This window comes from Coregonus lavaretus (genome assembly GCF_964263955.1).
Source record: "Coregonus lavaretus genome assembly, contig: HAP1_SCAFFOLD_351, whole genome shotgun sequence".
NCBI lineage: Eukaryota > Metazoa > Chordata > Actinopteri > Salmoniformes > Salmonidae > Coregonus > Coregonus lavaretus.
Window position 1 is genome coordinate 15,732 of NW_028165496.1, and position 72,089 is coordinate 87,820.

Here is a 72,089-nt window from a genome sequence, read left to right on the forward strand (position 1 = left end):
AGAGAGAGGGAGAGAGAGAGACGGTAGAGAGAGAGAGCGAGGGAGAGAGACAGTAGAGAGAGAGAGAGACTGTAGAGAGAGAGGGAGGGAGAGAGAAGGTAGGGAGAGAGAAGGTAGAGAGTGAAGGAGAGACTGTAGAGAGAGAGAGTGTAGAGAGAGGGAGGGAGAGAGAAGGTAGAGAGAGAGTGAGGGAGAGAGAAGGTAGAGAGAGCGAGGGAGAGAGAGAGAGAGAGCGAGGGAGAGAGACGGGAGAGAGACGGTAGAGAGAGAGAGAGAGAGGGAGGGAGAGAGACGGGAGAGAGATGGTAGAGAGAGAGCGAGGGAGAGAGACGGTAGAGAGAGAGCGAGGGAGAGAGACGGTAGAGAGAGCGCGAAGGAGAGAGACTGTAGAGAGAGAGCGAGGGAGAGAGAAGGTAGAGAGAGCGTAGGAGAGAGACTAGAGAGAGAGAGAGAGAGACTGTAGAGAGAGAGTGAGGGAGAGAGAAGGTAGAGAGAGAGAGAAGGTAGAGAGAGAGCGAGGGAGAGAGACGGTAGAGAGAGCGCGAAGGAGAGAGACTGTAGAGAGAGAGCGAGGGAGAGAGAAGGTAGAGAGAGCGTAGGAGAGAGACTAGAGAGAGAGAGAGAGACTGTAGAGAGAGAGTGAGGGAGAGAGAAGGTAGAGAGAGAGAGAAGGTAGAGAGAGAGCGAGGGAGAGAGACGGTAGAGAGAGAGAGACTAGAGAGAGAGGGAGGGATAAGGAGAGAGAGGGAGGGAGGGAGGAGGGGTTGTGAGGGAAGAGGGGGTGAGCTCTGAGCTTTTTATCTGCGAGATAAATAAGAAGATAGTCAAATTCTGATGATAAACTGGGTCGTTCGAGCCTTGAATGCTGATTTGGCTGATAGCAGTGGTATATCAGACCATATACCATGGGTATGACAAAACATTTATTTTTATTGTTCTATATATGTTGTTAACCAGTTTATAATAGCAAATAAGATACCTCTGAGTTTGTGGTATATGGCCAAAATATCACTGCTAAGGGCTGTATCCAGGCACTCAGCCATGCGTCTTGCCTAAGAACAGTCCTTAGCCATGGTTTATTGGCCATATACATTTACATTTACATTATTTAGCAGACGCTCTTATCCAGAGCGACTTACAGGAGCAATTAGGGTTAAGTGCCTTGCTCAAGGGCACATCGACAGATTTTTCACCTAGTTGGCTCGGGGATTAGAACCAGCGACCTTTCGGTTACTGGCACAACGCTCTTAACCACTAAGCTACCTGCCGCCCCATCCTCGGGCCTTATTGCTTAAATATAAAAATCTACTAATCAAAAGCCTACACATTTATCATTGTAATAGTATGCCTGTCCACTGTCCCGCCTAAAAGGAGCTCCACATGCCTGGCGCCTCGCACCCTCGTGAAATAATGATGACAGCTAAAATGTATGTAGGCTATAATTATATTATTTTGCTTATTTTTAAACTTATTTTGTCCTCTCAATGTTTATTATGCGTAGGCTATTATTCTATTAGGCTCCTAGCGCAACTCTTCACTGTCATCTCCTAACTCCTATAGCATCATCTCTGTCTTCAGACGCCCTGGAAACCCTTTAGCCATTCTATTGTCTTTTTCTATAAATAATTGATGTCTTGTTTCTTGTCAAAACAAAATCACACCCAACACATCACATCACATCCCAGCATCCGCGTAAAATAAAAGCGCTGACTTGCCAAACGCTGTACCTACGCTGTCAATCATCCTTTCTCCTCCTCTCATTGGTTGTGTTGCCCTGCCAGTGTCCAACTGGGGACCGGTAGGGGCGGGGACGTTGGGCGCCCAGGTTGTGCAAAGCGAACCAAAGTCACATTCTGACAGGCAGAGAGAGAGGCAACTTTGCCGCACCCTTTCTCTACCGCGCACAGGTAGCTGCTGCCAAACGACCAAAGTTACTCGAAACTCAAATTTGGATTGTAACTTTTGGCCAAATTTGTGGATTAAACAAAGACTAATCTCGTGTCTGGAAGCGGATATGAAGGGATAGGCGCTAAGGCAAGACTAAGGTAAGGAACTGGATACTTGGATATGGTTTTAGTTTTTTTTTTAACGAAAGCACCTTTTCATTGTTTAGTGAGTGAAAGCTAAACTAGGATAGGCTACGTGCGACAAACTCAACCTAGGCTACGTTATAGGCCTTTATGATTGGTTTAACTTGAGAAACTCGTAAAAACAAGACGTAAAAAGAACATTGTTCATTCTCAGCACTTATCTTTTGCATAATGGTTGTGGAGTTTTACCATACTGTTAATAAAATAACCTTTGTAAATCTTCTCGGCGTTGCTGTGTCTCGCTGGCAGGCTCGCGGTTGCGCGGCTGTATCGCGTGACATTCCGTATGCGCTGCACCGACCTCAGAAGTGACTTGTGCACAAAGTGTATGTGAACGTTTCCCGGATATAGGCTGTAAAATATATTTGTTTCTGTTCTTTGTTGCAGCAGTCATATGGTCAATTGCAGCATTTTGCATAGACCTATTGAGAGTAATGTTTCTAAAGTTGTCACACACAACAAAAAAAAACATGTTTTTAAAAAAGTGCACGCTCGGCCTAGCGCACCAATGCTGCTCGGGCTCTGCTGCTGGAATTCCCACACACTCGCCCTGTGGAGCGTTTGGAGGGAGCGAGAGAAATAGAAAATTGAGAGCGTGTAAAAGAAGACTATTTAATGGGTCAGAGTTGACCTCACAGTGTTATCTGTTGTTTGTATTGCCCCCCGGCGCCGGGCGGCTCCTCCACCGTGATTGCCCTGGCCAGTACTGCGATGCTCAATGGAGATCTACAGTGAGCTCACCACAGCACCATGAATAGTGTTGATCGCTCTTATCTCATTGGTAGCCTATCAACTAAACGTTGTAAAGGTGTGTGTGTGAAGGGGGGAGAGAGAGTCAAACACATACACATAAATTTGCACAGGGACAGAGGCAGAAGGTGATAGACAGACAGACATGGAGACAGAAGGTGATAGAGAGAGAGACAGACAGACATGGAGACAGAAGGTGATAGAGAGAGAGACAGACAGACATGGAGACAGAAGGTGATAGAGAGAGAGACAGACAGACATGGAGACAGAAGGTGATAGAGAGAGAGACAGACAGACATGGAGACAGAAGGTGATAGAGAGAGAGACAGACAGACATGGAGACAAGGTGATAGAGAGAGAGACAGACAGACATGGAGACAGAAGGTGATAGAGAGAGACAGACATGGAGACAGAAGGTGACAGAGAGACAGACAGACAGACAGACATGGAGACAGAAGGTGATAGAGAGAGAGAGAGACAGACAGACATGGAGACAGAAGGTGACAGAGAGACATGGAGACAGAAGGTGACAGAGAGACAGACAGACATGGAGACAGACATGGAGACAGAAGGTGACAGACAGACATGGAGACAGAAGGTGACAGAGAGACAGACATGGTGACAGAGAGAGAGACAGACATGGAAACAGAAGGTGACAGACAGACAGACAGACAGACATGGAGACAGAAGGTGACAGAGAGAGAGACAGACGGACATGGAGACAGGTGACAGAGAGAGAGACAGACAGACATGGAGACAGAAGGTGATAGAGAGAGAGACAGACAGACATGGAGACAGAAGGTGACAGAGACAGACAGACATGGAGACAGAAGGTGACAGAGACAGACAGACATGGAGACAGAAGGTGATAGAGAGAGAGACAGACAGACATGGAGAAAGAAGTTGACAGAGAGACAGACAGACATGGAGACAGAAGGTGACAGAGAGAGACAGACACACGGATACAGAAAGACAGACATGGAGACAGAAGGTGACAGAGAGAGAGACAGACAGACATGGAGACAGAAGGTGATAGAGAGAGAGACAGACAGACATGGAGACAGAAGGTGATAGAGCCAGACAGACAGATAGACAGAGAGACAGAAGGTGACAGAGTCGGAGGGTTTCCAGCTGGGTCAATATGTATCATTGTTCTTTACCCCTAACCCTTTCACATATCCAAAAAAGAAGGGAAACTAAATGTAAAAATAAGGGTTTTTGTCTCTGTGTAAATGGGATAAGAGTATCTGAATACTGACAGAATAGTGAGTGTGAACTGAGGAACAGGGAGCCGGAAGTGAACTAGACTTCCTGCATCCTGTCAGTCCACTAGTGGAGGTGCACCCACTTCAACTAGACTTCCTGCATCCTGTCAGTCCACTAGTGGAGGTGCACCCACTTCAACTAGACTTCCTGCATCCTGTCAGTCCACTAGTGGAGGTGCACCCACTTCAACTAGACTTCCTGCATCCTGTCAGTCAGCTAGTGGAGGTGCACCCACTTCAACTAGACTTCCTGCATCCTGTCAGTCCACTAGTGGAGGTGCACCCACTTCAACTAGACTTCCTGCATCCTGTCAGTCCACTAGTGGAGGTGCACCCACTTCAACTAGACTTCCTGCATCCTGTCAGTCCACTAGTGGAGGTGCACCCACTTCAACTAGACTTCCTGCATCCTGTCAGTCCACTAGTGGAGGTGCACCCACTTCAACTAGACTTCCTGCATCCTGTCAGTCCACTAGTGGAGGTGCACCCACTTCAACTAGACTTCCTGCATCCTGTCAGTCCACTAGTGGAGGTGCACCCACTTCAACTAGACTTCCTGCATCCTGTCAGTCCACTAGTGGAGGTGCACCCACTTCAACTAGACTTCCTGCATCCTGTCAGTCCACTAGTGGAGGTGCACCCACTTCAACTAGACTTCCTGCATCCTGTCAGTCCACTAGTGGAGGTGCACCCACTTCAACTAGACTTCCTGCATCCTGTCAGTCCACTAGTGGAGGTGCACCCACTTCAACTATACTTCCTGCATCCTGTCAGTCCACTAGTGGAGGTGCACCCACTTCAACTAGACTTCCTGCATCCTGTCAGTCAACTAGTGGAGGTCCACTTCTCTCAGTCTGCAGCTGCCGGTTGGAGACGTGAACACAGAAAGCACCTTTATTTCTCAGAAACGGTTGGAGACATGAACACAGAAAGCACCTTTATTGCTCAGAAACAGTCAACGTCTCTCACCTCACACTTGTAGCCGAGCCTTCTGATGCAATATAAAGATAAAGGCGGGGGTTTGTTTGGAAACTAGAAAATAGCTTTCCGCTTGTGGCTGAAACTGCTCTTAATTCTCGGTAAGATGGGAACGAAACAACATGGACTGATAATGCAGGGGGAAGGAGGAGAGAGGGGGAGTAGTGGTGGTGTGTGTGTGTGTGTGTGTGTGTGTGTGTGTGTGTGTGTGTGTGTGTGTGTGTGTGTGTGTGTGTGTGTGTGTGTGTGTGTGTGTGTGTGTGTGTGTGTGTGTGTGTGTGTGTGTGTGTGTGTGTGTGTGTGTGTGTGTGTGTGGTTGAATGACAAGAATAGAGGAGTATTGTTGCGCGTGCCCCCTCCTAACGTCCTGCTGGTCTCTCCACGCCTCGCTGCAGGGAGCCACATATAGGGGGCTCATCTCCACGCCTCGCTGCAGGGAGCCACATATAGGGGGCTCATCTCCACGCCTCGCTGCAGGGAGCCACATATAGGGGGCTCATCTCCACGCCTCGCTGCAGGGAGCCACATATAGGGGGCTCATCTCCACGCCTCGCTGCAGCGAGCCACATATAGGGGGCTCATCTCTGACTCACATGCGCGCACACACACAGCATGGTTGTTTTATACCCACTGTCAATGTTAAAGGCTTCAGGACTAGGGAGAGCTAATCTGACCCTACATTGGTTTCTGTGTGTGTGTGTGTGTGGACTGACTGTGTGTTAATCATTTTCAGTGTACCCAGAGACTAATACAATATAACCGTTATAACTAGAGCGACTGGACAGTAGAATGTAGACTAATACAATATAACAGTTATAACTAATGAAGGACACACTTTAGTAAACGAGGGGTACAAGGTACAGTTGAAGTCGGAAGTTTACATACACCTTAGCCAAATACATTTAAACTCAGTTTTTCACAATTCCTGACATTTGATCCTAGTAAAAATTCCCTGTCTTAGGTCAGTTAGGATCACCACTTTATTTTAAGAATGTGAAATGTCAGAATAATAGAGAGAATTAACACATTCCCAGTGGGTCAGAAGTTTACATACACTCAATTAGTATTTGGTAGCATTGCCTTTAAATAGTTTAACTTGGGTCAAACGTTTCAGGTAGCTTCCCACAATAAGTTGGGTGAATTTTGGCCCATTCCTCCCGACAGAGCTGGTGTAACTGAGTCAGGTTTGTAGGCCTCCTTGCTCGCACACGCTTTTTCAGTTCTGCCCACACATTTTCTATAGGATTGAGGTCAGGGCTTTGTGATGGCCACTCCAATACCTTGACTTTGTTGTCCTTAAGCCATTTTGCCACAACTTTGGAAGTATGCGTGGGGTCATTTGGAAGACCCATTTGCGACCAAGCTTTAACTTCCTGACTGATGTCTTGAGATGTTGCTTCAATATATCCACATATTTTTCCTTCCTCATGATGCCATCTATTTTGTGAAGTACACCAGTCCCTCCTGCAGCAAAGCACCCCCACAGCATGATGCTGCCACCCCGTTCTTCACGGTTGGGATGGTGTTCTTCGGCTTGCAAGCTATCTCCTTTTTCCTCCAAACATAACGATGGTCATTATGGCCAAACAGTTCTATTTTTGTTTCATCAGACCAGAGGACATTTCTCCAAAAAGTACGATCTTTGTCCCCATGTGCAGTTGCAAACCGTAGTCTGGCTTTTTTATGGCGGTTTTGGAGCAGTGGCTTCTTCCTTGCTGTGCGGCCTTTCAGGTTATGTCGATATAGGACTCGTTTTACTGTGGATATAGATACTTGTGTACCTGTTTCCTCCAGCATCTTCACAAGGTCCTTTGCTGTTGTTCTGGGATTGATTTGCACTTTTTGCACCAAAGTATGTTCATCTCTAGGAGACAGAACGCGTCTCCTTCCTGAGCGGTATGACGGCTGCGTGGTCCCATGGTGTTAATACTTGCATACTATTGTTTGTACTGATGAACGTGGTACCTTCAGGCGTTTGGAAATTGCTCCCAAGGATGAACCAGACTTGTGGAGGTCTACAATTTTTTTTCTGAGGTCGGCTGATTTCTTTTGATTTTCCCATGATATCAAGCAAAGAGGCACTGAGTTTGAAGGTAGGCCTTGATATACATCCACAGGTACACCTCCAATTGACTCAAATTATGTCAATTAGCCTATCAGAAGCTTCTAAAGCCATGACATAATTTTCTGGAATTTTCCAAGCTGTTTAAAGGCACCGTCAACTTAGTGTATGTAAACGTCTGACCCTCTGGAATTGTGATACAGTGAATTATAAGTGAAATAATCTGTCTGTAAACAATTGTTGGAAAAATTACTTGTCATGCACAAAGTAGATGTCCTAACCGACTTGCCAAAACTATACAAGAAATGTGTGGAGTGGTTAAAAACCGGGTTTTAATGACTCCATCCTAAGCGTATGTAAGCCTCTGACTTCAACTGTATATTGAAACTAAATCATGGGTTGCCTCCAATACAGGAAGTTCTAGACACGTGTAGAATCTATGCCAAGGCGCAGTGAAGCTGTTGTGGTTTTTGGTGGGCCCAACGCCCTATTAAGACACTTTATGTTGGGGTTTCCTTTGTTTACCTGTAGCAGCAGGCTACACGGAGGATGGAACAGCTGGAGAGAGGAGACGGCTCTAGTCACACAACAGGGAATACGGCGTAATACAGGTGGACACTTCTAGAACATACCATTGACATATTTGTTTTTAGATTTGGTTGTAAAAAAAAAAAAGACTTCTCCTTTAAGAAACACAGAGGGGGAAGGAAGGAGAGCGAGGAGAAGGGACGAGGACCGCAAAGGGTGTGTCTCCATCTGTAATGACCCGTTTGCATTCCAACTAGTGTTTACTGATTCTTCCCAGTACGCACACACACACACACACACACACACACGCGTTGGTACAACAGGAAGTCTAAATCAGACAGCTCAGTGTTTAGAGTTCTGTTACGAGACACCCACTTCCTTTCTCTTACTAACACACACACACACACCTGTCAGAATCGGTCACACACACACTTCCTCTCTCTTACACACACACACACACACACACACACACCTGTCAGAATCTGTCACACACACTTCCTCTCTCTTACTAATATAATATAATAATAATATGCCATTTAGCAGACGCTTTTATCCAAAGCGACTTACAGTCATGCGTGCATACATTTTTGTGTATGCACGCATGCTAACACACACACACCTGTCAGAATCTGTTTAACCCCCTAGAGTCGATTGATGCACCGGTCATCCCCATCAGAATCTGTCTGTTTAAGAGAGATCGGTTTGTTGCATTGGATGTGTCTCAATCCACCGCATCCACCGATGTCGCCCCTTCTGCTTCTGTGGTGGAAGGTGGCCGAGCTACAGTAGGTGTTTGTCAGACGATGAGACATACCGAAAACCGGTCTTCTCACTAAAATGTTGGTAGCATCTGAACGGTTTCACCTACAAACTATATTAGATGGAAAGACGACTCTCACGAACACAATGGTGTTCTCCGCTTTGCTCTACGACCTCCATAAGTGTCATGGGACTCGTCTGAAGGTAGCCGGTACCGGTAAAAAAAAAAACGACAGGAAGATGAAGTTTTGTGCCTACTCAAAAAATTAGTTTCATATGTGTAAAAAACAACAACAAAAAATATTTCCTGAGCTTATATCTCCTAGATACAGGACAAACACTTCAACCTTGTTTCTTATGATACGTTTTGGGCTGTCTTTTTTGCCGTTTATGAATGTGTTATTCAATGTGTTTCTCCCCCCCCCAACGGTTTAGACTTTTCAGAATTAAAGATAGAAGTTTTGTGAACATCTCTCTTCCTCTTTGAGTACAGAGAAATCATGTCATGTCATCTCCTCTCTTCCCTTCTCTCTGCCACACACACACACACACACACACACACACACACACACACACTCTAGTACCCCCACTCCCCCTCCCATCACCAACCTACACATGTAAAAACATGGATTACCCCTGGATCATGACAACCACTGAGCCTGTTCTGGTGATGTCACACTCTTTAACATGATCCCACAGTCTGGACAAAACAACACGGTCTACATAGAAGAACAACAACTGACTCCACATTTTTAGGAATTTGGTCTTAGGCCATAGCTTCTCACAACGGACTCACTTGGCTTGTTAGCCTTCTACAGTTTGTAGGGCAACGGAACAGTCTGCTGTACACACACATAGTTACAGAAACACACACACACAGAGAGTGGTTAGGTGAGCTACAGAACGGCCCGTTTAACTGACAGCTCTCTGTTTCTCCCTCTCAGTTCAAGGGGAAACACTAGGCTTTAGAACACCAGCTAACTGCAAGTGGAAATCGCCATGTTGGCATTGCTGCATCATCGGTAGGAGAGTTTTGGAATTCCTGAATTTTCTGAGACCATGACCTCTGCGTACGTTAATGAGCATACTTTGCTGGTTTCGAACCATAATATGAAAGCATGATACATATTTTGAAAGCTGAGAAACAGCCCTTTCAAATTATATGACATACAATAGCACCGCATCAATCAAATAGTAATCAATCAAATGTGTATCTTGTGTGCTTTTTTCCCCCAAACAACTGCCATTAACACTTCCTAATGAAGATAGACTCAATATGCTCTAAATGTTTATCTTTCTTATTTTGTAAGGATTGATAATCTGAAATCAGAATGGTAATACCTTTTACTGTGAATGAGTTACAGCCGTTTTAGTGAAAGGTGGTATTTTTCTAGAATTCTATGGAATGTTCTGTGATCAGACACTTTATTATCTGGATAGTATATTAGACACATACAGTGCCTTCAGAAAGTGTTCACACCCTTGGACTTTTTCCACATTTTGTTGTGTTACAGCCTGAATTTAAAATGGATTAAATTGAGATTTTGTGACACTGGCCTACACACAATACCCCATAATGTCAAAGTGGAATTATGTTTTAGACATTTGGACAAATTCATTTAATATGAAAAGCTGAACTGTCTTGAGTCAATAAGTATTCAACCCCTTTGTTATGGCAAGCCTAAATAAGTTCTGGAGTAAAAAAAAAGTGTTAGGTTCTAAGATTCTGGTACAAATTCCAATCGGACTCCGAAGAAAGCTCAGGCTAGATTTATTAAACCACACTGGATCATACAGCTGCAAAGACAAAGTATGATTATACACGCACATATATTTATGACCTCTGTTTGTACCCTCTTCACAGACAAGCCTTTCCCCTCCTGAGTCAAGGATGAACAATTCATCTCTGTTGCTTGACAGGTGGTGTTATTGTCCCAGCTTGAGTCCAGAACCTTTGGTTCTCCTCCACGCATCTCCCTGTCTTCTTACCAGTCAGGAGAAGCCTTGAGACTAGGGAGTATACATTCTAGCAGCCTGCCGCAGTCCATTGTTACCCATCCTTCTCATACACAAAGAGCTGTCTGAGAATAATAATGGATCATTCATCTCTGTTGCTAGACAGGTGGTGTTATTGTCCCAGCTTGACACTCAAGTGGATATGATGACCCAAAACATATAGAGAGAATATAATGAGATAACAACATATAGAGAGACCATACTGATATAACATATAGAGAGAATATAATGATATAACAACAGTGAAGCTATAACATATAGAGAGAACATACTGATATAACACAGTGAAGCTATAACATATAGAGAGACTATACTGATATAAAACAGTGAAGCTATAACATATAGAGAGAACATACTGATATATAACAGTGAAGCTATAACATATAGAGAGAACATACTGATATATAACAGTGAAGCTATAACATATAGAGAGAATATACTGATATAAAACAGTGAAGCTATAACATATAGAGAGAACATACTGATATAAAACAGTGAAGCTATAACATATAGAGAGAACATACTGATATAAAACAGTGAAGCTATAAGACGGTGTTACAGGCCAGTAGTTTACAGTCTATTAGCTCTAACACATGCCTCCCATCTCACCCTTATGGAAACATTCTGTCTCAGAGACAGGCCCCCTTTTGTTATATGGTTATAAAAATATTAAAACATCCTCAAGTCAATTAGTCCGTTTCCAACACAAGTCACATAATAAGTTGCATGGACTCACTCTGTGTGCAATTATAGTGTTTAAACATGATTGTTGACTGACTACCTGATCTCTGTACATTTACATCATTTAGCAGACGCTCTTATCCAGAGCGACTTACAGTTAGTGAATACATATATATTTTTTATATATTTTTTATACTGGCCCCCCTGTGGGAAACGAACCCACAACCCTGGCGTTGCAAACGCCATGCTCTATCAACTGAGCTACATCCCCTGCCGGCCATTCCCTCCCCCTGTACCCCACACATACAATTATCTGTAAGGTCCCTCAGTCGAGCAGTGAATTTCAAACACAGATTCAACCACAAAGACCAGGGAGGTTTTCCAACGCCTTGCAAAGCAGGGACATGGACTAGAAATGTAATATTAGTAAAACAATAACTATTGGAAGAATAAGGTAACCTCCCAATATGCAACAGAATGTCATGCTATCATAACCATGACATTATATACAATATTCATCTCAGGGATCTTGGTCTGGAATTACAAAATATGGTAAGAATAAGGCATCTAATAACAATAATTGGCTTTTACAACTAAAACATTTCCTGTACATACATTCCACTAGGCCTTTAGCCTAATGCACGAAGAGTCAGAATGGGAACACATTAAAAACATGTAAGGGAGGTGAAATGACCAGTGACAATCTGAGCTACTGGGTGAAGACTAGGAGTCTCTTTACTAGTGCCTATGTTTGGTATGTACAGTGCCTTCAGAAAGTATTCAAATTTTTTTACATTTTAGTCATTTAGCAGACACTCTTATCCAGAGCGACTTACAGTTAGTGAGTGCATACATTATTTTTATTTTTTAATACTGGCCCCCCATGGGAATCGAACCCACAACCCTGGTGTTGCAAACGCCATGCTCTACCAACTGAGCTATATCCCTTGACTTTTTCCACATTTTGTTGTGTTACAGCCTGAATTTAAAATCGTTTCAATATACATGTTCTCACTGGCCTACACACAATTCTCCATAATGTCAAAGTGGAATTATGTTTTTTGAAATTTGTTGTCAAGACAAATTCCCTCCCCCAATAAATGTGCAAACATTTCTAAAAACATGTTTTCACTTTGTCTTTATGGGGTATTGTATGTAGATGGGTGAGAAAAAACATCAGTTTAATCCATTTTGAATTCAGGCTGTAACACAACAGAATGTGGAATAAGTCAGGGGGTATGAATACTTTCTGAAGGCACTGTATGTCTTTCAAGGGTGTGATCGTCCCTCAGCAACATGTTGTCCAGATGCCTGTCGTGGTCACCGCGGGGGCAGCTATTAATATAATATGCCATTTTAGCAGACGCTTTTATCCAAAGCGGCTTAGTCATGTGACTTACAGTCATACATTTTAACGTATGCACACTATTGACTGCCTCGTGTTTTCCACGTAATGGTGAGAGGTTAGCATGTCCCCTGTCATTAGGAATGGTGAGAGGTTAGCATGTCCCCTGTCATTAGTAACGGTGAGAGGTTAGCATGTCCCCTGTCATTAGGAATGGTGAGAGGTTAGCATGTCCCCTGTCATTAGGAATGGTGAGAGGTTAGCATGTCCCCTGTCATTAGTAATGGTGAGAGGTTAGCATGTCCCCTGTCATTAGTAACGGTGAGAGGTTAGCATGTCCCCTGTCATTAGGAATGGTGAGAGTAATGGTGAGAGGTTAGCATGTCCCCTGTCATTAGGAATGGTGAGAGTAATGGTGAGAGGTTAGCATGTCCCCTGTCATTAGTAATGGTGAGAGGTTAGCATGTCCCCTGTCATTAGTAATGGTGAGAGGTTAGCATGTCCCCTGTCATTAGTAATGGTGATATGTTAGCATGTCCCCTGTCATTAGTAATGGTGATATGTTAGCATGTCCCCTGTCATTAGTAATGGTGAGAGGTTAGCATGTCCCCTGTCATTAGGAATGGTGAGAGGTTAGCATGTCCCCTGTCATTAGTAATGGTGAGAGGTTAGCATGTCCCCTGTCATTAGTAATGGTGAGAGGTTAGCATGTCCCCTGTCATTAGTAATGGTGAGAGGTTAGCATGTCCCCTGTCATTAGGAATGGTGAGAGGTTAGCATGTCCCCTGTCATTAGGAATGGTGAGAGGTTAGCATGTCCCCTGTCATTAGGAATGGTGAGAGGTTAGCATGTCCCCTGTCATTAGGAATGGTGAGAGGTTAGCATGTCCCCTGTCATTAGGAATGGTGAGAGGTTAGCATGTCCCCTGTCATTAGTAATGGTGAGAGGTTAGCATGTCCCCTGTCATTAGGAATGGTGAGAGGTTAGCATGTCCCCTGTCATTAGTAATGGTGAGAGGTTAGCATTACATTTTACATTTTAGTCATTTAGCAGACGCTCTTATCCAGAGCAACTTACAAATAGGTGCATTCACCCTATAGCCCGTGGGATAACCACTTTCCAATATATATATATATATATATATATATAAAAAAAGAAAAAAATTTAATAAAAAAATAATAATAATAATAATACTTTTTTTTTGGGAGGGGGGGGGGGTAGAAGGATTACTTTATCCTATCCCAGGTATTCCTTAAAGAGGTGGGGTTTCAAATGTCTCCGGAAGGTGGTGAGTGACTCCGCTGTCCTGGCGTCGTGAGGGAGCTTGTTCCACCATTGGGGTGCCAGAGCAGCGAACAGTTTTGACTGGGCTGAGCGGGAACTATGCTTCCGCAGAGGAAGGGGAGCCAGCAGGCCAGAGGTGGATGAACGCAATGCCCTCGTTTGGGTGTAGGGACTGATCAGAGCCTGACGGAGGTGCCGTTCCCCTCACTGCTCCATAGGCAAGCACCATGGTCTTGTAACGGATGCGAGCTTCAACTGGAAGCCAGTGGAGTGTGCGGAGGAGGGGGGTGACGTGAGAGAACTTGGGAAGGTTGAACACCAGACGGGCTGCGGCATTCTGGATGAGTTGTAGGGGTTTAATGGCACAGGGAGGGAGCCCAGCCAACAGCGAGTTGCAGTAATCCAGACGGGAGATGACAAGTGCCTGGATTAGGACCTGTGCCGCTTCCTGTGTAAGGCAGGGTCGTACTCTCCGAATGTTGTAGAGCATGAACCTGCAGGATCGGGTCACCGCCTTGATGTTAGCGGAGAACGACAGGGTGTTGTCCAGGGTCACGCCAAGGCTCTTCGCACTCTGGGAGGAGGACACAACGGAGTTGTCAACCGTGATGGCGAGATCATGGAACGGGCAGTCCTTCCCCGGGAGGAAGAGCAGCTCCGTCTTGCCAGGGTTCAGCTTGAGGTGGTGATCCGTCATCCATACTGATATGTCTGCCAGACATGCAGAGATGCGATTCGCCACCTGGTTATCAGAAGGGGGAAAGGAGAAGATTAGTTGTGTATCGTCAGCGTAGCAATGATAGGAGAGGCCATGTGAGGATATGACAGAGCCAAGTGACTTGGTGTATAGGGAGAAAAGGAGAGGGCCTAGAACTGAGCCCTGGGGGACACCAGTGGTGAGAGCACGTGGTGCGGAGACAGCTTCTCGCCACGCCACTTGGTAGGAGCGACCGGTCAGGTAGGACGCAATCCAGGAGTGAGCCGCGCCGGAGATGCCCAGCTCGGAGAGGGTGGAGAGGAGGATCTGATGGTTCACAGTATCAAAGGCAGCAGACAGGTCTAGAAGGACAAGAGCAGAGGAGAGAGAGTTAGCTTTAGCAGTGCGGAGAGCCTCCGTGACACAGAGAAGAGCAGTCTCAGTTGAATGACCAGTCCTGAAACCTGACTGGTTTGGATCAAGAAGGTCATTCTGAGAGAGATAGCAAGAGAGTTGGCTAAAGACGGCACGCTCAATAGTTTTGGAAAGAAAAGAAAGAAGGGATACTGGTCTGTAGTTGTTGACATCAGTGGAATCGAGTGTTGGTTTTTTGAGAAGGGGTGCAACTCTCGCTCTCTTGAAGACGGAAGGGACATAGCCAGCGGTCAAGGATGAGTTGATCAGCGAGGTGAGGTTGGGGAGAAGGTCACCGGAGATGGTCTGGAGAAGAGAGGAGGGGATGGGGTCAAGCGGGCAGGTTGTTGGGCGGCCTGCAGTCACTAGTCGCAAGATTTTATCTGGAGAGAGAGGGGAGAAAGAAGTCAAAGCATAGGGTAGGGCAGTGTGAGCAGGACCAGCAGTGTCATTAGACTTAACAAACGAGGATCGGTTGTCGTCAACCTTCTTTTCAAAGTGGTTGACGAAGTCATCCACAGAGAGGGAGGGGGGGGGGGGGGGATTCAGCAGTGAGGAGAATGTGGCAAAGAGCTTCCTAGGGTTAGAGGCAGATGCTTGGAATTTAGAGTGGTAGAAAGTGGCCTTAGCAGCAGAAACAGATGAAGAAAATGTAGAGAGGAGGGAGTGAAAAGATGCCAGGTCGGCAGGGAGTTTAGTTTTCTTCCATTTCCGCTCAGCTGCCCGGAGCTCTGTTCTGTGAGCTCGCAATGAGTCGTCAAGCCACGGAGCTGGAGGGGAGGACCGAGCCGGCCGGGAGGATAGGGGACACAGGGAGTCAAAGGATGCAGAAAGGGAGGAGAGGAGGGTTGAGGAGGCAGAATCAGGAGATTGGAGGGAGAAGGATTGAGCAGAGGGAAGAGATGATAGGATGGAAGAGGAGAGAGTAGTGGGAGAGAGCGAGCGAAGGTTGCGGCGGCGCGTTACCATCTGTGTAGGGGCAGAGTGAGTAGTGTTGGAGGAGAGCGAGAGAGAAAAGGATACAAAGTAGTGGTCGGAGACATGGAGGGGAGTTGCAGTGAGATTAGTAGAAGAGCAACATCTAGTAAAGATGAAGTCAAGCGTATTGCCTGCCTTGTGAGTAGGGGGGGACGGTGAGAGGGTGAGGTCAAAAGAGGAGAGGAGTGGAAAGAAGGAGGCAGAGAGAAATGAGTCAAATGTAGACGTAGGGAGGTTGAAATCCCCCAAAACTGTGAAGGGTGAGCCATCCTCAGGAAAGGAACTTATCAAGGCGTCAAGCTCATTGATGAACTCTCCAAGGGAACCTGGAGGGCGATAGATGACAAGGATATTAAGCTTAAATGGGCTAGTGACTGTGACAGCGTGGAATTCAAATGAGGAGATAGACAGATGGGTTAGGGGAAAAATTGAGAATGACCACTTGGGAGAGATGAGGATTCCTGTGCCACCACCCCTCTGACCAGATGCTCTCGCGGTATGCGAGAACACATGGTCAGACGAGGAGAGAGCAGTAGGAGTAGCAGTGTTTTCAGTGGTAATCCATGTTTCCGTCAGCGCCAGGAAGTCGAGGGACTGGAGGGTAGCATAGCATGTCCCCTGTCAGCATGTCCCCTGTCATTAGTAATGGTGAGAGGTTAGCATGTCCCCTGTCATTAGGAATGGTGAGAGGTTAGCATGTCCCCTGTCATTAGGAATGGTGAGAGGTTAGCATGTCCCCTGTCATTAGGAATGGTGAGAGGTTAGCATGTCCCCTGTCATTAGTAATGGTGAGAGGTTAGCATGTCCCCTGTCATTAGTAATGGTGAGAGGTTAGCATGTCCCCTGTCATTAGGAATGGTGAGAGGTTAGCATGTCCCCTGTCATTAGTAATGGTGATATGTTAGCATGTCTTGGGGATCCCCTGTTATTGGTAATGGTGAGAGGTTAGCATGTCTTGGGGATCCCCTGTTATTGGTAATGGTGAGATGTTAGCATGTCTTGGGGATCCCCTGTTATTGGTTTTGGTGAGAGGTTAGCATGTCTTGGGGATCCCCTGTTATTGGTATTGGTGAGAGGTTAGCATGTCTTGGGGATCCCCTGTTATTGGTAATGGTGAGAGGTTAGCATGTCTTGGGGATCCCCTGTTATTGGTAATGGTGAGAGGTTAGCATGTCTTGGGGATCCCCTGTTATTGGTATTGGTGAGAGGTTAGCATGTCTTGGGGATCCCCTGTTATTGGTAATGGTGAGAGGTTAGTGTCTTGAGGGTATGATTGATTTCTGACCCTCTAACTTTCTCACTCATCATTATTTACGATTCATTCAGGATTATGGGTAATCATGGTAGCGTCCACATTAATGTGGATGGTAAAAGACCGTGGTACTTACCGACGGAGCAGCAAGAGGAACTGCCCCTCCCTACCTTCAGGCTCTGCTCAAACCCTACACCCCAACCCAAGCACTCCGTTCTGCCACCTCTGGTCTCTTGGCCCTCCCTCCCCTATGGGAGGGCAGCTCCCGCTCAGCCCAGTCCAAGCTCTTCTCTGTCCTGGCACCCCAATGCTGGAACCAGCTTCCCTCTGAAGCTAGGACAGCAGAGTCCCTGCCCATCTTTCGAAAACCTACCTCTTCAAAGAGTATCTTAAATAATTCCACAGCGCATCCCCTCATCAACCCCTCCTAAAATATAACATTTTTAGTTACATATTCTATTCTTATTTACAATAAAAGTGACTCCAAAATGACACAATACATTATTTACCATTCATTTTTATTGGGCTCAAAATAATATGAAACACAACCAAAACGAACTGCAAATGCATCCAACAAGTTTGTAGAGTCACAAGCTTGATGTAGTAATTACGTACTAGGAATATGGGACCAAATACTAAACTTTTGACTACTTTATAAGAATCTTTAGGGGTGTCAATTTTGACCCCTACCTTTTTCAGAAAATAAGTATTACTTGTTAAACAAAATTGTTAAGCAATTGTATTAGTAGAAAATAATATAATTTACCCATAGCTCAGTATTTTAATGATTTATTTCTCATCTTAATCAAGGGTGTCAATATGTTCGGACCCCACTGTGTATATATAAATCCATGTTTAATTTGAACTGTGTACACACTGTGTCCTGGGGGGTACTTCTACCAGGTAGCTAGATAGATGGAGCTATGATGTACTTCTACCAGGTAGCTAGATAGATGGAGCTATGATGTACTTCAGCCAGGTAGCTAGATAGATGGAGCTATGATGTACTTCTACCAGGTAGCTAGATAGATGGAGCTATGATGTACTTCTACCAGGTAGCTAGATAGATGGAGCTATGATGCAAGGACTGATATCAAAATTGTCGTTTTAACCAGGTTTTGAAGCTTACAGGGTTTGTTTACAATTATTGTCTACAAACATTGGAGTAAATCAAGCTTATCTACAGTTGAAGTCGGAAGTTTACATACACCTTAGCCAAATACATTTAAACTCAGTTTTTCACAATTCCTGACATTTAATCCTAGTAAAAATTCCCTGTCTTAGGTCAGTTAGGATCACCACTTTATTTTAAGAATGTGAAATGTCAGAATAATAGTAGAGAGAATTATTTATTTCAGCTTTTATTTCTTTCATCACATTCCCAGTGGGTCAGAAGTTTACATACACTCAATTAGTATTTGGTAGCATTGCCTTTAAATTGTTTAACTTGGGTCAAACGTTTCAGGTAGCTTCCCACAATAAGTTGGGTGAATTTTGGCCCATTCCTCCTGACAGAGCTGGTGTAACTGAGTCAGGTTTGTAGGCCTCCTTGCTCGCACATGCTTTTTCAGTTCTGCCCACACATTTTCTATAGGATTGAGGTCAGGGATTTGTGATGGCCACTCCAATACCTTTACTTTGTTGTCCTTAAGCCATTTTGCCACAACTTTGGAAGTATGCTTGGGGTCATTGTCCATTTGGAAGACCCATTTGCGACCAAGCTTTAACTTCCTGACTGATGTCTTGAGATGTTGCTTCAATATATCCACATAATTTTCCTTCCTCATGATGCCATCTATTTTGTGAAGTGCACCAGTCCCTCCTGCAGCAAAGCACCCCCACAGCATGATGCTGCCACCCCGTGCTTCACGGTTGGGATGGTGTTCTTCGGCTTGCAAGCTATCCCCTTTTTCCTCCAAACATAACAATGGTCATTATGGCCAAACAGTTCTATTTTTGTTTAATCAGAACAGAGGACATTTCTCCAAAAAGTACGATCTTTGTCCCCATGTGCAGTTGCAAACCGTAGTCTGGCTTTTCTTTATGGCGGTTTTGGAGCAGTGGCTTCTTCCTTGCTGAGCGGCCTTTCAGGTTATGTCGATATAGGACTTGTTTTACTGTGGATATAGATACATTTGTACCTGTTTCCTCCAGCATCTTCACAAGGTCCTTTGCTGTTGTTCTGGGATTGATTTGCACTTTTCGCACCAAAGTACGTTCATCTCTAGGAGACAGAACGCGTCTCCTTCCTGAGCGGTATGATGGCTGCGTGGTCCCATGGTGTTTATACTTGCATGCTATTGTTTGTACAGATGAACGTGGTACCTTCAGGCGTTTGGAAAATGCTCCCAAGGATGAACCAGACTTGTGGAGGTCTACAATTTTTTTTCTGAGGTCTTGGCTGATTTCTTTTGATTTTCCCATGATATCAAGCAAAGAGGCATTGAGTTTGAAGGTAGGCCTTGAAATACATCCACAGGTACACCTCCAATTAATAATAATAATATGCCATTTAGCAGACGCTTTTATCCAAAGCGACTTACAGTCATGTGCGCATGCATTTTTACGTATGGGTGGTCCCGGGGATCGAACCCACTACCCTGGCGTTATAAGCGCCATGCTCTACCAATTGAGCTACAGAGGACCACCAAATGATGTCAATTAGCCTATCATAAGCTTCTAAAGCCATGACATCATTTTCTGGAATTTTCCAAGCTGTTTAAAGACACCGTCAACTTAGTGTATGTAAACGTCTGACCCACTGGAATTGTGATACAGTGAATTATAAGTGAAATAATCTGTCTGTAAACAATTGTTGGAAAAACAAGTTTTAATGACTCCAACCTAGGTGTATGTAAACCTCCGACTTCAACTGTACACTGACCACGTTAACATGCACACCAATATCCCGTTATTATTCAGGATACTGAAGTATTCTGTTTTTGAGTTGACGCATATAAACAGCATATCCCATTTACAATAACCCGAAAAGGCTTGTATCCCAGGTTATGAGAAACTCAGATAAGATGCCTGGGACATGGTGATCTAAGACCGGATACTGTGGTATGTAAACATCTTATCCCGTTTACTGTTGTTTTTTTGTTGTCTGCCACATGTCAATGTCATTGGTGTTGGGTGACGTTTTCAAACAAATCACTTCAAAAAGTAGGTTAACCGGCACAGTTCCATCCACCATAATAATTCCATAATAATTTAGCCTACTATAATTAATTTACTACTGGCTACTTTCACCCCTAATTTAGACACGTTTCTGCTTATAATTTCCGTCATTTGGTAGGCCATTTTGTTTGTCAACTATAGTTAGATACATGCAGCTTCTCTTCTGTCATAACTTGTTGCCCCAGACGACTTAATAAAGTAGTGCTCACCAGAATAAGGTCTTACATCAATAGAATGAAGGCATTAGTAATCTAGTTAACACTGGGAAAGTTGTCTGTTTCGTTTAGGGACCGGGGAGAAAACGCAATAAGTCCAAAACAGTGGAAAGATTGGTCCTGTGCAAAATGTCCAAATTCATCAGTTTGACAGGTTTTAAGGAAATGTACATTTACATTTACATCATTTAGCAGACGCTCTTATTCAGAGCGACTTACAAATAGGTGCATTGAACTTATGATAGCGAGTGGGGACAACCACTTATTTTTAAAAAAAAATTTAGGTGGGGGGGGGGGGGGTAGAAGGATTACTTTATACTATTCCAGGTATTCCTTAAAGAGGTACGGTTTCAAGTGTCTCCGGAAGGTGGTCAGTGACTCCACTGTCATGGGGGAGCTTGTTCCACCATTGGGGTGCCAGAGCAGCAAATAGCTTTGACTGGGCTGAGCGGGAACTGTGCTTCCGTAGAGGTAGGGGAGCTAGCAGGCCAGAGGTGGATGAACGTAGTGCCCTCGTTTGGGTGTAGGGTCTGATCAGAGCCTGAAGGTAAGGAGGTGCCGTTCCCCTCACAGCTCCGTAGGCAAGCACCATGGTCTTGTAGTAGATGCGAGCCTCAACTGGAAGCCAGTGGAGTGTGCGGAGGAGCGGGGTGACATGAGAGAACTTGGGTAGGTCGAACACCAGACAGGCTGCAGCGTTCTGGATAAATTGTAGGGGTTTAATGGCATAGGCAGGGAGCCCAGCCAACAGCGAGTTGCAGTAATCCAGACGGGAGATGACAAGTGCCTGGATTAGGACCTGTGCCGCTTTCTGTGTAAAAGCTGAGAAAACGACAACATGTTTCTGATAAAACTTCAGTTCGTCTTGGGTGCATATTTTGTGGTTGGAATACTGTCTGCTTGCATAAGTGTCAAAGATAACACATTACATTCGCATTTTCTCAAGAGATGTTGAAAGAAAAGAAACAATTCTCCACTCCTGTTCCCGAGACAAAATTAACATTTGTAAAAGTTCACTGCAAGAAATGCATAATTCTGCAGGAGTTAATATTATATTACGCTACATGTGAGAGGTTGTAGACCTACAGTCAGTGTCCATATTTCAGTTACTATTCCATTTAACCCAAATATACTTAAACGAGGAATATTCTGTTTATTCATGGGTACAGTGATACTCATGAGCGGGATATCAAAGCTGCGTGTAAACAGCTTCTTCAGAATAAGACCTTAAGAGGGATACGAGCTACTATCTGGAACACTGTTCGCATGTAAAACGTGTTCACTGTGTGCCGGGAGGGACTTCTACCAGCCACCCACAACTCTGACTCCATCGCCACATAGAAACCCACCTGTTCAGTCAGGTTTTTCCCTCCGTGTACAGTCGTGGCCAAAGATATTGGCACCCTTGCACTTTTTTTTCAAGTAACTCAAAAATGTTCCCTAAAAATAAGTTGAAATTGACCAAAGTGTTTGGTCTCCACAATTCTTTATTTCACTGTTAATATTACTGAACCTTTTGTTTTTGATTCAGAAGTTAATATATCTATTTAAATCAGAAAATAAACAGAAATGGCATTGACTAAATGATTGACACCCCAGACTTAATATCTGGTAGCACAGCCTTTGGTCAAAATAACTGCAATCAAACGCTTCCTATAGCCATCGCTTAGCTTCCTGCACTTCTGTACTGGCAGTTTGGCCCACTCCTCTTGGTGCCTTCTCCCAACTGCTGTTTTCAGATCTCTCCACAAAATGTTCAATTAGATTTTAGATCGGGACTCATTGCGGGCCACATGAGACCAGTCCAACTTTTTGGAGTGTGTTTTGGGGTCATTGTCCTGCTGGAAGACCCATGACCTTCGACAGAGACCCAGCTTTCTGACACTGGGTCCGACATTGCGTTCCAAAATGCCTTGGTATTCTCCTGATGTCATGATGCACACGTTCAAGGCACCCAGTGCCAGAGGCAGCAAAGCATCACTGAACCTCCTCCACGTTTGACTAAGGCTTCATTTTGTTTTCTTTAAACATAGAGATAGTGTGCTTTACCAAAAAGCTCTAACTTGGTCTCATCTGTCCACAGGACATTCTCCCAGAATGATGTTGGCATGTTCAGGTGTGTTTTGGCCAGTTCTTATGTCTCTCTCAGCAGTGGGGTCCTACTGGGTCTCCTACCATAGATCCCCCTTTCATTGAGTTGGCGACGGACGGTGCGTGTTGAATCTGTCGTACCTTGTGTGTTTGAAGGTCAGCTTGAATCTCTGTGGCAGTTGATCGAGGTGCTTTCTCCACCATTCCAACAATCCGTCGCTGCAATCTTCCATGAAGTTTTCTCTTGCGGCCATGTCCAGGGAGGTTAGCTACAGTGGTGTGGGCCTTTATACCTCTTGATAACATTACGTACGGTGGAAACAGGAAGTGGAAACAGGAACGTCAAGGTCTCTGGAGATGGACTTGTAGCCTTGAGATTGTCCATGCTTGGCTACAATCTTGTGTCTGACCTCCTCAGATAATTCCCTGGCTTTCTTTTCTTTTCTCCATGCTCGTTGCGGGACGCACAGTGACACAAACAGATTGTCTGAACTGATAAGCATGTAGTAGTCCAACAGCTGTTTATTCTGCTTTAAGTGTTAGAGAGTGACATCAGGGTTATGGTAGTAGTCATGTATGGGTCAGTTGGTAGAGCATGGTGCTTGCAATGCCAGGGTCATGTGTTTGATTTTGGCTGGGGCCTCCCAGTATCACTCCTACTCCCCAGGAGCTATCATGTGTTGACTCCTGTAACCGTAAAAGCCTTGGTTTTCTGCAATGTTAACATCAGAAGCCTACTTCCTAAGTTTGAGTTATTCACTGCGTTAGCACACTCTGATGTTCTAGCGGTGTCTGAATCCTGGCTTAAGAAGGCCTCAAAAAATTCTGAAATGTCCATCCCCAACTACAACATTTCCCGTCTAGATAGAACTGCCAAAGGGGGTGGGGTTGCAATCTACTGTAGAGATGGAGCTCTGCAGGCTATCATACTATCCAGGTCTGTGCCCAAACCGTTTGAGCTTCTACTTCAAAAAATCCACCTTTCCTGAAATAAGTCTCTCACTGTTGCCGCTTGCTACAGACCCCCCTCAGCCCCCAGCTGTGCCCTGGACACCATATGTGAATTGATTGCCCCCCATTTATCCTCAGAGTTCGTACTGCTTGGTGACCTAAATTGGGATATGCTTAACACCCCGGCCATCCTACAATCCAAACTAGATGCCCTCAATCTCACACAAATTATCAACGAACCTACCAGGTACAACCCTAAATCCGTAAACATGGGTACCCTCATAGATATCATCCTGACTAACTTACCCTCTAAATACACCTCCGCTGTCTTCAACCAGGATCTCAGCGATCACTGCCTTATTGCCTGCGTCCGTAACGGGTCCGCGGTCAAACGACCACCCCTCATCACTGTCAAACGCTCCCTAAAACACTTTAGCGAGCAGGCCTTCCTAATTGACCTGGCCCATGTATCCTGGATGGCTATAGATCTCATTCCGTCAGTAGAGGATGCCTGGTTGTTCTTTTAAAAGTGCTTTCCTCTCAATCTTAAATAAACATGCCCCATTCAAAAAAGACAGAACTAAGAACAGATATAGCCCCTGGTTCTCCTCAGACTTGACTGCCCTTGACCAGCACAAAAACATCCTGTGGCGTACTGCATTAGCATCAAATAGCCCCCGCGATATGCAACTTTTCAGGGAAGTTAGGAACCAATATACACAAGCAGTTAGGAAAGCAAAGGCTAACTTTTTCAAACAGAAATGTGCATCCTGAGCACTAACTCCAAAATGTTTTGGGACACTAAAGTCCATGGAGAATAAGAGCACCACCTCCCAGCTGCCCACTGCACTGAGGCTAGGAAACACTATCACCACCGATAAATCTACAATAATCGAGAATTTCAACAAGCATTTTGCTACGGCTGGCCATGCTTTCCACCTGGCTACCACTACCCCGGCCACCAGCTCTGCACCCTCCGCTGCAACTTGCCCATGCCCCCCCCGCTTCTCCTTCACACAAATTCAGACAGCTGATGTTCTGAAAGAGCTACAAAATCTGGACCCCTACAAATCATCTGGGCTAGACAATCTGGACCCCTTTCTTTCTAAATCTAGCCGCCGAAATTGTCGCAACCCCTATTACTAGCCTGTTCAACCTCTCTTTCGTAACGTCTGAGATCCCCAGAAATTGGAACACTGCCGCGGTCATCCCCCTCTTCAAATGGGGTGACACTCTAGATCCAAACTGTTACAGACCTATATCCATCCTGCCCTGCCTTTCGAAAGTGTTTGAAAGCCAAGTTAACAAACAGATCACCGACCATTTCGAATCCCACCGTACCTTCTCCGCTATGCAATCCGGTTTCCGAGCTGGTCATGGGTGCACCTCAGCCACGCTCAAGGTCCTAAACGATATTATAACCGCGATCGATAATAGACAGTACTGTGCAGCCGTCTTCATCGACCTGGCCAAGGCTTTCGACTCTGTCAACCACCGCATTCTTATTGGCAGACTAAATAGCCTTGGTTTCTCAAATGACTGCCTCGCCTGGTTCACCAACTACTTCTCAGATAGAGTTCAGTGTGTCAAATCGGAGGGCCTGTTGTCTGGACCTATGGCAGTCTCTATGGGGGTGCCACAGGGTTAAATTCTTGGGCCGACTCTTTTCTCTGTGTATATCAATGATGTCGCTCTTGATGCTGGTGACTCTCAGATCCACCTCTACGCAGACGACACCATTTTGTATACATCTGGCCCTTCATTGGACACTGTGTTAACAAACCTCCAAACGAGCTTCAATGCCATACAACACTCCTTCAGTAGCCTCCAACTGCTCTTAAACACTAGTAAAACTAAATGCATGCTCTTCAATCGAACGCTGCTGGCACCCGCCCACCCGACTAGAATCACTACTCTCGACGGGTCTGACCTAGAGTATGTGGACAACTACAAATACCTAGGTGTCTGGTTAGACTGTAAACTCTCCTTCCAGACTCACATTAAGAATCTCCAATCCAAAGTTAAATCTATAATTGGCTTCCTATTTCGCAACAAAGCCTCCTTCACTCATGCTGCCAAACATGCCCTCGTAAAACGGACTATCCTACCGATCCTTGACTTCGGCGATGTCATTTACAAAATAGCCTCCAACACTCTACTCAGCAAATTGGATGTAGTCTATCACAGTGCCATCCGTTTTGTCACCAAAGCCCCATATACTACCCACCACTGTGACCTGTACGCTCTTGTTGGCTGGTTCTCACTACATATTCGTCGCCAAACCCACTGGCTCCAGGCCATCTATAAATCACTGCTATGCAAATCCCCGCCTTATCTTAGCTCATTGGTCACCACAGCAACACCCACCCGTAGTATGCGCTCCAGCAGGTATATCTCACTGGTCATCCCCAAAGTCAACACCTCCTTTGGCCGCCATTCCTTCCAGTTCTCTGCTGCCAATGACTGGAACGAATTGCAAAAATCTCTGAAGCTGGAGACTCTTATCTCCCTCACTAACTTTAAGCATCAGTTGTCAGAGCACCTTACCGATCACTGCACCTGTACACAGCCCATCCATCCAAATACCTCATCCCTATATTGTTATTTATTTTGCTAATTTGCACCCCAGTATCTCTATTTGCACATCATCTCTTGCACATCTATCATTCCAGTGTTAATACTAATTGTAATTATTTTGCACTATTGCCTATTTATTGCCTTACCTCCATAACTTACTACATTTGCACACACTGTATATATATTTCTGTTGTATTTTTGACTGTACGTTTTGTTTTACCCCATATGTAACTCTGTGTTGTTGTTGTTTTTATCGCACTGCTTTGCTTTATCCTGGCCAGGTCGCAGTTGTAAATGAGAACTTGTTCTCAACTGGCTTACCTGGTTAAATAAAGGTGAAAAAAAAAAAAAAAAGGTTAGTTAGGGATGGTGATTTAGATATCTGGTGGTTAAGCGAGGGAGAGCTGTACTTCCATTCTGTTTAGCTGTCAAAAAGGGAAACTTCTCTTAGTACACACACACACCACAAACACTCCCTCTGCATTCCTCTGTTTCTGACTCCAACTCAGCTATTTAACACCTCTCTCTCTCTATCTCTCTCTCTCTCTCTCTCTCTCTCTCTCTCTCTCTCTCTCTCTCTCTCTCTCTCTCTCTCTCTCTCTCTCTCTCTCTCTCTCTCTCTCTCTCTCTCTCTCTCTCTCTCTCTCTCTCTCTCTCTCTCTCTCTCTCTCTCTCTCTCTCTCTCTCTCTCTCTCTCTCTCTCTCTCTCTCTCTCTCTCTCTCTCTCTCCCCCTCCCCCATCCTGGTTTTCAGCCCTTCATGTTTTCTTTCCATTTCAGTCTCTTCCATTTCTCTCCTGTATACATTTAATCTTCCCTCTCTCTTTTCCACTCTTCTACTTTCCATCTCTTCCTCCCTTTCTGTTTCCCTCGGTCTCGCAGTCGTAGAGTGGGGCACCAAGGCCGTGTGTGTGTGCATCCGTGTGTGTGTGTGTGCGCGCGCATGTTTGGATTGAGATTAGGTTACATTGCTGGATTGTGTAATTGTGAGGTGTGTCTCTGCTCTAGAAAGCTGCTCTGTTTCTTTTGTTAGAGAAGAGAGACGAGGGGGGAGAGGGAGCGAGGGGGGAGGGAGGGAGGCTAGTTACGGTACTGTAAATCAGAATATCTTCTCAGTCCACTAACCTGCTAGAATCAAGACATCACTTCATAGGTAATAGCTCACCTGGTTCAGTAAAGACTACAGAGATGATAAACTGAGGTAGAAGGAATGTTGTTGTTATCTAAACCACACCAGGCGGCCTGGTTTACAGTCATCACTGCCGTAGGGATGATTGTTACAGGGAGGATGTTTCATCATTGTTAGGCCCAGGACCAGGAAACACTCTAGACCCTAGTTGAAGGCTCTAAAGAAAAAACTCCTGACGCTAGTCATGATTAAAATAGAGTGTGTGTGTGTGTGTGTGTGTGTGTGTGTGTGTGTGTGTCTTTTGATCAACTATGTTGTTAAATATTATACTTCTCTTTTCCCCCACAGACCAAAGAGAAGGGACAACGTCTCAGCCCACACACGATTGGAGGAGATAGACATCAATCAAACTGGACGCCGTCCATTCCCCCCCACCCCTCATGGCGAGTCCACCCCCAACCCACCAATAGGGCGAGTCCCATCCACTCGAACCTCGCCACCACTCATCCGTCCGGGCAATCTGATTGGGTCCCACTCACTCCACAACTCCCGCCCACTCTACGCTCCACCCCCTCTGATTGGTCAAGATGGACACGTGCTACAGCAACCGCTCGGTGAAGTTCTTCTACGACCGAAGCGACAAGAACATCAGCGACCACTGGCGTCCTCGGGACTACCTGGTGGTGAGCCTGGGCATGGCCGTGTCTGTCATCGTCATCCTGGCCAACATCCTGGTCATGGTGGCCATCTTCATCAACCGACGATTCCACTTCCCCATCTACTATCTGCTAGGTAGGGCGTGTGTGTCTGTCAATTAGCAGCTGCTCCCACTCATTTACCAAAGGTACCAGAATTTTCTGAAATGTTGGTCATTTTGGAAATCTACAGGATCTTTGGTAAATTATACTTTTCAAAAAATGTAGTCGTATTCCTGTCATGTTTTTTTATCTGTGAAAATTCCCTAAAATCCTTGAAAGTAAAGAGAAATTCCAGGAGTTAACTGGTACATTTAGAAAGTTACAAGTAATATTTACCCCCCTTAGCAACCCTACTCATTTCCTTGTCTACTGTCCCCTAGGCAACCTGGCGGCAGCAGACCTGTTCTCAGGTATCGCCTACCTGCACCTGATGTTCCACACTGGGCCCTGGACCATCAAGCTGACCCTGAACCAGTGGTTTGTACGCCAGGTAGGGAAGAGTTCAACACACACCCTAACCCTAAAAATGGGCTGGTGTGTCAGAAAAGCCAGGGCCGATTTCTGATCCTGTTCCGTCCCGGAGTTGATGCTTGCTGGGGCCCATGAATCGATGAATCCACATTGGTTTCTTTCAAACTGGGAAAATATAGTTTTCCTGTCAAAGTACTGTATAGTAAGAGGTTTGTGTGAATATTCCTACTAAGCTATTATGAGCAAACGTTCCACATACTTGAAATGAAAACAGAATCATTGTGGCCTGTGTGACCAGAGATGGGTTGAAATCCACTCACTGGCTTTCTGACTCACTATCTCTCCTACCTTTCCTGTTTCCTCTCAACTGTCCTATCTCACTATCTCTCCTACCTTTCCTGTTTCCTCTCAGCTGTCCCATCTCACTATCTCTCCTACCTTTCCTGTTTCCTCTCAGCTGTCCTATCTCACTATCTCTCCTACCTTTCCTGTTTCCTCTCAGCTGTCCCATCTCACTATCTCTCCTACCTTTCCTGTTTCCTCTCAGCTGTCCTATCTCACTATCTCTCCTACCTTTCCTGTTTCCTCTCAGCTGTCCTATCTCACTATCTCTCCTACCTTTCCTGTTTCCTCTCAGCTGTCCTATCTCACTATCTCTCCTACCTTTCCTGTTTCCTCTCAGCTGTCCTATCTCAATCAATACGTTAAACCCTTCAAATATATAGATGAATTAATCCTCCCTCCAGACCCTGATCGACACCAGTCTGACAGCATCGGTATTAAACCTACTGGCCATCGCCTTGGAGCGCCACCAGACCATCTTCACCATGCAGGTGTGTGTGTTTATAGTATATCAGAGTGGTTGGGAGAAAAGCCATAGACTCATTTCCATCTGGCATGGACTAATAAAGTATATATTATCTCAGCTCCACAGTAAGATGACCAACCGCCGCGTGGTGCTGCTTATCACCCTTATCTGGGGACTAGCCATCTTCATGGGCCTGGTTCCCACCATGGGCTGGCACTGCCTGTGTAACCTGGCCAACTGCTCCACCATGGCCCCCATGTACAGCCGCTCCTACCTGGTGTTCTGGGCTGTTCTCAACCTGTTCACCTTCTCTCTCATGGTGGCCGCCTACACCAGGATCTTTGTGTACGTCAGACACAAGAGCCAGAGGATGTCTCAGCACACCAGCCAGATACGACACAAGGAGACTGTGTTCAACCTGATGAAGACTGTGTCTATGATACTGGGTGAGGAGGGACGGGGGGGGTTCACACATACATGCAGACACACACACGAGCAGGTATGGGTGCACACACACACACACACACACACACACACACACACACACACACACACACTCTCTCTTTCTCTTCTCTCTCTCTCTCTCTCTCATATATATATAAATGCAGGCACCTCTGGCTTGTCCTAACTGGTTTAACCAGACACTCTACTTCCCCCCCACATCCCTCCTTCCTTCTCCTCTTTCCTGTTCTCTCTCTCTCTCTCTCCCAAGCTTCTGCTCCAGCATTTTTTACTTCTGATTAAATTCCTCAAAAGAAGGAATTTGACATCTCTATGTCTCACATATAGGCTCATACACAGTCACTGAATCTCTCTTTCTCTCTCTCTTTCTGGCATGTCAAGGCAAGCGTGGGTGAGAGTGGCTGTGTGTTGGGTTTTACTAGGTACCTGAAGTCCTCACATGACCGTAAAACGAGGAACGTTTGGACAAGTGGGGACATTAAACCGGTCCTCACAAGGAAAAGCCTTTTTCAGGGTTAGGTTTAGGGTTACGATTAGGGTTAGAATTAGGTTTAGGGAAAATAGGATTTTGAATGGGAATCAATTGTTTGGTCCCCACAAGGATAGTAAAACAATGTGTGTGTGTGAGCGAGGAATCTCTGTGCATGTCCTGACAGGGAACAGCATAGTTAAACCACCACGACACAAAAACACTCCTCCATTTCAACCTCGCATTCTCTCTCTCACAGTACATATGTGAGTGTGAGCACGCCTGTGTGTGTGTGTGTGAGCGTGTGTCTGTGTACAGTATGAATTCTTGAGGCGTGAAATCGTGTAATTGAATATTATCATAATGAAATCAGATCTGTCCGACCAACCCCAAGCCACACACTGACAGTGGATACTGACTCTGTGTGTGTACAGTATTCACTGACCAGCTGAATTTTTACAATTGTCTCTTCTCTCCTCCCCCTATCCTCCTCTCCTCCCCCCCTATCCTCCTCCCCTCCCCCCTCCCCCTCCCCCTCCTCTCCTCCAGGTTGTTTTGTGATCTGCTGGACCCCAGGCCTGGTGTTGTTGATGTTGGATGGTCTGGGCTGTGTTTCGTGCCAGGTGCTGCGTTATGAGAAGTACTGTCTGGTCCTGGCTGAGTGCAACTCCCTGGTCAACCCCATCATCTACAGCTTCAGAGACACGGACATGTTACAGACCTTCAAGAGGATCCTCTGCTGCCTGTGTCGCCGCGACGTCGCCGGCCACAACCACACGCTGTCCGGCATGCGCTGCAACACCCTGGAGCAAGAGGTACTCTCCGAGAGTAACGGCAACAATCACCATGACAACCACAGCGACGACAACAATCATAAAAGTCCCCACGGCGACCACTCGGACACAGACGAGGACAGTAGACGCATATAGGTGACAGACGTACAACGACGACGTAACAAGCAGTTACACCGTAAAAATGTCAACACTGACAGGGTGCTATAGCAACGTTCATCACCATGACCACTCAGACAACTAGCTAACAGTCTTGTGACAACAACGTAGCTATACCGTCACAATGACATCAACTACACCGTAACAACAACGTTATGGCCTCAAAACTATACTATACCATAGCAACCACCACATACTGATACATTGTAACAACATCAACCATTACAACACCTACAACTTAACAAAACTTAAAAATTACTACAATGGACAAAATACCACTACAGTGACTACTACAGCGTAACAAAATACCACCACAACACCTACAATAACTACAACGTAACAAAATACCCCTACAACACCAGGCCTCGACAACAACCGCCTACAAGCAAACAGACTATCAGAGAATGTGCCATGTTTTAGTGTTTGTAGGAGAATGCTCATTGTTATAATACTGTATGTTGCGCCAGCTTATTGCATACTGTAAACGTACCAGCCCCATCAGTCCCCGTTCTTACCAATATAGAACAATATGAATAGTTAATAATGTCGATTATTATTGTTTGGAAATGAACAGTAGCTGTACTGTTTGGAAAAGGTACTGCATGGTATCAAAAACAAGAGGAGAGGTAGCCTACATGCTATCTGTAAAAATATAAAAGATCCAACATAATGTTGTGAGTGGATTGAGAGTGACGGGGCTGATGTATACTCTGTTACCATGGTTCTGGGCAGCCTAGAATGCAGAAGTCTCAGTATGTGTGTCTAGAGAGAGACTTGAATGAGTCCGGTTGAATAAGGTCAGCCCCTGCAGTGAATGTTTTGGTCTTCAGTTGGGTCCATACTGGGCTCTGATAATGCATAGTGACAATGTTTCTATAACGTTGTTGGAAGGTTGTCTGCCACCCGTAGTGACTTTCCATACAGAATTTCTGTATAGTGACAATGTCTCTATAACGTTGTTGGAAGGTTGTCTGCCACCCGTTGTGACTTTCCATACAGAATTTCTGTATAGTGACAATGTTTCTATAACGTTGTTGGAAGGTTGTCTGCCACCCGTTGTGACTTTCCATACAGCATTTCTGTATAGTGACAATGTTTCTATAACGTTGTTGGAAGGTTGTCTGCCACCCGTAGTGACCTTCCATACAGAATTTCTGTATAGTGACAATGTCTCTATAACGTTGTTGGAAGGTTGTCTGCCACCCCTGGACAGCCTGGTGGTATGTCAACCAGATGTTAAAGTGGTTCAAACGGGTCTGACTATTTGTCATGCTTCCTGTGACCTGTAGCTTTGGCATGTACACACACACACACACACACATTATCACACGCACAGATACATTAAAACGCATGCACACACGCGGATACATACACACACACAGACACGGCTGGCTCATAGCTGTGTTGTTGCTCTCTGCGTGGAGGCACAGGAGTGTGTGTGTTTACAGAACCCCCACACAAACATTTAAACATTTACACATCCTGTCAGTGATGTCACTAATGGAGAACGAACAAACGGCACAATACAGGAGGGAGGGGGAAACATTTCAGTGTCGCACGCTATTCTACACTAACTTTGTGGTGTGACAGTGAAATATGTTCCCCTCGTACTTACCCTACCCCACCCATGACACAGACTGTCATTTTTGCGCACAGACACACACACACACAGACAGACAGACAGAAATGTGTGATATACAATAGTGCCCCCAGTGGTCCAAGTGAAAGCAAGTCGTCCTTTTCTGCTCTCCTGGGTTACGTCCCAATTGTCTCTCTTTCCTCCCAAAGTGTGCACTCGTTCACTTCCCTTCACTGATTTGAAAGGAAATGACTGGTATTGGAAATATGGTGGAATCTCCCTCCAGCCCATGCCTCCACCAGTCCAATGCTGTTAGATCTGTGGAATGTAGTGAACGAGTGCACCCTTCAGGAGAAAAGAGAGATTGTTGGGACGCACCCCAACTCTCACCATTACTGGCTGAAATCATTTCTGAAAAGGGACATTTTTTATACCTGAGAAACTATAAAAGGGAAATGCTGGTTATGAATATTCTAAATATTTAGATTTTTTAAATAATAAATATGCCTGTTAATATGCATTATTTTCATAAGCACATATGAAAACATATTTTTTCCCCATATTGTAAACACATAATACTCAATTTAACAGAGAAACCGTTTTTTCTGTCTTTCATTTATAAAAGATGTTACTGTTTTTTGTTTTATTTTTGTACGACACAATCTCTGAAAATAAAGCCATAAAAATGAATACATGCTCAATCTGTGTCTGTCTGCCTGATCGCTTGGTTATGCCTGGCAGCATCGTGCGGATATACAACACTGGCAGGTCCAGACACTACATAACGTGACAGAGGAGAAACAAATCATTTTTTAGTCATTTAGCAGACACTTCCAGGAGCAATTAGGGTTAAAGTGCCATCTTATTGCTGTGCTTGTCATAGAGAGAGAAGCAGGGATGATATGTGGATGTGTTGTGATCCATCTTATTGCTGTACTTGTCATAGAGAGAGAAGCAGGGATGATATCTGGATGTGTTGTGATCCATCTTATTGCTGTACTTGTCATAGAGAGAGAAGCAGGGATGATATCTGGATGTGTTGTGATCCATCTTAGTGCTGTGCTTGTCATAGAGAGAGAAGCAGGGATGATATCTGGATGTGTTGTGATCCATCTTAGTGCTGTGCTTGTCATAGAGAGAGAAGCAGGGATGCTATCTGGATGTGTTGTGATCCATCTTATTGCTGTGCTTGTCATAGAGAGAGAAGCAGGGATGATATCTGGATGTGTTGTGATCCATCTTAGTGCTGTGCTTGTCATAGAGAGAGAAGCAGGGATGATATCTGGATGTGTTGTGATCCATCTTAGTGCTGTGCTTGTCATAGAGAGAGAAGCAGGGATGCTATCTGGATGTGTTGTGATCCATCTTATTGCTGTGCTTGTCATAGAGAGAGAAGCAGGGATGATATCTGGATGTGTTGTGATCCATCTTATTGCTGTGCTTGTCATAGAGAGAGAAGCAGGGATGATATCTGGATGTGTTGTGATCCATCTTAGTGCTGTGCTTGTCATAGAGAGAGAAGCAGGGATGCTATCTGGATGTGTTGTGATCCATCTTATTGCTGTGCTTGTCATAGAGAGAGAAGCAGGGATGCTATCTGGATGTGTTGTGATCCATCTTATTGCTGTGCTTGTCATAGAGAGAGAAGCAGGGATGATATCTGGATGTGTTGTGATCCATCTTATTGCTGTGCTTGTCATAGAGAGAGAAGCAGGGATGATATCTGGATGTGTTGTGATCCATCTTATTGCTGTGCTTGTCATAGAGAGAGAAGCAGGGATGCTATCTGGATGTGTTGTGATCCATCTTATTGCTGTGCTTGTCATAGAGAGAGAAGCAGGGATGATATCTGGATGTGTTGTGATCCATCTTATTGCTGTGCTTGTCATAGAGAGAGAAGCAGGGATGATATCTGGATGTGTTGTGATCCATCTTATTGCTGTGCTTGTCATAGAGAGAGAAGCAGGGATGATATCTGGATGTGTTGTGATCCATCTTATTGCTGTGCTTGTCATAGAGAGAGAAGCAGGGATGATATCTGGATGTGTTGTGATCCATCTTATTGCTGTGCTTGTCATAGAGAGAGAAGCAGGGATGATATCTGGATGTGTTGTGATCCATCTTATTGCTGTGCTTGTCATAGAGAGAGAAGCAGGGATGATATCTGGATGTGTTGTGATCCATCTTATTGCTGTGCTTGTCATAGAGAGAGAAGCAGGGATGATATCTGGATGTGTTGTGATCCATCTTATTGCTGTGCTTGTCATAGAGAGAGAAGCAGGGATGAATCTACTGAACACCGGACTCTCTGAAAGACGCCACCCTGTGTTTCTCTCTGTTTCTTCATCTGTCTCTATCCTTCTCTCTGATGGCTGAACATTACTAACTCCCTCTCTTTCTCCTTTTATTCCCTCTCTTCTTGTCTTGTCCTCCACCTAATCCCCTCCATCCCTCTCCATCCCCCTCCATCCCTCCATCCCCCTATCTCCCTCCATCCCCCTCCATCCCTCTCATCCCTCTCCATCCCCCTCCATCCCTCCATCTCCCTCCATCTCTCTCCATCCCCCTCATCTCCCTCCATCCCTCCTCCCCCTCCATCGCTCCATCCCTCCATCCCTTCATCCCCCTCCATCCCTCATCACCTTCCATCCCTCCATCTCCCTCCATCCCTCTCCATCTCCCTCCTCCCTCTCCATCCCTCCATCCCCCTCCATCTCTCTCCATCCCCCTCATCTCCCTCCATCCCTCCTCCCCCTCCATCGCTCCATCCCTCCATCCCTTCATCCCCCTCCATCCCTCATCACCTTCCATCCCTCCATCTCCCTCCATCCCTCTCCATCTCCCTCCTCCCTCTCCATCCCTCCATCCCCCTCCATCTCTCTCCATCCCCCCATCCCTCTATCCCTCCTCCCTCTCCATCCCTCCTCCCTCTCCATCCCTCCATCCTTCCTCCCCCTCCATCCCTCCATCCTCCTCCCTCTCCATCCCTCTCCATCTCTACAGCCGTCTGAGAATCGTGATGCGGAGCTGGAGGAGAAGACTAAGGGAGCTCCTCTCATTCTGAAGGGAACGGAGGACATGATGACGTCCACAGAGAGCTGACAAACGCACTTTGTGATTTCTTTTTGGGGAATTTCTGAATCATGCTAAAATGTTTTTGTTGTAAAGATGTGATTTTTAGTTGTATTCATGTAAAATGTTGTGTTTGTATGACTGACGACACTGCATCGTGCAGAAACATGACCAATAACTATAGTTACCGCACTGACATTACTGTTTGAAACAACTTTGACATTGTCCCATATACACTCCTCAGAGATGTGTTGACATGTTGTCTACCTAACCTCCTGTTCATTGTGTTCATTTCACTAGCAAGTCAGCTGAGTAGAAAACCCATCATTACCATCACAACTATATATATATATAGATGACTTTTAATTTTTTATTTGATGTTTAATTTATGAAAGATAATTTTTGATCTTACGGGAATAGTCTACACTGAGTGTATACAGAGAGGGGGAGGTGCAGGGGTAGGAGTTGGAGAGGTGTGTGTGTGTGTGTGTAGGAGTTGGAGAGGTGTGTGTGTGTGTGTGTGTGTGTGTGTGTGTGTGTGTAGGAGTTGGAGAGGTGTGTGTGTAGGAGTTGGAGAGGTGTGCACAACATGTTAGGTGAGTTTTAAGAAGGGGGGGGGGGATTTGTAAAGACATTTACTGTTATTAAATGTATTGTTAGGTTCTGAACAAACAGTGTAAAAACTCAAACGTCGACCTAGAAAAAGCTTTAACCAAGTTTATTCACATTTTGCACATGATCAGACAGCCATTTATATGTCAAGATGAGATTAGGGGTGTAACGTCTCAGAACTGCTATCTGTTGCCCGATACTGCCTAAATGTTGCATCGTTGTCTTCGTGGTCGAGCAGTCTGCTAGGAGTTCCTCTTTGTCCAGTGACTTCTCCATGATGTTTATCAGTGACCCTCTGTTCCCCTTACTCAACAGACCTGGTCATATACTCTGTTCCCCTTACTCAACAGACCTGGTCATATACTCCGTTCCCCTTTTCTCTCACAGTAACTTTCACTCAGGAACTTTCCACACCACCAAGTTCATCTTTACCCTTCCTTGACCCCTAACATATACATTATTTTATACATGTAAAGTCATCAGTAAGTTCTAGTATGGTAACATGAATAAGTGTTATTTCAAGCTGGTGGCAGAGCCAGTCGTTTAGCTGTATAGAGAATGAGTGAATAGAATATTTACCAGAGACCGGTCTGTATTGGAGACTGTGTTCTGGTTGTTTCTGTGACCTGACAATCAGTTTCATGTTCAGAAATGGTTGAAACAGCTTTTATTAAAGAGAACCTACAACACTTCTGACTGTCTGTCCATCTGTCTCTCTCTCTGACTCCCTGGCCATCTGACTCTGTCTGTCTACTTGTCTGTCTGTCTGACTGCCTGTCTGTCCGTCCGTCTGTCTGTCTCTGTCCAGGGCATAGGTCAGGTTTAAAGTAAGGGGTTAACATTTGCAAGGGATAATCTCTCTTTGGGAGGCGATTCCTTCTTGATGTTAACTAGAGATAATATATTTTTGGGTGGTGGTGGTGATTCCTTCTTGATGTTAACCAGAGAGAATATATTTTTGGGTGGTGGTGGTGATTCCTTCTTGATGTTAACCAGAGAGAATATATTTTTGGGTGGTGGTGGTGATTCCTTCTTGATGTTAACTAGAGATAATATATTTTTGGGTGGTGGTGGTGATTCCTTCTTGATGTTAACCAGAGAGAATATATTTTTGGGTGGTGGTGGTGATTCCTTCTTGATGTTAACCAGAGAGAACATATTTTTGGGTGGTGGTGGTGATTCCTTCTTGATGTTAACCAGAGAATTTATTTTTGGGTGGTGGTGGTGATTCCTTCTTGATGTTAACTAGAGAGAATATATTTTTGGGTGGTGGTGGTGATTCCTTCTTGATGTTAACCAGAGAACATTTCTTTTTGGGTGGTGGTGGTGATTCCTTCTTGATGTTAACCAGAGAGAATATATTTCTGGGTGGTGGTGAAGGTGATTCCTTTCCAATGTAACCCAGAGAGAATATCTTCAGTTCTCCTTTCTTCACCTCTTTCTTCCTCTTCCCCAGAGAGAGACTCTTCAGTGACTCCTTCCTAGAGTTACCCAATGACAGCCTCTTGATTGACAGCGACTCCTTCCTCTTCCCGTCCAATGAAAACCTCTTCTTGGGCGTAAGGACCTCACTCTTCAGGTTCTCCACTGACAGTTTGTCCAGAGTAGGAAGAATTATGCTTCTCTTCTGTTTCTTACTGGATAGCGTCCCGTTCAGTTCACTCCAGGTCAACACTGAGTCCTGTTTCTTCTTTCTTCCCCCAAACACACTCTTCTTAGAGGAGGAGCCCCCCATAGCAGACAGGGAGGAGAGGAGGAGGAGGAGGAAGCGAGAAGAGGTTTGTGTGTACTGATCTGGAATGACATAATAGCAAACGGTTCATTAATACTACATTCAAATGACCCGAAACAGACATAATGCGAGACTACTAATTTGCACGTAGACTAAAACACAAACATACGCACACACACACCAAACAAACAGCTGAACTTGGACATGAAACAAACATTCACAAGCAAATATTGGGAAATACATATACACAGAAATGGTAAACTCACATTCAGTGGAACAAAGCCAGTTGTGGAAAAAGTACCCAATTGTCATACTTGAGTAAAAGTAAAGATACATTATTAGAAAATGACAAGTAAAAGTCACCCAGTAAAATGCTACTTGAGTAAAAGTATTTGGTTTTAAATATACTTTAGTAGTAAAAACGACTTAAGTAGTACTTTAAAGTATTTTTACTTAAGTACTTTACACCACTGAACAAAGCCAACCTACAGTCACACACCACAAAAAAACTTTCAAAACATCTCTCTGTGTCTCTCTCACACACACATATATACTCACGGTAGTTGTGTGTCGTGTCAGTCTGCTGTCTGCATGTCTCCTCTGTGTCTCAGTCAAAATGGAGGCTGTATGACAGTAACACACCTGTTCTTCCCCGTGCACGAGTCAGGACTAAGATCAGATCTAGGATTCGATTCTAACCAACCTGTTACATTACTGATCAGAAACTATAAGGTAAAAGGATTAGATTCAAACCAACCTGTCACATTACTGATCAGAAACTATAAGGTAAAATGATTCTAACCAACCTGTCACATTACTGATCAGAAACTGTCATGTAACTTTAGTGTTGTCATCACCAGACAAGTTTAACAGGTTCCACTGCATTCTAGCTGGCTGACTGTTCATCTTTGTCTGCGACCCAAAGGGGGGGAGGTATTTTGGGGGATTAGAAAAAAACTCTCCAGGCCACACTTGAATGTCTTAAACTAGATAGAAAGTATATAGAAATTATAATTGACCTATATATGTTCAAATAACTGCCCTTTTTCTGGCCCATATTGATTTCGACGATCAAATCAAACAACAAACAAATCAGTCCATTTTTTTTCTCCAAAATCCCAACAAAGTTTTCCCATCCCTGCTGATACAGTATCACTCTCCCCCTCCTCTCTCTCTCTCTCTCTTTCCTCTATCACTCTGTAGTATCACTCTCCCTTTACCCTCCCTCTCCTCAATCAAGCACATTTATTTTTAAAGCCCTTTTTACATCAGCAGATGTCACAGTGCTTATACAGAAACCCAGCCTAAAACCCCAAACAGCAAGCAAAGCAGATGTAGAAGCACAGTGACTAGGAAAAACTCCTGGGCAGGAACCTAGGAAGAAACCTAGAGAGGAACCAGGCTCTGAGGGGTGGCCAGTCCTCTTCTGGCCAGTCCTCTTCTGGCTGTGACCAGTGGAGATTATAGGAGTACATGACCATGGTCCTCTGTAGCTCAGCTGGTAGAGCACGGCGCTTGTAACGCCAAGGTAGTGGGTTCGATCCCCGGGACCACCCATACACAAAAAATGTATGCACGCATGACTGTAAGTCGCTTTGGATAAAAGCGTCTGCTAAATGGCATATTATTATTATTATTATTTTTAAGGCCAGATCATTCTTCAAGATGTTCAAACATTCAGAGATGACCAGCAGGGTGAAGTAATAATCCCAGTGGTTGAGGGTGCAACAGGTCAGTACCTCAGGAGTTAACCCCCTAGAGTCGATTGACGTACCGGTGTGTCAATCTTAAGTTACATAACAAATCTCCATCAACATCCGTCAGTTTACGGTAGAGATATTTGTTATTTTGGGATGCATCTCAATCCACCTCATTCGCTGGTGTCGCATTTCCAAATCTGCGGTGAAAGGTGAAAGGTGACAGAGCTAGAGTGATGTTTGTCATACCATGAGACATCCTGAAAAATCGGTCTTCTCACGAAAATGTCTCTATCTTCCGAGACTCTCACGATTGAGTTCTCAGTTTTCCTCTATGACCCCCACAAGTGCCACGTGACTCGTCTGAAGGTAACGGTACCGGTTAAAAAAAACGAATGGAGGTATGGAAGTAGTTTTGCGCCTACCCAAAAAAGGGGTTTAATATGTGTAAAAAAATATATATATATATATATTTCCTGATCTTTCTTATGTCTCCTAGATACAGGACAGACACCTCAAAACCTTATTTCTATTGATACATTTTGGACTGTCTTTTTTGCCATGTATGAATGTGTTATTCAATGCTTTTCTATGGGCTTTAGTAGTAAATGCCAAATTTAAATATTTTATCAAATATTTTTCATATATTTTTGTTGATACCTAAAGGGGATCCTAAAATTCTAAATCAAAAAGCTCAATGATCCATAGTATGACCATCTTAAAACAATTCCAAATGTCATATGTCAGCTTAGCATCTGAAAATTACAACATCAAGTGACTGTCCAAAGCTGAATGATATTTATTAAGTTTATTACATAAAGTTTTCCTCTGTAGCTCAGCTGGTAGAGCACGGCGCTTGTAACGCGGCGCTTGTAACGCCAAGGTAGTGGGTTCAATCCCCGGGACCACCCATACACAAAAAAAATGTATGCACGCATGACTGTAAGTCGCTTTGGATAAAAGCGTCTGCTAAATGGCATATTATTATTATATTATAATCAAAACATAATTGTCATCTCTTTGAGTGAAGGGGTAGTTGTGATGAGACAGGTGGGTGTCATCTCTCTGAGTGAAGGGGTAGTTGTGATGAGACCGGTGGGTGCCATCTCTCTGAGTGAAGGGGTAGTTGTGATGAGACAGGTGGGTGCCATCTCTCTGAGTGAAGGGGTAGTTGTGATGAGACAGGTGGGTGCCATCTCTCTGAGTGAAGGGGTAGTTGTGATGAGACAGGTGGGTGCCATCTCTCTGAGTGAAGGGGTAGTTGTGATGAGACAGGTGGGTGTCATCTCTCTGAGTGAAGGGGTAGTTGTGATGAGACAGGTGGGTGCCATCTCTCTGAGTGAAGGGGTAGTTGTGATGAGACAGGTGGGTGTCATCTCTCTGAGTGAAGGGGTAGTTGTGATGAGACAGGTGGGTGCCATCTCTCTGAGTGAAGGGGTAGTTGTGATGAGACAGGTGGGTGTCATCTCTCTGAGTGAAGGGGTAGTTGTGATGAGACAGGTGGGTGCCATCTCTCTGAGTGAAGGGGTAGTTGTGATGAGACAGGTGGGTGTCATCTCTCTGAGTGAAGGGGTAGTTGTGATGAGACAGGTGGGTGCCATCTCTCTGAGTGAAGGGGTAGTTGTGATGAGACAGGTGGGTGCCATCTCTCTGAGTGAAGGGGTAGTTGTGATGAGACAGGTGGGTGTCATCTCTCTGAGTGAAGGGGTAGTTGTATTGTGACAGAGCCAAACTCTCCCTGGTTGTGAATCTGATCACACGGTTTGTATTGTGACAGAGCCAAACTCTCCCTGGTTGTGAATCTGATCACACGGTTTGTATTGTGACAGAGCCAAACTCTCCCACCTTGTGAGTCTTGAATGCTGGATATCTAGGCTCAGTAAAGAACGGCATGTCGAGTATGGTGTACAGATGGGTCAGTATGTCTGAGGAGACACGGTAGAAGTACAGAGTGCCGGCCAGAAACACCCCCCACACACTTAGAGGTGGGGACGATCGCCACATTTGCGGTGGATGTTATTTATTTGGCTTGAAATATTGCAGCTGTCGTCGTAAAAGGTGTAATAATAATCAAAAGATGTTCTCTCTGGACTGTTTTCTGTGAACGTCACCCAAATAGAAAAGGAGCCGGTCCCCTCAGCCTGCCAGTAAACACAGACTCCAGACAGGCCCTGGGTACAGCGCACATCCTGGACGTTGCCCAAGTTTACTATCCCTGGAATCTGTCTCCTCTAATCTCTTGTTCTCCTCAGACAGTGTCATTTTATGCAATCAGGGTCCATGGTGAGCTGACAGGCATCTACAGAAAAATACACACACACACACACACACACAGGAATGAGCATAGGAAACTTTACAACAAAGGGGTAGTTATCGATGTCAGAAGTTTTGCATACTGATGGTGATTCAAATGTGCAATAATATGTTCGGGCCTGGACAGGTTCCTGTACATCATATTCTATGTCAGATTTGTATTCAGACTCACATTATCTCATGCCTGGTTTGATTCATGTTCCACACTATAGGAGAGGCAGAAGAACAGACAGACTGACACAGACAGACAGCTGTTCATACAGTTCTTACAGTCATTGCTGTCATTTGTTCAGCGGTATTCAAAGTGGGGGGAAATGTTCATATTAGGCTACACTTCCCCCAGTCTACAGTGTGGATCCTCCAGTCTAGCAGAGAGCAGCTTCACTCCAGAGTCTCCTGGGTGATTGTAGCTCAGGTCCAGTTCTCTCAGGTGGGAGGGGTTTGACATCAGAGCTGAAGCCAGAGAAGCACAGCCTTCCTCTGTGACCAGACAACCACACAGCCTTCCTCTGTGACCAGACAACCACACAGCCTTCCTCTGTGACCAGACAACCACACAGCCCGCAGAGAGCAGTTGGCATGGGATTGAGTGAAACACACTCAAACACACACGCACTCAATATAACATTTATATTGCAACAGCATTGTGTGAGACTCTCACCCCAAAACCTGCAAGGCACAGCGAGGGTCCCCCAGTGCAGCAGAGAGTCGCTCCACCTCCGCCTTCCTGCAGTGTCTAACTACCGGGACCAGTCTCCAATGACCCTCTAGTGTTGTGCTGTATTTTCTCATGTTAAATTGACCCGGCACCTCCTCTGACATCAGCAGCTTGTAGGCCAGCGCTGAACACTGACCAGGCCTCCGACTATGAATTTCCTCCACCAGCGAGTTATTGTTAAACTCCATCAAACAGAGAAGGAGATTGATACACCGCTCCGAGGAGTATTGCTTCACAAGGTCTATAAAAGCCTGGTTGCCATGGTTGCCAGGTGAGTGCTTTTCTTTGATGTTCTGGATGGTATTCTGGATCCTCTCTGGGTCTCCTCTCTGTCTGGAGCCGTAGGCTTTTCAAGAGGATCTGATTGGACTCCAGTGAGATGCCCAGGAAGAGGTCGAGGTGACCGGTCACGCTCTTCAACGCTTCGTCCACCGCACTCTTCTGCAAGTCAAACAATGTTCTCTGAAAAACTTCAGGTTGAGGGCGGATGTCTTCCTCATCAAGTGGTACCGGTAACCTTTTCTGTCTTGACGTGAACGGGTTGACATTTTCACTTACATAAATGTAGGAAACGTAGAGTGCAGTGAAGAACTCTTGAATGGTGAGATGCACAAAGCTGTACTTGTTTTCTCTAAACATTGGGTCCTCCTCTCTGAAGAGCTCTGTGCACATCCCTGAGAGCAAGAAGCCTTCCTTGACATCAATGCCACACCCTCTCAGATCGTCTTCAGAAAACACCAGATTGCTCTTTTCCAAGTTTTGGAAGGCTAGTTTTCCAAGCTTCAGAATGATCTGTACGTCAGACTCTGACAGAATACGAGGATCTGGTTCGTTTTTCCCATTATATTTCTTGTTTTTCATGCTTGTCAGAGTGAGTAGGAAACGAATGTACATCTCAGTCAGAGTTTTAGGGACTTCTTCAGAACAGGATCCTCTCAACATGTTCCGAAGAACCATGGCAGTAATCCAACAGAAGACTGGAATGTGACACATGATTAAGAGACTCCTCGACATCTTTATGTGTGAGATGATTTTGCTGGACAGGTTTTCATCATCACTGAATCTCTTCTTGAAGTATTCTTCTTTCAGTGGGTCGTTGAATCCCCAAACTTCTGTTACACGGTCAAAACAGTCGGAGGGTATCTTATCAACTGCTGCTTGTCGGGAGGTTATCCAGAGGAGAGCAGAAGGAAGCAGATTCCCCTTGATGAGGTTTGTCAGCAGCACGTCCACTGATGTTGTCTTGGTTACATTAGACAACCTCTTGTTGTTATGGAAATCCAGTGGAAGTTGGCTTTCATCCAGACCATCCAAGATGAACACGACTTTACAGGCGACCACCTTCTTTGTGTATTCTATATCTGAAAGTTCAGGGTGGAAGTCACTCAGGAGCTCCAACAGACTGTACTGGTCGTCTTTGTTTCGATTCAAGTCCCTAAATAGAAGTACAAAGACAAAATCTACATCCTGATTGGCTTTTTCCTTCTGCCCAGTCAAGGATGAACTTCTGCACCGAGACTGATTTTCCGATGCCAGCGATACCCTTCGTCAGCAGAGTTCTGACGGATGCCTCTTGTTGGAATATGGATTTGAAGACGTCATTGCAGTTGATTGCATGGTCTTGAAATGCTTTGGTCCGAGCCGCGTCGTCCATCTTCCAAACCTCGTGCTCTCTGTTCTCCCTTTCACTCTCTGTGATGTAGAGCTCTGGGTAGATCCTGTTGAGCAACGTTGGATCTCCACGTTTTGCAATGCCCTCAAAGATGTTCCCAGACTTCTTCCTCGTGTTGGACTTTAGGTTGTTTTTCACTCCTCACAGGCCTACTTCTAATTACTTCTAATCAGGAGAACAGTAGAGATATTGAGTAGTTTGTTAGTCCGAGTTTGCCGTTCTAGTGTCTGTAATATGTTACTTTTCACACAAAGTTAGTTTGCTATAGTTCTAATCAGAGTTTGATTATTTGTTACATTGTATTTTTTTTTCCATTTGGTCTGGTCGTGTTCACATTGCCAAATGTCAAACGAATGAAATTGCCTAAACGAAACCATGTGTTCTTCATGCAGGTTGACTCATCATGGGTTGTTTGGTACAGTACTTAACCTACACCCAATGTAGACGGTGCTAAATAGCCTAATAATGAGAAGATTTACAAGGTCAATTCATGATGTTTGCATATTCACTTTAAATAGGATAAAGTTTAAGTCACTGCTGTGTTTTAAATGCCGCAAAACGCAGACGAAAATTCAACTATAATGGGGATTCACATTCTGTCTTATTTTAGTAGAGCTGTATCTGTTCATCTCAAATAAGTACAGAGGTTTGGTTCACTGAAAATCATTTTTGAGAATGTGCACATTTCTGTGTGACTCACCAGTAGCTGGATGACTTGTCTCTGGAGAGAGACAGGAAACAGTCAAGCTCTTAATAAAAAAAAAAGAAATACCCTCTATTATCTTCGTAAATATCTTTATGATCTTCGGTCGTAAAATAATAAATGGAGAAATAAAGTTTCTCACCAGCATCATGTGAACTCATAGTGATATTAATGTTAACTGGATCCCTCACCATTGCAGCCAACAAGCTGGGGTGCATCGATATTAGAACATGAAGAGTTGGGTTGACAACATTAACGGAGGCTCAAATAATTGAACGTTTTCGTTGTCTGATGAAAGTGTTCTTTGTCTCTGATTTAAATGTTCACTTCCCTCATGACCTCATTTGTAGGCAGGTTTTAATGTCTATGCTTTCTTGCAACACCTGCCAATGCCAACTCATAAATTGTAGTGTCGCAATATCAAAGGTCAAATGGGATAATATAGCCTTGGCACCCCCTTTTAAGGTTAATCATTAATTTGGAGTTACTGAAGGCTTAGCAACACCAGTCAATATACAAGCCATAGACTCTGTTCACTCTGCTGCCGTCCGGCAAACTGTAGCGGAGCATCGGCTCTATGAGCCTGTCCGACAGCTTCTACCCCCAAGCCATAGACTGTTCACTCTGCTGCCGTCCGGCAAACTGTAGCGGAGCATCGGCTCTATGAGCCTGTCCGACAGCTTCTACCCCCAAGCCATAGACTGTTCACTCTGCTACCGTCCGGCAAACTGTAGCGGAGCATCGGCTCTATGAGCCTGTCCGACAGCTTCTACCCCCAAGCCATAGACTGTTCACTCTGCTACCGTCCGGCAAACTGTAGCGGAGCATCAGCTCTATGAGCCTGTCCGACAGCTTCTACCCCCAAGCCAGAAGACTGATAAATAGTTAATTAAATGGTTACCCACTGACCCTATCTGGCATTGACTCTATGCACACTCACTATATATACACACTATATACACACTCACTAGACTATATATACACACTATATACACACTGACTAGACTATATACACACTCACTAGACTATATATACACACTATATATACACTGACTAGACTATATATACACACTATATACACACTCACTAGACTATATACACACTCACTAGACTATATATACACACTATATACACACTCACTAGACTATATATACACACTATATACACACTCACTAGACTATATACACACTCACTAGACTATATATACACACACTTGACTATATATACATACTATATATACACACTATATACACACTGACTGGACTATACTGTGTATGCAGACTATATACACACTCACTCACACACTCTACACTGACACTCACACAAAACCCACACACATTCACATAAACCAGAGGAGGATAGGGGAGGAGGAGGAGGAGGAGGAGGAGGGAAGGGGAGGAGGACAGAGGAGGAGGAGGAGGATAGGGGAGGAGGAGGATAGGGGAATAGGAGGAGGAGGATAGGGTAGGAGGAGGAGGAGGAAAACACTCCAGGCCATTCTTGAACGTCATCAACTAGATAGAAAGTATAACGGAGCTTTATATTTAATAAATATATTATATAGATTTTATATTTTCAAATAAATGCCCTTTTTTCCGTCCCTCAAATTGATTTTGATGACACAAATCGAACAACTTTTATTTTTATCTGAGACAAAGTTTGCCCACCCCTGCTCTAAAGTATCATCCACCCCTCCTCCCTCGCTCTTTCCTCTATCACTCTCCCTTTCTCCCCCTCTTCCCTCCCTCGCTCTTTCCTCTATCACTCTCCCTTTCTCCTCCCTCCCTCGCTCTTCCCTCTATCACTCTCCCTTTCTCCCCCTCCTCCCTCGCTCTTTCCTCTATCACTCTCCCTTTCTCCTCCCTCCCTCGCTCTTCCCTCTATCACTCTCCCTTTCTCCCCCTCCTCCCTCGCTCTTCCCTCTATCACTCTCCCTTTCTCCCCCTCCTCCCTCGCTCTTCCCTCTATCACTCTCCCTTTCTCCCCCTCCTCCCTCCCACGCTCTTTCCTCTATCACTCTCCCTTTCTCCCCCTCCTCCCTCCCACGCTCTTTCCTCTATCACTCTCCCTTTCTCCCCCTCCTCCCTCCCTTGCTCTCTCTCTTTCCTCTATCACTCTGTAATATCACTCTCCCCCCTCTCTTTCCTCTATCACTCTGTAGTATCACTCTCCCCCCTCTCTCCCTTTCCTCTATCACTCTGTAATATCACTCTCCCCCCTTCCTCTATCACTCTGTAGTATCACTCCCCCCCTCTCCCTCTCCCCCACCACTCTCTTTCCTCTTCCATTACTGGGAGGAGACTCAGGTCTGGTTTCAGCTGCTTCAACTAAACTTGAATAACTTTTACACATTAATCATTAAAAACATGATAACTATAACAACAACAATAATACAATAATACAAATATAAACAAACAACTTCCAAAGACCATTTCCACACCCAAAGCTGAACGGTGTGTGAATGGTAAATATTTATTACGTTTATTACATAACATTTTCTAATCAAAACATCATTGTCCTCTCTCTAAGTGAAGGTGTATTTGTGATGAGACAGGTGGATGTCATCTCTCTGAGTGAAGGTGTATTTGTGATGAGACAGGTGGATGTCATCTCTCTGAGTGAAGGTGTATTTGTGATGAGACAGGTTGATGTCATCTCTCTGAGTGAAGGTGTATTTGTGATGAGACAGGTGGATGTCATCTCTCTGAGTGAAGGTGTATTTGTGATGAGACAGGTTGATGTCATCTCTCTGAGTGAAGGTGTATTTGTGATGAGACAGGTGGATGTCATCTCTCTGAGTGAAGGTGTATTTGTGATGAGACAGGTTGATGTCATCTCTCTGAGTGAAGGTGTATTTGTGATGAGACAGGTGGATGTCATCTCTCTGAGTGAAGGTGTATTTGTGATGAGACAGGTTGATGTCATCTCTCTGAGTGAAGGTGTATTTGTGATGAGACAGGTGGATGTCATCTTCATCACTTGATATCAGACAGAGACACAACAACATGACTCTCAGTTCCATACAAAACTTTATTGACATTAATCATTATTTACATCATCATCAATGTATGTAATGTGTGACTATACCATTTCGATTTCCCACCTGGGTATCAATAAAGTTCAATTAAAATCTCCCCCCAAAAAACACAGACTAAATCTAATTACAGAAATAAAATTAATAAAAAATGTGTCTGTCAGTTACTCTGGTATGGCTGCATTCATTCACAGAGTTTGGATTTTAACTGAGCCAAATATCTCCATCTCATCACACATGATTCTGAACTGAGGGTAAAGGGGCTCAGTGAACGTGGTGTGGAATGTGTACAGGTGGGTCAGTGTACCAGAGGAGACGCTGTAAAAGGACAGAGTGCCGGCCGGAAAGTCGAGATACACTCCTATACACTTTGGGTCCGGCCTGGGTACTGGCACAACTGAGAACCTGATATTATGAATAAATGTGTACTGTTCATTGCAGCAGAAAAGCCCCCAAGACCTCTTTGCCTCAGTAACCGATCTGGATGTATATGTCACCCCAATGACAACCCAGCCAGTCCATTCAACCTGCCAGTAGAAACGGCCATCAGACAGGGGCTCCATGCAGCGTACTTTGGCCCACTTATCCAACTTTTCTGTCCGATCTGAGTCATCTGAATCCGAGAAATCCAAATGAGGATATCGGTTAACCTGCGTTCTCCTCACCACCCTCGTGTTGTCCTCGGACAGAGTCAGGTCACCATCTGCTGACATATCGTTCAGCTTGAGCTGGCAGGCATCTGTAGCAAGACAAGGCAGAAATAAACAGAAACACATGTGTGTTACGTTCTTTTCACAATTTGCTTATAAAAGTTTAGGTGCTTAAAAAGCTAGCTTTCTTTTCCTAAATGTAGTTTGATGACTCACATTTCCTCAGGCCTGGTTTGATTCTGGACTCTCCACCATGGTCCAAACTGTGGGACAAAGAAAGAGTCATGTAGGGCCTATTGAACCTGATTACAGTGGAGATTGCCTTGATGATTTCACTATATAAACTAGAGTCTTGAAAGCCCATTGAGCAATGAGGTGTTAACAGAAGCAAAAGTCAAATCAACTACATTTCCTTTTACCTGAGTTTCTCCAGTCTACAGTGTGGATCCTCCAGTCTAGCAGAGAGCAGCTTCACTCCGGAGTCTCCTGGGTGATTGAAGCTCAGGTCCAGTTCTCTCAGGTGGGAGGGGTTTGACTCCAGAGCAGAGGCAAGAAACGTACAGCCTTTCTCTGTGACTAGACAACCAGAAAGCCTACAGAGATAAGAGACAGCATAAAACAATGAACAACTGCTAGAGTATATATTTTTTAAGTTAAAACGTTTAAATTCCATTTAAGTGCAGTGCAGTTCACTAGTTCAATCATTCCTATTTGACTGTTTTCTGAAGTTTACAGTATGCTTTCACAATATCAAATGTGTAATCTACCTAAGAGTCTGTAAGGCACAGTTGGGGTTCCTCAGTCCAGCAGAGAGGAGCCTCATTCCAGAGTACCACAGGCTGTTGTCTCTCAGGTCCAGCTCTCTCAGTACTGAGTATGACCACAGGACAGGAGCCAGGGAGACACAGGAACGTCTGGAGAGATTACACTCCCTTAGCCTTGGGAGGGGAAAAAGGGAGAGAATTTAACGCTACGTTCTCTTGGTGTTTCCATTGTTACGGTATAGTTTTAACAATGCGGTAATAAAAGGTTTCTTCTACTGTAACATGTGGAAGATTAAACATAACGGTTTATTTCTCACCCCAGAGTCTGTATCTGACAGTGTGGATCCATCAGTCCAGCAGACAGCAGCTTTACTCCAGAGTCTCCCAGTTTGTTGCAGCCCAGACGTAGTTCCTCGAGCTGAGAGACTGCTATAGCAGAGGACAAACTTCCACAGGACTCCTCTGTAACCCCACAACCAGTCAGTCTGTCCAACATGAAAAAAATGTATTAAAAAAATGTAAAGGGGAGCTGTCATTAATCAATAATAAATTAACCTATAGGGCCAGTTTCAAGATACATTAAGCCAAATCCTGGACTAATATAATATGCCATATAGCAGACGCTTTTATCCAAAGCGACTTACAGTCATGTGTGCATACATTTTCTTTTTTGTGTATGGGTGGTCCCGGGGATCGAACCCACTACCTTAGCGTTACAAGCGCCGTGCTCTACCAGCTGAGCTACAGAGGACCACAGGGACTAAGAAGCTAGCTAACAATCAATGGTAAGTGATAGGGGCATGTGTGCAATGTTTTTACATAAATGAACAAATCACCTAATGTCAAACCACATATGGAGTTGATTTGACAATTTTGAAAAGTGCAGGCATTTCCCTTCTATTGATCCTGACCTTCCCCTTTAAAACATGTTCATTACTCACCTCAGTATCTTCAGGTTACAGTGTGGACTCATAAGACCACTGGAGATCTGCTTCACCCCTGTGTCTGTCAGTTTGTTGTAGCTGAGATCCAGCTCTGTCAGACATGAGCCAGCTGACTGGAGAGCCGAGGCAACGGTTTCACAAATGTCATCTTTGAGATCACAACTGGTGAGTCTGTGTGAAACAACCCCCCAAAAATTATTGAATTGTTCAAACTTGCCAACATGCATACCACCGTCATTTAAAGTTGTTTATCATTTTATTTATTGCTTGTTTTCTTTGCCAGAGTAGATTTTGAAGGTTACTGACTGTTGAAAAGTGTTCTGCTGTGTGTTGTTCCAGGCATAGCACTCACCTCAACACAAGTGGCTGGCTGTGAGGACCCATCAGCACAGCCTTTAGAAGCTCTGGTCCTGGTCTTTCCATGTTGATATGGCTAAGGTTAAGTGACTCCAGTCGGCAGTTGGGACTCCTCAGTCCAACAGAGAGGGACGTCAGGTCCAACAGGGCGTTGCCGCTGAGGTCCAGCTCTCTCAGCTGGGAGTCGGGCAGCTGTAGTGCAGATGCCACCGTTTCACAGCAACTCGTTGTAAGGCAGCAGTCCGCTAGTCTACAGAGGAGAGACGTTTATTATGGGAGATGTGGATGTAGTATAGGACTGATTTAAAATGGCTATAAGACATACAGTGACATACTGTACACATCAACACTTCAACTCACATAGCCTTTCGGCAGCATCGAACAGCAGGGACCAGCCTCTTACGCCCCTCATCTGACGTGTTGTACTCTCTCACGTCCAGTTTGTCCAACACTTCCTCTGACATCAAGAGTACGTATGCCATCGCCGAGCACTGTGCAGGCGTCAGCTTCTTCTCAGCAGGGGTTTTGGATGTCAAGAACCTTTGAATTTCATTTACAAATGAGGTATCGTTCAACTCAATCAAACAGTGGAAGAGATTGATGCACCTCTCTGGGGAGGGATATTGTCTTTCGTCTGAGAGCTTGTCTTTGATGTATTGGATGGTATTCTGGATACTCTCTTTGTCTCCCTCAGTCTGGAGCTGTAGGCATTTCAAGAGGATCTGATTGGACTCCAGTGAGATGCCCAGAAGGAAGCGGAGGAAGAGGTCTAGATGACCGGTCTTGCTCTTCAAAGCTTCATCCACCGCACTCCTCTGCAAGTCATGCAGTGTTTTCTGCTGCTGCTGAGAACCTCTGGGTTGTGGCCTGTAATCTTCGTCCTCACTGAAGTCATCACCTTCTCCAAAATACCCGTAATTCGATCTTGGTAGCCTGTTCTCTCTTGATGCAAACGGGTTGACATTTTCACTGACAAAGAGGTAGGCAACATAGAGTGCAGCGAAGAACTCCTGAATGCTGAGATGCACAAAGCTGTACTTGTTTGCTCTAAACATTGGGTCCTCCTCTCTGAAGAGCTCTGTGCACATCCCTGAGAGCAAGAAGCCTTCTTTGACATCAATGCCACACCCTCTCAGATCGTCTTCAGAAAACACCAGATTGCTCTTTTCCAAGTTTTGGAAGGCTAGTTTTCCAAGCTTCAGAATGATCTGTACGTCAGACTCTGACAGAATACGAGGATCTGGTTCGTTTTTCCCATTATATTTCTTGTTCTTCATGCTTGTCAGAGTGAGAAGGAAACGAATGTACATCTCAGTCAGAGTTTTAGGGACTTTTCCATGGTCATTTTCACTCAACATTTTCCCAAGAACCATGGCAGTAATCCAAGAGAAGACTGGAATGTGGCACATGATGAAGAGACTCCTCGATGTCTTTATGTGTGAGATGATTTTGCTGGACAGGTTTTCATCATCACTGAATCTCTTCTTGAAGTATTCTTCTTTCTGTGGATCGTTGAATCCCCGAACTTCTGTTACACGGTCAAAACAGTCGGAGGGTATCTTATCAACTGCTGCTGGTCGGGAGGTTATCCAGAGGAGAGCAGAAGGAAGCAGATTCCCCTTGATGAGGTTTGTCAGCAGCACGTCCACTGATGTTGTCTTGGTTACATTAGACAACCTCTTGTTGTTATGGAAATCCAGTGGAAGTTGGCTTTCATCCAGACCATCCAAGATGAACACGACTTTACAGTCTGCAAACTTCTTTGCATCCTTTATATCTGTTAGTTCAGGGTGGAAGTCACTCAGGAGTTCCAAGAGATTGTAGTCATCTTTGATGAAATTCAAGTCCCTAAATGGAAGTGCGAAGACAAAATCTACATCCCGATTGGCTATTCCTTCTGCCCAGTCAAGGATGAACTTCTGCACTGAGACCGTTTTTCCAATGCCAGCGATTCCCTTTGTCAGCACAGTTCTGACGGGTACCGCTTGTTTGGATTGGGATTTGTCATTATGTTCCTCTGTCTTAGGGTCTAAAGATTTAAAGATGTCATTGCAGTTGATTGCATGGTCTTGAAATGCTTTGGTCCGAGCCGTATCTTCAATCTGCCATACCTCATGCTCTTTATTAACCCCTTCACTCTCCCCAGTTGTGATGTAGAGCTCGGTGTAAATATTGTCCAGCAATGTTGGGTTTCCCCGTTTTCCAAGCCCCTCAAAGATGCTCCCAAACTTCTTCTTCATGTTGGACTTGTGTTTGCCCTTGACTTTTTGCAGATCTTCATCTAATGAGGAAAGAACATTGATAGTGTTGTGGGATGCATAAAATATCTTTACTTCCGTTTTTTTATCTGCAGTATTCAGTACCGTAACGAACACAATACTTTCAGTTACTGGTTTCAAAGTCCGATTTCCTGCATGGGCATGCCTTTTTTTTTTTTTTCAGACTTTTATGAGTCTGTGTGTGTGTTAATCTACAACTGGTACATCCATTTTTTTACTTTAAAATTAATTATATACTGTGTACCCATTGATTCTTGAAGAATACAACTTACAAATACCTCATGAGCTTAGTTCAACTGTCGTACCCTATCAGAACACAAAATATATGCTTAATTGTATTGTATTATTTGACAGGGACACTGCATATTAACTAATCAACATCTCTGTAATAATTTGTTTAGTTTTTTTGCATTATTTTCTATTATAACAAAAATAACAATAAAGAATTGTCTTACCAGCACCATGTGAAGGCATAGTAACACTGATGTTTTGATAAACTGAACCTCCGACATTGCAGCCAACAAGTTGGGGTGCAACAACAACAGAACCACCCTGAGCTGTAATGGAGGACTGTGGTGGGGCAGGCTGAGCCGTAATGGAGGACTGTGGTGGGGCAGGCTGAGCCGTAATGGAGGACTGTGGAGGGGCAGGCTGAGCTGTAATGTAGGACTGTGGATGGGCAGGTTGAGCCGTCATGGAGGACAGCGGACCAGAGTCCTGGGCTGGAACGAGGGACTGAGGAGTCTGATCCATGATATCAGACAGTCAGTCTCCTCCCCCTGAGAGAGCCAGAAGCAAAGAGAGAACAGACAATATACACTGAACACTTTCCTTACATTGAGTTACACCCCCTTTTGCCCTCATAACACCTTCCTAATATTGAGTTACACCCCTTTTGCCCTCAGAACACCATCCTAATATTGAGTTGCACCCCCTTTTGCCCTCAGAACACCTTCCTAATGTTGAGTTACAACCCTTTTGCCCTCAGAACACCTTCCTAATATTGAGTTACACCCCCTTTTGCCCTCAGAACACCTTCCTAATATTGAGTTACACCCCTTTTGCCCTCAGAACACCTTCCTAATATTGAGTTGCACCCCCTTTTGCCCTCAGAACACCTTCCTAATGTTGAGTTACAACCCCTTTGCCCTCAGAACACCTTCCTAATATTGAGTTGCACCCCCTTTTGCCCTCAGAACACCTTCCTAATGTTGAGTTACAACCCTTTTGCCCTCAGAACACCTTCCTAATATTGAGTTGCACCCCCTTTTGCCCTGAGAACAACTTCCTAATATTGAGTTGCACCCCCTTTTGCCCTCAGAACAACTTCCTAATATTGAGTTGCACCCCCTTTTGCCCTCAGAACACCTTCCTAATATTGAGTTGCACCCCCTTTTGCCCTCAGAACAACTTCCTAATATTGAGTTGTACCCCCTTTTGCCCTCAGTACAGTCTCAATTCGGTATCAGTATTGTAGTCCTATGCCATAGCCACAGAAGGCTAGAATGGTCATCATAAAGGATACATAGTTGACTTACAGAAAGATTCCCTAGTATATTTATTTTATTTAACCAGGTACGCCATTGAGTATACATTTTCTTTAACAATAACAACCTGACCACGATAAGAGCGAGACACCGTGCAGCAAAGCAGACAATTCTTTAAAACTCAACACATAAACAGAAAACGTAAAAAACAAATGCACAACACTCGGTAGGATGTAACACATATCTATATAACGGTTATATAGAGCTTTGAATCCCTAAAAAGACGACACTTACCGCATGTAAGTTGTCTTGTTGTGCCGTCTACAATAGTGCTCTTTCTTCCTCCTACTTTCTTTGGTCTGTTTCATGTTCTGGGCGTTGTAGAGGAGGATACTTCCTCAGTGTTGCCAACTCCTCAGTAAGTAAAGTAGCTATTGGCTGTCCTAAAAGTCACTAGAAGTCGCAAAATGACGTCACCACTCAATTTGCATAATTGGTCATGCGCTTGTAATTGTGATGGACGCTGTAGGAGAGAGGAATAACTTTGTGAGAGAGATTTTTTTTTGTATACAATCTACATTAACAATCTAAATGGACCACAAAAAAAATAAGGGCGGGATCAGCCAGCGGCGGCTTCTCGCATGCGCGATTCATTTGCAGTCTGGACGCGGAGTGGTGAACATCTTCTGCTCTGAATACTCGCTAAATATAGCGACAAAGTCGCTAAATTGGCAATGTTAACTTCCTGAACTTTGCAGTTAACCGCAAAGTTTCATCATCTCTGTACTGACATGGTTTGGTGACTGGATAGAAATTAATTCAAAGGAATAGTCAGAGAGGCGTGTCTTAGTTTATAATACAAAACTGTGTCTGTCTGTCTGTTTTATATACTTTGTATTTAAAGCACAAATGTATTAATAAAGTTGATTTTTCTATCAGTCTGTCTGTCGGTCTGTCTCTCTGTCCATCCATCTGTCTGTCTATGTTTCTTTCTCTCTCTCTTCATAGTAGGGATATTCAAAAATAAAATATATAAATAATTTTTTTAACATGTTGATTTTTCTGTCTGTCTGTCTGTTTTATATACTTTGTATTTAAAGCACAAATGTATTAATAAAGTAGATTTTTCTGTCAGTCTGTCTATCTGTCAGTCAGTCTGTCTGTTAGTCTGTTTCTCTCTGTCCATCAGTCTGTCTGTTTTTCTTTCTCTCTCTCTTTATCATTGGGATATTCAATATATAAATATTTAAAAAAACATGTAGAATAAATGTAGGATACATAGGATACTAGTTGATTTACAGAACGATGCCGTAGTAAATGTATTTTATTTGCTCTTATTTAACCAGGTACGTCATTGAGTATACTTAAGCAATAAGGTCCAAGGGGGTGTGGTATATGGCCGATATACCACAAACCCCAGAGGTGCCTTATTGCTATTGTAAAATGGTTACCAACATAATTAGAACAGTAAAAATAAGTGTTTTGTCATACCCGTGGTATACGGTCTCATATACCATGGCTTTCAGCCAATCAGCATTCAGGGCTCGAACTACCCAGTTTACACATTTTCTTTAACAATAACGACCTGACCACGATAAGAGCGATACACCGTGTATCAAAGCAGACAGTTCTTTGAAACTCAACACATAAACAGAAAAGGTAAAAGACAAATGTACAACACTGGGTAGGATGTAACACAGATCTATATAACGGTTATATAGAGCTTTGAATCCCTAAAAAGACGACACTTACCGCATGTAAGTTGTCTTGTTGTTCTGTCTACTCTGGGCGTTGTAGGGTAGGCTACTTCCTGTTAACCGCAAAGTTTCATAACCTCTGGCAACGGTTCTGTTCTAACAGGCTTGGTGATTGGATAGAAATGAATTCAAACAAATAGGCAGAGAGGCGTGTCTTAGCTTGTAATGCTGTCTCCCGAGTGGCGCAGTGGTCTAAGGCACTGCATTGCAGTGCTAGCTGTGCCACTAGAGATCCTGGTTCGAATCCAGGCTCTGTCGTAGCCGGCCACGACCGGGAGACCCATGGGGCGGTGCACAATTGGCCCAGCGTCGTCCAGGGTAGGGGAGGGAATGGCTGGCAGGGATGTAGCTCAGTTGGTAGAGCATGGCGTTTGCAACGCCAGGGTTGTGGGTTCGATTCCCACAGGGGTCCAGTATGAAAAAAAAAGTAAAAATAATAATAATTATAATAATGTATCACTAACCGTAAGTCGCTCTGGATAAGAGCGTCTGCTAAATAATGTAAATGTAATACAAAGCTGTGTGTGTGTCTGTCTCTCTCTGTCTGTCCATCTATCTCTCTCTCTGTCTGTCTAGGGCCTAGGTCATGTTTAAATTAAGGGATTAACATTTGCCAGGTATAATCTTTGGGATTTGACTCCTTGATGTTAATTTGGGAAATATATTTTTGGGTGGTGGTGGTGGAGGAGGAATAATGGTCTGGGGCTGTTTTTCATGGTTCAGGCTCCTTAGTTCCAGTGAAGGGAAATCTTAACGCTATAGCATACAATGACATTCTAGACCATTCTGTGCTTCCAACTTTGTGGCAACAGTTTGGGGAAGGCCCTTTCCTGTTTCAGCATGACAATGCCCCCGTGAACAAAGCGAGGTCCATACAGAAATGGTGTTTAGAGATCGGTGTGGAAGAACTTGACTGGCCTGCACAGAGCCCTGAACTCAACCCCCTTCGAACACCTTTGGGATGAATTGGAACGCCGACTGCGAGACAGGCCTAATCGCCCAACATCAGCGCCCGATCTCACTAATGCTCTTGTGGCTGAATGGAAGCAAGTCCCAGCAGCAATGTTCCAACATCTAGTGGAAAGCCTTCCCAGAAGAGTGGAGGCTGTTATAGCTGCAAACGGGGACCAATTCCATATTAATGCCCATGATTTTGGAATGAGATGTTTGACGAGCAGGTGTCCACATACTTTTGGCCATGTAGTGTATTTTTGGTTGGTGGAGGAGGTGATTCCTTCTTGATGTTAACCAGAGAGAATATATTTCTGGGTGGTGGTGAAGGTGATTCCTTTCCAATGTAACCCAGAGAGAATATCTTCAGTTCACCTTTCTTCAACTCTTTCTTCCTCTTACCCAGAGAGAGACTCTTCAGTGACACAGACTCCTTCCTAGAGTTACCCAATGACAGCCTCTTGATTGAGGGTGACTCCGTCCTCTTCCCGGCCAATGAAAACCTCTTCTTGGGAGTAAGGACCTCCCTCTTTAGGATCTCCACTGACAGTTTGTCCAGAGTAGGAAGAATGATGCTTCTCTTCTGTTTCTTACTGGATAGCGCCCCCTTCAGTTCACTCCAGGTCAACACTGAGTCCTGTTTCTTCTTTTGGCCATGTACTAATCCAGGCACTTGTGCCATCAAACCAATTTATCCAGAACGCAGCAGCCTGCCTGGTTTTCAACCTTCCCAAGTTCTCTCCTGTCACCCTGCTCCTCCGCACACTCCACTGGCTTCCAGTCGAAGCTCTCATCCACTACAAGACCATGGTACTTACATTTACATTTACATTTTAATCATTTAGCAGACGCTCTTACCCAGAGCGACTTACAGTTAGTGATTACATATTTTTTTTATACTGGCCCCCCGTGGGAATCGAACCCACAACCCTGGCGTTGCAAACGCCATGCTCTATCAACTGAGCTACATCCCTGCCGGCCATTCCCTCCCCTACCCTAGACGACGCTGGGCCAATTGTGCGCCGCCCATGAGTCTCCCGGTCGCGGCCGGCTGCGACAGAGCCTGGATTCGAACCAGGATCTCTAGTGGCACAGTTAGCACTGCGATGCAGTGCCTTAGACCACTGCGCCACTCAGGAGTTGCCTACGGAGCAACAAGAGGAACTGCCCCTCCCTACCTTCAGGCTCTGCTCAAACCCTACACACCAACCCAAGAACTCTGTTCTGCCACCTCTGGTCTCTTGGCCCTCCCACCCCTACGGGAGGGCAGCTCCCGCTCAGCCCAGTCCAAGCTCTTCTCTGTCCTGACACCCCAATGGTGGAACCAGCTTCCCTCTGAAGCTAGGACAGCAGAGTCCCTGTCACTCTTTCGAAAGCCCCTGAAACCCTACCTCTTCGAACAGTATTTTAAATAATCCCACAGTCTACTGAAGGGAGTGGCTCTCCCATAGACACCAATGATAGCAGCCGGGTCCGGTCTACTGAAGGGAGTGGCTCTCCCATAGACACCAATGATAGCAGCCGGGTCCGATCTACTGAAGGGGGTGGCTCTCCCATAGACACCAATGATAGCAGCCGGGTCCGGTCTACTGAAGGGGGTGGCTCTCCCATAGACACCAATGATAGCAGCCGGGTCCGGTCTACTGAAGGGGGTGGCTCTCCCATAGACACCAATGATAGCAGCCGGGTCCGGTCTACTGAAGGGGGTGGCTCTCCCATAGACACCAATGATAGCAGCTGGGTCCGTTCTACTGAAGGGGTTTGGCCCTCCCATAGACACCAATGATAGCAGCCGGGTCCGATCTACTGAAGGGGGTGGCTCTCCCATAGACACCAATGATAGCAGCCGGGTCCGGTCTACTGAAGGGGGTGGCTCTCCCATAGACACCAATGATAGCAGCCGGGTCCGTTCTACTGAAGGGGGTGGCTCTCCCATAGACACCAATGATAGCAGCCGGGTCCGATCTACTGAAGGGGGTGGCTCTCCCATAGACACCAATGATAGCAGCCGGGTCCGGTCTACTGAAGGGGGTGGCTCTCCCATAGACACCAATGATAGCAGCCGGGTCCGGTCTACTGAAGGGGGTGGCTCTCCCATAGACACCAATGATAGCAGCCGGGTCCGGTCTACTGAAGGGGTTTGGCTCTCCCATAGACACCAATGATAGCAGCCGGGTCCGGTCTACTGAAGGGGTTTGGCTCTCCCATAGACACCAATGATAGCAGCCGGGTCCGGTCTACTGAAGGGGGTGGCTCTCCCATAGACACCAATGATAGCAGCCGGGTCCGATCTACTGAAGGGGGTGGCTCTCCCATAGACACCAATGATAGCAGCCGGGTCCGGTCTACTGAAGGGGGTGGCTCTACCATAGACACCAATGATAGCAGCCGGGTCCGGTCTACTGAAGGGGGTGGCTCTCCCATAGACACCAATGATAGCAGCCGGGTCCGGTCTACTGAAGGGGGTGGCTCTCCCATAGACACCAATGATAGCAGCCGGGTCCGTTCTACTTAGTTCATTGAGGTCTCACTTCCGTTTCCTTTTCTGTCTCTCTCTTTATCAGCTCACCACTCCCCGCCCCTCCCGCTCAGAGAAAAGGGGTGTATTCATTAGTCTGACAAACCTTTTTTCATCAAAAAAATAATAAGAATTGGCTATGAAAATAGGAGTATCTATTAGACGAATTCAGATAGTTCCCTCCCTGTTCCGATTGGCTCTGTTTTGGTTCTGTTAGGTTCCTAGTGACTACACACCAGAACAGAAGGATCCGGGTGTCTGGCAGGTTCAACTAAATAAAAACTAAATTCAGGGCAGCAGGTAGCTTAGTGGTTAAGAGCGTTGTGCCAGTAACCGAAAGGTCGCTGGTTCTAATCCCCGAGCCGACTAGGTGAAAAATCTGTCGATGTGCCCTTGAGCAAGGCACTTAACCCTAATTGCTCCTGTAAGTCGCTCTGGATAAGAGCGTCTGCTAAATGACCAATTATTTATTACACCATTCTGTACATATGTATAACATTTGCATGTAGCTGTTATGAATGCATAGAGCTGTTATGAATGCATGGAGCTGTTATGGACGAATGGAGCTGTAATGAATGCATGGAGCTGTTAGGAATGCATAGAGCTGTTATGAATGCAGGGAGCTGTTAGGAATGCATAGAGCTGTTAGGAATGCATGGAGCTGTTAGGAATGCATGGAGCTGTTAGGAATGCATGGAGCTGTTAGGAATGCATGGAGCTGTTAGGAATGCATAGAGCTGTTAGGAATGCATGGAGCTGTTAGGAATGCATGGAGCTCTAATGAATTCTTATAGCAAGTTATGATACGCTATAGGGGCAATTATCACATCATGTTGTCATGGATATATATCAACGTTAACTGTGCATTGATGAGACGTTACGCCTAAATAGACAGACCAGACAGACAGTTCAGTACCTACATGAATCATTTATTGACCATTTTGATACCTTCTGGAAACAAAGCTTGTATTATAAGGAGGATGGGATCCATCCAAATCATTTGGGTTCCTGGATCATTTCACAGCATTATAAGGCTGCGTTGAGACAATGACTTATCAATGACCCAAGTCCAGCTCATTTAATCCCTACCATTGTGTCGCTGAGTTGTCATAATGCTTCAGCAAATGTACATTATCCTAGGGACATTGGAAGACACAATGTAAATAACCTAATTTATGTCCCTCTTACTGCCCGGAATGCCTCTGCTGATCCTACAGCTATTGTATGCAGTACTCATATGCCTATGAACCAGAGTAATACTGTTGCCACTGAGGTGGTGTGCCCTAGTAGGAAGTCCACTGTGTGCAGCTCACCCTGCACTAATAAAAATAACCAGAATATGTCTACCTCTGCTAAGCTTCCCAGTAAAGCAAGAAAAAGAATGAAGCATCCCAGAAAAGTGTTAAAAATAGCCCAAGTTAACATATGTAGCTTAAGAAACAAGGTTCATGAAATCAATAATTTGCTAGTAACAGATGACATTCATATTCTGACAATCTCTGAAACTCACTTAGATAATACCTTTGATGATACAGTGTTAGCAACACAGGGTTATTACATTTACAGAAAATACAGAAATGCTAACGGGGCGGTGTTGCTGTCTATATTTAGAACCACATTCCTGTAAAGCTTAGAGAGGATCTCATGTTAAATACTGTTGAAGTAATATGGCTACAGGTTCACCTGCCTAGACCACCAAATGCTAACAGTCAGTATCTGCTATAGACCACCAAATGCTAACAGTCAGTATCTGGATAACATGTGTGAAATGCTTGATAATGTATGTGATATCAATAGAGAGGTATACTTTCTGGGTGATTTAAATATTGACTGGCTTTCATCAGGCTGCCCACTCAAGAGAAAGCTTCAAACTGTAAACTAGTGCCTGCAACCTGGTTCAGGTTATCAATCAACCTACCAGGGTAGTTACAAACAGTACAGGAACTGAAATCATCAACATGTATTGATCACATCTTTACTAATGCTGCAGACATTTGTTTGAAAGCAGTATCCAAAATCCATCGGATGTAGTGATCACAATATAGTAGCCATATCTAGGAAAACCAAAGTTCCAAAGGCTGGGCCTAATATAGTGTGTAAGAGGTCATACAATAAGTTTTGTAGTGATTCCTATGTTGCTGATGTAAATAATATTTGTTGGTTCCTGGTGTGTACTGAGGAGCAAACAGACACTGCACTTGACACATTTTTGAAATTGCTTATCCCAGTTACTAATAAGAATGCACCCATTAAGAAAATGACTGTAAAAACTGTTAAATCCCCGTGGATTGATGAGGAATTGAAATTTTTTATAATTTAGAGGGATGAGGCAAAAGATATGGCAAATAGGTCTGGCTGTACAACCGATTGGCAAACATACTGCAAATTGAGAAATCATGTGACTGAACTGAATAAAAAGAAGAAACTACACTATGAAACAAAGATAAATGACATTGAATTATAGTAAAAAGCTTTGGAGCACCTTAAATGACATTTTGGGCAAAAAGGCAAACTCCGCTCCCTTCATTGAATCAATGGCTCATTCATCACAAAACCCACTGATATTGCCAACTACTTTAATTATTAGCAAACTTAGGCATGACATGCCAACAACAAACGCTGACACTATACATCCAAGTATATCTGACCAAATTATGAAAGACAAGCATTGTAATTTTGAATTCCGTAAAGTAAGTGTGGAAAAGTATTATTGTCTATCAACAATGACAAGCCACCGGGGTCTGACAACTTGGATGGAAAATTACTGAGGATAATAGAGGTCGATATTGCCGCTCCTATTTGCCATATCTTCAATTTAAGCCTACTAGAAAGTGTGTGCCCTCAGGCCTGGAGGGAAGCAACATTTATACCCCTACCTGAGAATAGTAAAGCCCCCTTAACTGGCTCAAATAGCCGACCAATCAGCCTGTTCCCAACTCTTAGTAAACTTTTGGAAAAAATTGTAATTGACCAGATAAAATGCTATTTTACAGTAAACAAATTGACAACAGACTTTCAGCACGCTTATAGGGAAGGACATTCAACAAACACAGCACTTACACAAATGACTGAAATTGATGATAAAAAGATTGTGGGGGCTGTTTTGTTAGACTTCAGTGCGGCTTTTGACGTTATCGATCATAGTCTGCTGCTGGAAAAACGTATGTGTTATGGCTTTACACCCCCTGTTATATTGTGGATGAAGAGTTACCTGTCTAACAGAACACAGAGGGTGTTCTTTAATGGAAGCCTCTTCAACATAATCCAGGTAGAATCAGGAATTCCCCAGGGCAGCTGTCTAGGCCCCTTACTTTTTTCAATCTTTAGTAAAGCCAGTGTGTCTGTGTATGCGAATGACTCAACACTATACACGTCAGCTACCACAGCGACTGAAATGACAGCAACACTAAACAAAGAGCTGCAGTTAGTTTCAGAATGGGTGGCAAGGAATAAGTTAGTCCTAAATATTTCAAAAACTAAAAGCATTGTATTTGGGACAAATCATTCACTAAACCCTAAACCTCAACTAAATATTGTAAGGAATTATGTGGAAATTGAGCAAGTTGAGGAGACTAAACTGCTTGGAGTAACCCTGGATTGTAAACTGTCATGGTCAAAGCATATTGATACAACAGTAGCTAAGATGGGGAGAACTATGTCCATAATTAAGCGCTGCTCTGCCTTCTTAACAGCACTATCAACAAGGCAGGTCCTACAGGCCCTAGTTTTGTCGCACCTGGACTACTGTTCAGTCATGCGGTCAGGTGCCACAAAGAGGCACTTAGGAAAATTGCAATTGGCTCAGAACAGGGCAGCACGGCTGGCCCTGGATGTACACAGAGAGCTAACATTAATAAAATGCATGTCAATCTCTCCTGGCTCAAAGTGGAGGAGAGATTGACTTCATCACTACTTGTATTTGTGAGAGGTATTGACATGGCATCGGACACCCATGCATACCCCACAAGACATGCCACCAGAGGTCTCTTCACAGTCCCCAAGTCCAGAACAGACTATGGGAGGAGCACAGTACTATATAGAGCCATGACTACATGGAACTCTATTCCACATCAAGTAACTCATGCCAGCAGTCAAATTAGATTTAAAAAACGGATAAAAAATACACCTTATGGAACAGCGGGGACTGTGAAGCAACACAAACATAGACACATGCACACAAACTCATGATAACGTACGCACTATACACACATGTACACATGGATTTTGTGTTCTAGATATGTGGTAGTAGAGTAGAGGCCTGAGGGCACACACTTAATATGTTGTGAAATCTGTTATGAATGCATTGTAAAGTTTGTTGTCATGTTTTTAAAATGTATAACTGCCTTTATTTTGCTGGACCCCAGGAAGAGTAGCTGCTGCCTATGGGGAATCCATAATAAATATAAATGACCATGCTACCAATGGATCTTCATCTGTCATTCATGAAACACTAAGATACAGCCGAAGGACAATGAAGTCAGGTTACAACAGCAGCCAAACCCCTTCAGTAGAAAACCAGAGGTCCCCCTAAACCTACACAATGTCATTGGGGCGGCAGGTAGCTTAGTGGTTAAGAGCATTGTGCCAGTAACCGAAAGGTCGTAGGTTCTAATCCCCGAGCCGACTAGGTGAAAAATCTGTCGATGTGGCCTTGAGCAAGGCACTTAACCCTAATTGCTCCTGTAAGTCGCTCTGGATAAGAGTGTCTGCTAAATGACTAAAATGTAAATGTAAATTACTAGAAGATATAATCACAGTCATTTCTTCTAAACCTTGACATGGCCCTAAATGAACGTTACAACAATCTGATGGACCCCTCCTTCTCCTCTTCTGTGTGAATATTGTAGGGCCTTAATGAACATTACAACAATCTGATGGACCCCTCCTTCTCCTCTTCAGTGTGAATATTGAAGGGCCTTAATGAACGTTACAACAATCTGATGGACCCCTCCTGCTCCTCTTCAGTGTGAATATTGAATGCAGGGTAAAGGGGTCCAGTGAACAAGTCATTGTACGTGTGCAGGTGTGTCATAGCGTCAGAGGAGATGCTGTAAAAGGACAGCGTGCCGGCCGGCCAGTCCAGAAACACCCCAATGCAATTAGTGGTAGTGGTGCCTTCTCCTGAATATGCAACTTCATCTATAGCATACGTGCATTCTTCATTCAAGTCAATCAATATTTTTTATTGTTCTCAGTAAGGTAAGTAGGTCTTCCCATAATGAGAATGACCGATATTGCACGCATTCGACATTTGAGAAAAATAACGTTACTTGGATCATATCGAATCTATTAGATATACAACCAATTTATCGACAATCTAAGATGACTTGCTTCCTCATCATAATTAAGATCTCATTAATCTCATCTGCATTTTCATTGTTTATATTGCATGGTCTTGTTCTATGTAAGGTATAATGTATATTCTTCCCATTTAGATAACTTTTTCCAGCATGAATTAATAAAAGATAGATGTACTGCTGTAGACATCTGGTGTTGGGTACTGTGCTCAGTAACCCTCGCTCTTTCTGCAGGGTTTTGGCCAACAACAATTAATAATCAATAAGGCCTCATCACTCTCCATGGAGGAGCAGTAAGTTTTTGCCATGAACCAATTCATATCACTCTCTGATTGCCACATTCTAACTGGTTTAGTCACTAATTGAAGACTCTATTGCAGAAAATGCTCAAGAGGCAATTCTGTATGCTGAAAGCCCAGGGAAGGCTCCCACTGGACCTCCCTCTGAGACCAATGAAGGACTGGCTCCTGGCAGGGAAAAGAGTCTTCCTGGAGTAAGTGCAGTGTTCTCAGACTATTTTTAAATACGAAGTATGAAACTTTATACTTCATTTAGGTAACTTGAGTTTATCACATCAGTACACAAGGCCAAATAATAACCTGAATGTATCAAAATATATTAGATGATAGCAATAGTTTGATAGATAGTGTAGACAGACACAGTCTGATACATTTCCATATTCACATGAAGGCGTGAGGCAGAGACATGGAAGAGATGGAGGAAGGTCTCTGTAGCTGAATTGGTGAGGACTATGTAGAGCAAACAGTACACCCACTGTAAAGCACTTCAAATATCAGCAAGCTCATTTTTGTACCCAGAGAAAAACAATAGCTATCAGTTCAAATTCATAATTTCCCCCATCATTTCAATGATGGACCAGTGTCCAGTCTCACCTGGTACATCAACGGTCTTTTAATGACATATTATGTTGTTACATAGACTTGGGATGCAAAGAGGGGCCTGGAATTACAGGAAACAGAGACAGAGATAGTTATCCTGCTCAGTGGCCATAGAGTTCAGGATGAATTAAGGATACCAAATGTCATCGTGGACACTGCGCCCGACAGAGACATCCAGCTTCTGAAAGAGGAGCGTTGGAAGTTGAACTTCTTGCACCTAAAGGATGAGACATGCCTGGCCACTGAGGTAAGACATAAGAGCCATCTACAATGCCAATATTGTTTCTTTGAATAAAATGTCAAGCATCTTTGTCGTTTCTGTGTATAATATGGTGGTAAAAGTTGGTCAATATTACATAGGAGTTACTATCAACGTTGGATGTCTTTGGTTTGTTTTATTTGTGAAACAGCTATAGGATATCAATCAATCACATTTATTTATAAAGCCCTTTTTACATCAGCAGATGTCACAAAGTGCTATACAGATAGTTATGTATGTCTCTGTCCATTTACAGCTCTCTGAGCTTTATGGACATTCTGAGACCTCTTCAAAGGAAACTCTAATTGAAGAGAAAAGACCAAAGACCAAGTGCCCGGCCAGTGTCGCTGGGGCTGCTGACATTGACAACACCAACGAGGAGGCTTCAGTGGAGTCTCCGAATAACAATGTGGTGGATGTCCAGGCTGAACCGCTGGCCCTGGTCGGTGTGGAGAAAGAGGCTGCTGGAGATGGAAAGGTCCTCAGCAAGGTGGTGAAGCCCAAAGTGTGGCTGAAGGAGGGTTGTAAAGATCAGCTAACCCGAAAATTCTATGATATGATTGCGGAACTACCAAAGGTAAGGAACAAGAAGCCTGTTTCGTAAGTGTCTTTCCAAGTTGGGTGTATCAGAGTTGTCTCAAACTGGACAATATTACAAATTAGCTTCTATACATTTTGACTTTAGATGTCTGTGGTATGTTTTGTGAAAAAGGACAGATATTGTTTTGTTCTTACTCTTTCATTGCTCTGCATTGTCTATTTAGTCCTATTTCGGATCCACTGAGAGCCTTCCTGAGATGAGTGGCAGAGGTCCTGAGGTGTGTAGCAGAGTGCCTGAGGTGTGCAGCAGAGGTCCTGAGGTGTGCAGAAGCGTGCCTGAGGTGAGAAGCGGAGGTCCTGAGGTGAGGTGCAGAGGTCCTGAGGTGAGCAGCAGAGGTCCTGAGGTGTGCAGCATAAGTTCACTGGTGTGCAGCACAGGTCCTGAGGTGTGCAGCAGAGGTCCTGAGGCCTCAAACGCAGTGGAAGAGGTGTGCAGTGACACAAAGAAGACAGAGTCTACTGGAAATCATCTGAAAACGGGAAATGGCCTAAGCAAGGTGGTGCAGCTATCCACTGAGAGCCGTCCTGAGGTGTGCAGCAGTCCTGAGGTGTGCATCAGAGTGCCTGAGGTGTTCAGTGGAGGTCCCGAGGTATGCAGTGGAGTGCCTGACATGTGCAGTGGAGTGCCTGAAGTGTTCAATGGAGGTCCTGAGGTGTGCAGGGGAAGTCCTGAGGTGTTCAGTGAGGTGCCTGAGGCACCAAACGCAGTGGAAGAGGTGTCCAGTGACAAAAAGAAGACAGCCGCTGCTGAAAACCTTCTGGACACTGAAAATGTCCTTAGCAAGGTGGTGAAACCCAAAGGGTGGCTGAAGGAGGGCTGGGAAGATCAGCTGCACCGAGACTTCAATAATATGATTGCAAAACTCCCAAAGGTAATGAACAAGAAGCCTGTTTTGTAAATGAAAGGTCAAGCATCTTTGTAAGTTGGGTGTATCAGGGTTGTCTCAATCTGGACAATATTATAAATTAGCTACTATAATCTTTGACTTTGGATGTCTGTGGTATGTTTTTTGAAAAACGACAGATGTGTAGTTCTTGCTCTTTCATTACGCTGCATTGTCTGTTTAGTCCTATTTCGGATCCACGAGAGCCTTCCTGAGGTGTGCAGCAGAGGTCCTGAGGCCTCAAACGCAGTGGAAGAGGTGTGCAGTGACACAAAGAAGACAGAGTCTACTGGAAACCATCTGAAAACGGGAAATGGCCTAAGTAAGGTGGTGCAGCTATCCACTGAGAGCCGTCCTGAGGTGTGCAGCAGTCCTGAGCAGGGACGGCCTGTTCAATAGGGCGATATGGGCGACGCACTGCCAAACGGGAAAAGGAAGGGATTTTTTTTCTAATCAATTATATCACGGCAACAGTAGTTATCAGTGTTCTAATCTGATCTGACTGCCACTAAATGTCAAATCAGGCTAAAGTCGTGCTTCAAATGGCCCCGCCCGTTTTTGGGGCGATTTCAGTCAGGTTGAAAATCGCCCAGAAGTCTCTCATAGCCTGTCATGTAAAATCTATTTTTTTCAAATTTCAAAGCTTTCAATACATTCTCTATGGGTGTCTGTGGGCTTGCACTTACGCGCTTTCGTCATACGTGACGTAACCATGAACGTAACTAAGACAATAGCGGCTAGCAGCGTCTCTGTTGCGACCTGCAGTGTGGCGTTATTTTATGTTTTTAATTTGTAGACTTAGTTTACAAACATTCTGCCAACCATGGATTTCCAGTGGTGGGTTTTGGACTGATCTTGTTGATCGTGTACATACCCGCTACGAACGGACTAAATAATGAAAACGCTGCTGGCAGCGGAATCCAATACAGCTGGGAGACTTGGCTGGATGACAGAGTCCCGGACAGAGAAGTGGAGCTGGCCGGCTTCACCCTGGTCAGAGCGGACCGCGATCCTGGTAAGAGAGCGACTCTGTACCCCGACATTGAACTGCTTTCTGTGTCACTGCGACCTTACTATCTGCCCCGTGAGTTCCCCCAATTGTTTGTTACCGTTGTGTACTGTTGATAATCACAAGTTTACTGGAGAACTGAGACCAAGTAGAGACTTTGGACAGGGTGGATATGGTATAATAAAGGCAGTTTATTCAGAGGTAAAGATATCTGGAATCGCGTGCACGGACTCATTCGTCAAACTCTTAGGGAGAAGAGAGCCCCGAAAACATTGTGTGCAGACATTTTATACAATAAATGATGTAGGTTGAATCTAGTAGTTCTGATCTTCTGATTGGTCCTGATGAGTTGGGCGAGGTCCCCTCCACTGTTGCATTGGCTCTGAGTCGGGTTCTCTGTCTTCAAATGTTCAGCCTAAAGAGAGGGGATTTTTGTGTGTGTGTGTGTGTGTGTTTAACAGTGATGATGTGTGTGTGTGTTTGTGTGTGTGTGTGTGTTATCAGTGATGATGTGTGTGTGTGTGTGTGTGTGTGTGTGTCCTCAGAGCAAGAACTCGTGAGTTGGAAGAACTGAGAGACCTATGGCGTGGGTGTTGTCCTTGGCCACCTGCTGACAAGGCTGACAAGATAGGACTCTTTTGTCCATTGTTATAGGATAGGAACAGCATTGATTGAAAACAAACGCCCAACACAAAATGGGTCATGCACAAGATTTTAGTCAGACCAAGCTATAACATTATATATTTACTACGACAGTACATTCAACCAAAAGCTAATATAACAAAGGCATCAGAGATTATTTATAATCTGTCACAGAAACTGGAATCCATCTCCCCAGATCAGTCAATAAATGCTTCTGGTATTGACTTATATGCTGCCCCTGTCTTCATGTTGTTGCTGGACATATCTTTTTTTAAATGTGTGTAGGTCACCTAAATCATCAGAAAAATTGCCCCTCCTGAGAATTTTTTCAGGAGCCGCCACTGGTCCTGAGGTGTGCATCAGAGTGCCTGAGGTGTTCAGTGGAGGTCCCGAGGTATGCAGTGGAGTGCCTGACATGTGCATTGGAGTGCCTGAAGTGTTCAATGGAGGTCCTGAGGTGTGCAGGGGAAGTCCTGAGGTGTTCAGTGAGGTGCCTGAGGCACCAAACGCAGTGGAAGAGGTGTCCAGTGACAAAAAGAAGACAGCGGCTGCTGAAAACCTTCTGGACACTGAAAATGTCCTTAGCAAGGTTGTGAACCCCAAAGGGTGGCTGAAGGAGGGCTAGGAAGATCAGCTGCACCGAGACTTCAATAATATGATTGCAAAACTCCCAAAGGTAATGAACAAGAAGCCTGTTTTGTAAATGAAAGGTCAAGCATCTTTGTAAATTGGGTGTATCAGGGTTTTCTCAATCTGGACAATATTAGCTACTATAATCTTTGACTTTGGATGTCTTTGGTATGTTTTTTGAAAAACAATATATGTGTTGTTCTTGCTCTTTCATTACTCTGCATTGTCTGTTTAGTCCTATTTCGGATCCACCGAGAGCCTTCCTGAGGTGTGCAGCAGAGGTCCTGAGGCCTCAAACGCATTGGAAGAGGTGTGCAGTGACACAAAGAAGACAGAGGCTACTGGAAACCTTCTGAAAATGGGAAATGGCCTAAGCAAGGTGGTGCAGCTATTCACTGAGAGCCGTCCTGAGGTGTGCAGCAGTCCTGAGGTGTGCATTAGAGTGCCTGAGGTGTTCAGTGGAGGTCCCGAGGCCTCAAACACAGTGGAAGAGGCAGGGGCGGTGTGTTCAATAGGGCGATATGGGCGACGCACTGCCAAACGGGAAAAGGAAGGGATTTTTTTTCTAATCAATTATATCACGGCAACAGTAGTTATCAGTGTTGTAATCTAGACGTCTGGTCTGATCTGCCACTAAATGTCCAATCAGGCTAAAGTCGTGCTTCAAATGCCCCCCCCCCCCCCTTTTGGGGCGATTTCAGTCAGGTTGAAAATCGCCCAGAAGTCTCTCATAGACTCCCATGTAAAATCTATTTTTTTCAAATATCAGAGCTTTCAATACAATCTCTATGGGTTTCTGAGGGCTTGCACTTACGCGCTTTCGTCATACGTAACGTAACCATGAACGTAACTAAGAAAAGAGCGGGTAGCCTCATCAATCAATTCACTATTACTGTCAAAATGGCAGTGCAACTCGATTGTCTCTTTGAAAGAAGTTCCTTTTTGTCGGCGAACAAATCAAGATAAATTGGCAACGAAACAATTAGGACCTCCCAGACCAAATTTAATAATTCAACAGGTTTCTACTAAAGGCGGAAAGTCCTACACCCGAGGATTTTCCAAAAATTGGTACGAACGAAAAAAGAACATTGCCACTCAACTGGATGAGGGATACAGGCTAGCTGTCCGCCGCCACAACGATGAGGTTAGTGTTGATAATCACAAGTTTACTGGAGAACTGAGACCAAGTAGAGACTTTGGACAGGGTGGATATGGTATAATAAAGGCAGTTTATTCAGAGGTAAAGATATCTGGAATCGCGTGCACGGACCCGTTCGTCAAACTCTTAGGGAGCTATACATTAAGCCCCATTACTTACCATATCAGATAAGAGAAATTGCTGCAGCTACATATATTTTACATCCTGGCCCTACATAGTTCACTATTTGCATCACTTACCAAAATATTACATGTGGTCATATATGCTTGGAAAGTGGAGATGCCATAGAACGTCAAAAAAGTAAACATTGCTGGAGACACATTGCCGTTTTGGAGAAGACATCGCGTTTGCTAGCGAAGAGATTTGTTGTGGCAAATGAACTTGGGCTGGGAATTGCCAGGAACCTCACGATAAGATATATGCATTGCGAGTCTCATGATTCTATACGTATTGCGATTCGATACTGTGATTTTATTGCGCACCATATGTCTGTTGCAGAGGGATCAGAAAGCCATGAGAACGAGTTTTGATCAGTCATGGAAATAAAAGTGCTGAAAACAAATTGGCTCCCAATGTGAAAAGATTGAGAACAAGCTATGAAGGAACAATAATGGTGTTTTGGTGCAGGTACAGCCAACTAGCGCTAAAATATTGCGATATTGTCAATACAGTATATCGTAAAGTATCACTATGTAACTCGATTTCTTTCACCCCAATCCCTCAAATTAACGGTAAATAACTGAATTGTTTGCCCCACATTTAGCTAAGATGA

At 44.5% G+C, this 72,089-nt stretch overlaps 2 protein-coding genes across 4 annotated transcripts; one reads left to right on the plus strand and one right to left on the minus strand.

Annotated features, from left to right (window-relative positions):
• Positions 1 to 1,848: 1,848 nt before the first annotated feature.
• On the plus strand, positions 1,849 to 37,067 carry LOC311115790 (lysophosphatidic acid receptor 2-like). 2 transcript variants are annotated; one of them, XM_084190921.1, is made up of 7 exons: positions 1,849 to 2,045; positions 27,590 to 28,033; positions 28,320 to 28,429; positions 29,157 to 29,243; positions 29,337 to 29,664; positions 30,699 to 30,964; positions 35,682 to 37,067. In XM_084190921.1, exons 2-7 carry the CDS (start codon positions 27,829 to 27,831, stop codon positions 35,778 to 35,780), a joined length of 1,095 nt encoding a protein of 364 aa, XP_084047047.1. In that variant the 5' UTR covers positions 1,849 to 2,045; positions 27,590 to 27,828; the 3' UTR covers positions 35,781 to 37,067. The 2 variants fall into 2 exon arrangements, with proteins under 2 accessions (XP_084047047.1, XP_084047046.1); XM_084190920.1 differs by lacking the exon at positions 35,682 to 37,067 and having other exon boundaries at positions 30,699 to 33,371.
• Positions 37,068 to 48,208: 11,141 nt separating this feature from the next.
• LOC311115791 (NACHT, LRR and PYD domains-containing protein 3-like) lies at positions 48,209 to 56,525 on the minus strand. 2 transcript variants are annotated; one of them, XM_084190922.1, is made up of 11 exons: positions 56,465 to 56,525; positions 55,007 to 55,235; positions 53,681 to 54,004; positions 51,307 to 53,227; positions 50,942 to 51,196; positions 50,587 to 50,760; positions 49,963 to 50,130; positions 49,649 to 49,819; positions 49,301 to 49,474; positions 49,098 to 49,144; positions 48,209 to 48,970 (listed from the first exon to the last, which is right to left on the minus strand). In XM_084190922.1, the coding sequence occupies exons 3-11, from the start codon at positions 53,976 to 53,978 to the stop codon at positions 48,420 to 48,422; spliced, it is 3,759 nt and encodes a 1,252-aa protein (XP_084047048.1). In that variant the 5' UTR covers positions 53,979 to 54,004; positions 55,007 to 55,235; positions 56,465 to 56,525; the 3' UTR covers positions 48,209 to 48,419. The 2 variants fall into 2 exon arrangements, with proteins under 2 accessions (XP_084047048.1, XP_084047049.1); XM_084190923.1 differs by lacking the exons at positions 55,007 to 55,235; positions 56,465 to 56,525 and having other exon boundaries at positions 53,681 to 54,047.
• Positions 56,526 to 72,089: the final 15,564 nt, after the last annotated feature.

Bases quoted from the DNA above. Each gene is read 5' to 3' on its own strand.
- LOC311115790 (XM_084190920.1), top strand. From the start codon at position 27,829: ATGGACACGTGCTACAGCAACCGCTCGGTGAAGTTCTTCTACGACCGA. The intron at 28,034-28,319 runs GTAGGGCGTGTG...ACTGTCCCCTAG, and splicing joins CCCCATCTACTATCTGCTAG to GCAACCTGGCGGCAGCAGAC. The intron at 28,430-29,156 runs GTAGGGAAGAGT...TCCTCCCTCCAG, and splicing joins ACCAGTGGTTTGTACGCCAG to ACCCTGATCGACACCAGTCT.
- LOC311115791 (XM_084190922.1), bottom strand. From the start codon at position 53,978: ATGGATCAGACTCCTCAGTCCCTCGTTCCAGCCCAGGACTCTGGTCCG. The intron at 53,228-53,680 runs GTAAGACAATTC...TTTCCTCATTAG, and splicing joins TATGCCTTCACATGGTGCTG to ATGAAGATCTGCAAAAAGTC. The intron at 48,971-49,097 runs GTGAGTCATCAA...GTCTTGCTACAG, and splicing joins CAAACCAGGCCTGAGGAAAT to ATGCCTGCCAGCTCAAGCTG.